General features: G+C 37.2%; 1 pseudogene; it reads right to left on the reverse strand.

Annotated features, from left to right (window-relative positions):
• Positions 1 to 14,131: 14,131 nt before the first annotated feature.
• LOC122229300 lies at positions 14,132 to 58,462 on the reverse strand (annotated as a pseudogene).
• Between the last annotated feature and the right edge of the window lie 13,627 nt (positions 58,463 to 72,089).

Genomic DNA, 72,089 nt, shown 5'->3' on the forward strand with positions numbered 1-72,089 from the left:
TGATTCTAAATTCTGGTTCAGACATCTTGCATGTTTCTGTGTTGGTTAAATCCCTGGCTGTCATTTCTTCGTGTTCTTTCTTTTCAGGTGAATTCCTTCCTTTTGTCATTTTGAAGGGAGAAAAGGAATTAATGAGGTAGAAATATTGAAATTGAAAAAATCAAAATTAAAAAAATAGTAAAATTAAACATTACACACACACACACACACACACACAAATTGAATAGATGATGCTAGATCCTAGGTGTGTTTTTGTCTGGGTGTTGAAAGTGGTTTGACAGAGTAGAGAAAAAAACAGGGGGGAGGAAGAGAAAAAAAAGGAAATCACTTGAGAATTTGAAAAAATGAATACACTGAAGTAGACTAAAATAAGATGAAGGGGGTAAAATAGAATTTGAAAAAATATATACACAAGTAAAGAATATAGTAGAAAAATATTAAATAAAAATATTTTTAATAAAAATTAAAAATAAATATGAAAATTTTCTTTTTATGTATTTAAGAAAGAAAAGAAAGGAAAAAGAGAAAAAAGATAAAATAGAAAAGAAAAAAGAAATCGTTTGAAAATTTGAAAAAGTGAATACACTGTAGTAGACTAAGATAAAATGATGGAAGTAATACAGAATTTGAAAAAATTTACCTAAAAACAAAAAATATAGTAATAAAAATTAAATAATATATTTAATAGAAATTGAAAGTAAAAATGAAGTTTTTCTCTTTCTGCATTCAAGAAAAAGAAAAGAAACGAAAAAGATAAAAAAAGAAAAATAAAGAAAACAAGGAAATTGTTTGAAAATTTGAAAAGGTGAATACACTGAAGTAGGTTAAAATAAAATGACAAAAGTAAAATAGAATTTGAAAAAAATTACACAAGGATAAAAATGTAGTAATAAAAATTAAAGAAAAATATTTTTAATAAAAATTGAAAATAAAAATGAATTTTTCTCTTTCTGTATTCAAGAAAAAGAATTGTAAAAGTGAAAAAGAAAAAAAGAAAAAAAAAGAAAGAAAATTGAATAGATGAACCTGCTAACAGATTGAAGTAGGACTGAAATTGCTTCTTTTTCCCCTAGAAGTCAGTCTATGTAGCTTTTTATAGTCCGTAAATTAAGCCAGCAGTGACACTTGTGTTCTTGAAGAGGAAAGTTGGCCCAGTTGGGCGGGGCTCCGTGTAACAACTCTGCTCTCCACTAGATGGCACTGCTAGCCTACTGGGGTGGATTGTTGTGGTGCTCATAGGTGTGTATGTGCATGGGCAGGAGTGGTGAAAATGGAGCCACCCAGCTACCCAGTCTGTTCTCCCAGATCAGCAATCGCGCACCTGTCCTCTGTCTTCAGCTCTCATCCACTCCCTGCTTTTCCACTCTCTGTGACCAGGTCCCAGGCAGTACCTCTCTCCCGAGTTTTGTCTCAGATGTGGCTGTTTTCCCCCTCCCCTTACTTCTGAAAGACTGTGGCTTTGCCCGTTATGCCCCCCTGTGGGAGGGTCTCACCAAGCAATGGCCGAATGAGCAATGGCCGAATATTGGCTGCACTCAGGAACACCCAGTGGACCCTCCTGCTGCCGGTGCCCTGGGACTGTGGCCAGGTGCCAGCTGCCCCAGAAACAGTTTGTGAGACAGTGCAGCAGCAGTGTTTCAGGGATTATGGAAAATCACAACACACATCTGGCACCAGGCTTCACCCTTAAAGACCTTGTTCCAGCACCAGCGAACGTGGCCATTTTATGGGGGTGCTGGGACCTGGTGGCCTCAACAGTCTCTACCAAATGTCCTTCCAGCAGTGGAACCGCTTTTCCCCGTGTGGCCTGAGAACCTCCTGGACCCCACTCTCTTCCTGAGGATTTGCCCTTCCCACCAGAGCACCGCCAGGTATCAAGCTGCAGAGTTGCAGCCTTTGCACTCCCCTTGTTTACAGACTTAATGGAATTTAAACCTTCCCCTTTCTCCTTTATCCCTTTTTAGTTTAGTCCCTGTGGCTGTTTCCAATTTTCTACTTTCTCTCCAGTTGTTTTTGGGGAGGGGTGCTTTTCCTGTATTCTCCCCCCACCCAGTCTCTGTCCTCTCTCTGCCCGGAAAAGTGATTCCCTACCTTTCGCAGCTTCTCACTCCCCAAATTCATCTCTCCGCACCATGTACCTGGTGAATTCTGTGGTTCAGGTTGTGCAGATTGTTGTGTTAATCCTCCAGTCAGTTTTCTAGGTGTGTAGGATGCTTTAATGTTGGTCTGGCTGTATTTCACTGGAACAAGACACACAAAAAACTTCCATGCTGTTCTGCCATCTTGGCTCCTCCCCTGGGATCAGTTGCATGATTTCTCTTTTTGTTGCTTCATTATTGGTGTATAGAAATGCAACTGATTTCTGTACATTGATTTTGTACCCTGCAACTTTGCTGAATTCATGTATCACTTCTAGCAGTCTCTTGGTGGAGTCTTTTGGGTTTTCCATGTAGAGTATCATGTTGTCTGCGAAGAGTGAAAGTTTGACTTCTTTGCCAATTTCGATGCCTTTTATTTCATTTTGTTGTCTGATTGCTGATGCTAGGACCTCCAACATTATGTTACACAACAGTGGTGAGAGTGGACATCCCTGTTGTGTTCCTGATCTCAGGGGGAAAGCTCTGTTTTTCCCCATTGAGGATGATATTAGCTGTGGCCTTTTCATATATGACTTTTATGATATTTAGGTATGTTTCTTCTAGTCCAACTTCCTTGAGGGTTTTTATTAAGAAATGATACTGTATTTTGTCAAATTCTTTTTCTGCATCTATTGACAGGATTATATGGCTCTTCTCTTTTCTTTTATTAATGTGATGTATCACATTGATTGATTTGCAAATATTGTGTCAGCCCTGCAGCCCAGGAATGAATCCCACTTGATCGTGGTGAATAATTCTTTTTATGTGCTGTTGAATTCAATTTGCTAGTATTTTGTTGAGAATATTGCATCCATATTCATCAGGGATATTGTCCTGTAATTCTCCTTTTTTGTGGGATCTCTGTATGCTTTGGGAACCAAGGTAATGCTGGTATCATAGAATAAATCCAGAAGTTTTCTTTCTGTTTCTATTTTTTGTAACAGCTTGAGAAGGATAGATATTAACTCTTCTTTAAATGTCTGGTAGAATTCCCCTGGGAAGCCATCTGGCACTAGACTCTTATTTGTTGGGAGATTTTTGATAACTGATTCAATTTCTTCACTAGTATGGGTCTGTTCAAATGTTCTATTTCTTCCCATTTGAGTTTTGGTAGTTTGTGGGTATCTAGGAATTTGTCCATTTCTTCCAGGTCGTCCAGTTTGTTGGCATATAATTTTTCATAGTATTCTCTGATAATTGCTTATATTTCTGAGGGATTGGTTGTGATAAATCCATTTTCATTCATGATCTATATGGGTCCTCTCTCTTTTCTTTTTCAGAAGTCTAGCTAGGCGCTTATCAATTTTATTTTTTTCAAAAAACTAGCTCTTAGTGTCATTGATCTGTTTGTTTTTTGGGGGGGAGGGAGCGGATTCTATATTGTTTATTTCTGCTCCAGTCTTTATTATTTCTCTTCTTCTGGCCTTGGGGTTTCTTTGTTGTTCTGCTTCTAATTCCTTTGAGGTGTGCTATTAGATTTTGTATTTGGGATTTTTCTTTTTTCTTGACATAGACCTGGATTGCAATGTATTTTCCTCTTAGGACTACCTTTGCTGCATCCCAATGTGTTTGGACTGTTGTGTTTTCATTTTCATTTGTTTCACTGGATTGCAGTGTATTTTCCTCTTAGGACTACCTTTGCTGCATCCCAATGTGTTTGGACTGTTGTGTTTTCATTTTCATTTGTTTCCATATATTTTTTAAATTTCTTCTTTAATTGCCTAGTTGACCCATTCATTCTTTAGTAGGGTGTTCTTTAACCTCCACGCATTTGGAGGTTTTCCAAACTTTTCCCTGTGGTTGATTTCAAGTTTCATACCAGTGTGATCTGAAAGTGTGCATGGTATGATCTCAATTCTTTTATACTTTTTGAAGGCTGTTTTGTGACCCAGTAGGTGATCTATCTTGGAGAATGTTCTATGTGCACTCAAGAAGATTGTGTATTCTGCTGCTTTAGGATGAAAAGTTCTGGATATATCTGTCAAGTCCCTCTGGTCCAGTGTATCATTCAGGGCCATTGCTTCTTTATTGATTTTCTGTTTAGATGATATATCCATTGCAGTAAGTAGAGTATTTTTTTTTTTTTAATTTTTTTTTTTCAACGTTTTTTATTTATTTTTGGGATAGAGAGAGACAGAGCATGAACGGGGGAGGGGCAGAGAGAGAGGGAGACACAGAATCGGAAACAGGCTCCAGGCTCTGAGCCATCAGCCCAGAGCCTGACGCGGGGCTCAAACTCACGGACCGCGAGATCGTGACCTGGCTGAAGTCGGACGCTTAACCGACTGCGCCACCCAGGCGCCCCTGCAGTAAGTAGAGTATTAAAGTCCCCTGCAGTTACCACATTCTTACCAATAAGATTGCTTATGTTTGTGATCAATTGTTTTATATATTTGGGTGCTTTCAAATCCGGTGCATAAACATTTATAATTGTTAGCTCTTCTTGATGGATAGACCCCACAATTATGATATAATGTTCTTCTTAATCTCTTGTTACAGCCTTTAGTTTAAAATCTAGTTTTTCTGATTATAAGTATGGCTACTCCAGCTTTCTTTTGACTTTCAGTAGCATCATAGATAGTTCTCCATCCCCTCACTTTAAATCTGAAGGTGTCCTCAGGCCTAAAATGGGCCTCTTATAGACAGCAAATAGATGGGTCTTGTTTTTTTATCCATTCTGATACCCGATGTCTTTTGGTTGGAGCATTTAGTCCATTTACATTCAGTATTATTATAGAAAGATATGGGTTTAGAGTCATTGTGATGTCTGTAGGTTTCATGCTTGTAATGATGTCTCTGGTACTTTGTGGTCCTTGCAACATTTCACTCACAGAATCCCCCTTAGGATCTCTTGTAGGGTTGGTTTAGTGGTGATGAATTCCTTCAGTTTTTGTTTGTTTGGGAAAACCTTTATCTCTCCTTTTCTGAATGACAGATTTTCTGGATAAAGGATTCTTGGCTGCATATTTTTTCTGTTCATCACATTGAAGATTTCCTGCCATTCCTTTCTGCCTGCCAAGTTTCAGTAGATAGGTCTGTGACCAGTCTTATGGGTCTACCTTTGTATGTTAGAGCCTGTTTGTCCCTAGCTGCTTTCAGAATTTTCTCTTTATCTTTGTATTTTGTGAGTTTCACTATGATATGTCATGCAGAAGATCAATTCAAGTTACATCTAACGGGAGTTCTCTGTGCCTCCTGGATTTCAATGTCTGTTTCTTCCCACAGAGTGCAGAAGTTCCCAGCTACGATTTGTTCAACTACACCTTTGGCCCCTTTCTCTCTCCCTTCTTCTTCTGCAACTCCTATGATATGGATATTATTCCATTTCATTGAATAGTTCTCTAATTCTCCCCTTGTGGTCCAGAATTTTTTTATCTCTCTTTTTCTCAGCTTCATCTTTTTTCATAATTTTATCTTGTATTTCACTTATTCTCCCCTCTGCCCCTTCAATCCTGCTGTCAATGCCTCTAGTTTATTTTGCACCTCATTTACAGCATTTTTTAATTCATCATGACTATTTTTTAGTTCCTTGATCTCTGTAGCAATAGATTATCTGCTGTCTTCTATGCTTTTTTCAAGTCCAGTCATTATTATGACTATTATCCTAAATTTTTGTTTAGTTATGTTGTTTATATCTGTTTTGATCAATTCTCTAGCTGTCCTTTCTTCTTGGAATTTCATTTGAGGAGAATTCTTCTGTTTCATCATTTTGACTAGTTTTCTGTCCCTTTTGTGTTTTAAAAACTTGTTATGTGCCCTGCACCTGCGAGCACTACTATATTAAAGAGGGGTCATACACTGTCCAGGGTCTGGCCCTTCAGGAGGTGTTTTTTTGAGTGTGTTACTTGATTTCTGTTGTTGTGACTTTCAGTACTTTATCTCCCTACTCAGTGTGATGTTTTGGACCCTCCACCAGGTGTGCTTTGATTTGTTCCTTGAAGTATCCCTGGAAAGGAACACAAACAAACAAACAAAACCAAAAACAAACAAATACACAAACAAAAAAATCCCCAAAACAGAAAACCAGAAACACCAGCTACAAGTAAACAACAGGGTGGAGATGGTGCTGATGGAAGAGATCTTATCCCATACAAAGAGAGAAATGACAGGGGGAAGGGGAAAAAGAAAAGAAAATTGACCAGAGAAACCATATGGCTTAATCCAGACAGAAAGGAAAATAAGGGGATGTAGAACAGGTATAGAGAATAGATTAAAAATGTCTGCTTAAACAAACCAACAACCAGAATAACCAGACTAGAGGAGGAAAGAGATAAGAAGGAGAAAAGGAAGGGGAAAAAAATCAATATATAATAAAAATTGTCCAAGAATTAAATCAGGCAATGCAAAACTGCAGGGTGTGGGTGGCAGCGCTGGTCTGGAGGAGGGGCCATCTGGTTCATCAGGGTCTATCCCACTGAAGTAGATTTGCAGTTAGCGGGTGCTGAGGAGCATGGTTTTGTGTAGGCGGGTCCTGCCTCCCCTGTGGGCCCACTGTTTCTTCCCTGAAGCCCCACCTTGTTGGTGATGCAGAGAAAAATGGTGACACCCCAGTCTCTCCTCCACAGACCAGGTGTCCCAAACTACTCTGTTCAAGACATTCTCACTGTGCTGGGGCATGAACTAGGTGGTTTGTCCTGCTCCGCCAGCTCCCGTGCCTCCCTGGCACTTGGTTGTAATTTAAACCCTGATGTCTTAAAGAGTTCTGCTCTGTGCACCCTGATGGGGGAAGAGCTCCCCTGCTGCCTCACAGTGCCATGTGTGCTATTTGTCATGCTCTGCTGACTTCGATACCTCCCTGGCACTCCGCTGGAACTTAAACCCTGATGTCTTAAAGGTTCCCACTCTATCTGCCCTGGTTTTGGGGAAGTGGCAGTCCATGCTGCTGGAAATGTGGTCTCTGGCTGGTGGATGCAGGTAGGCTTTGTCCTTCCCACAGCACCCAGGGAGGGGATTTCTTGCTTTTACTGTACTTTGAGGACTGTGCCCCTGACATAGCCACTGAATGGGGGGCTGGATCCCCTCCTCTCCAGGTGCTTGACCTAGGCAACAAGCCCCATCCAGAGCAAGCCCCACTGTTAGAGATTGGATCTTTCTCCATCCCAGTCTGAGGTTTTTCTCTTGTCTGGGGACAGTCCTATGCTTCTCCAGCTGCTCTTTCTCTTCCCTTTGTCTCTCTGCAGAAGGGGATCCCTTCCCTCCATTCCTACATGGCCCATTTTACCTCTCCCAGTTCATAATCACCCACCGATGGCCCCCCAGGTTGTCCCAATAGGTCCCTGGAGGCATCTTTGTCACTTTGCCACCCTGACTCTTACAGTTCAAAGTCCTTTGGCCTCAACACTGCTGTGTTTGAGGGATGAGGGAACTTCGGATCCCCCTACTTCTCCACCATGTTGGATCCCCCTCCGATTTGCATTTCTTTCCTGTGTTTTTTAGATAAACTGGGCAAATATGCATACAGATAGATTAGTTCTTTTTTTTAAGTTTATTTATTTTGAGAGAGAAAGTGTATGTGAGCACATGAGCAAGGGAGAGGCAGAGAGAGAGGCAGAGAGAGTTAATCCCAAACAGACTCCGCACTGGCAATGCAGAGCCTGACATGGGGGCTCAAACTCATAAAGTGTGAGATCATGACCTGAGCCCAAACCAAGAGTCAGAAATTTAACCGACTAAGCTACCCAGGCACCCCATAGACAGATTAACTCTTATTTCGCCTTTATTCTTATACAAAACTTAGTGTGCTACATAAAACTCAGAGTATACTAAATCTTGTGTAAGAATAAACCAATGTGTCTTGCTTTTTTTCCCCACTCAGTATTTCCTGTAAGTCACTCCATCTTAGTGCATAGAAATTTTCTGTGTTCTTTTTCATGACTCTGTAGCATAGATCTATTATTGCACCACTGTTTATTCAACATATCCCTTTTTAATATTCCTTATTAATTAGAATTAAGTAAAATTTTATGACAAATGGGACCTTATGCCTATGTTGTTAGTCTTTGTGGAGTCATATTTACTGCTGATGTATAAGAAGTCCTGTTTCTCTATAACCTCACCAATGAAGTGTTTTTCAAACTCTTGATTTCTGCCTGTTAGTTAACTAATGATATCTCTGTGTAATTTTGAGTGTCTGATATTATGAGTGATGTTAATCCTTTAAGGACCATTTGACTTTTTTGTTCATTTTCTGTGAACAGATTATTAATGTCTTTCAACTCCAAGTACTTGAAATTATTTTTTATTTTTGTAAAACTATAGATACACAGAAAAGTGGTAAGTATAGTGCAGAGAGTTTCCATGCACCCTTCACTTAGCTTCCCACATGTTAGCCTTTTAAATTACCATGGTGCCTTGACTGAAACTAAGAATTTAACCTTGGTATAATACTATTCACTGAATTATAGACTTTATCTGGAGCTTGCCAGTGTTCCCACTAATAGCGTTATATTCTGTTTGAAGATCCAATCCAGGATATGACACTGCATTTAGTTGTCATGTCTTCTTAATCTCTTCTGATCTGTAACTGTTTCTGAAGTTTTCCTTCTTTTTCATGACCTTGACACTTTTGAAGAGTACTGGTTTGGTGTTTTGTAGGAAGTCTCTTGTGGGTTTGATATTTTCTCATGATTAGAGTGGATTATAAATTTTTGGAAAAAATATTGCAGAGCTGAAATGCCTTCTCATTGCATCATATCTGAGGTATGTGATATCAATATGCCTTATAACTGATGATGTTAACCCTGATCACTTGGCTAAGGCAGTTTTTGCCAGGTCTGCTCACAATAAAATTACTCCCCGCCCCCCCCCCCCCCCCCCCCCCCGTCATATATTAAAAGTGAGTAACTGAGTTCAGTCCACACCCAAGGGAAGGAGAATTATGTTCCACCTTTTTGAGGAAAAGTATACCAGAGTTAGTGGATATATGTTAAAACCACCACAGGACTTAAAAAATACTTGTATAGGAGTGCTTGGGTGGCTCAGTTGGTTCAGCATTGACTCTTGATTTTGGGTCAGATCATGGTATCACAGTTCTTAGGATCAAGCCCCATGTCAAGCTCCATGCTCACAACACAGAGCCTGCTTGGGATTCTCTCTTCCTTTCTCTCTCCCCTCCCCTATTTGCATACATGTGCACTCTCTCTCTAATAAATAAATAAACTTTAAAAAAAAGAAAACAATTTATAGAAATATTTTTGCTGATATGAAAATATTGTTTATCCTTAAAGTTCTGCCCACTAATTTTAGCACTTGCCTGCAGCAATTGTCACATGGTATTCCAACGGTAATTTTCTATTTCCCTCATTGCATCTACATTTATTATTTGGAATTCTTCTATAAGGAAGATTTGTCTCTTAAACCCCATTTAGCTATTTATTCAATCATTTCTTTATATTACAATCATTTCTTTATATTAGTGTGGACTCATAGATACTTATTTTAATATTTGGCTTTAATCCATCATTATTGTTATTTATGTATTGCTCAAATTGTTTCAGGCTATTGGGAGTTCTTTCAGATGGTCTCCTGTGTGTGTGTGTGTGTGTGTGTGTGTGTGTGTGTGTGTTTACTACCTTGCTTTCTAACACTACAAAATACTTCAGGCTTGTCTTATATTTTCCCTATCATGTTCTATAGACACATACAAATTTTAAAAGCTTTTTTACTTTGAACTGTTTTTATGCTTACAAAAGATTTGCAAACATAATAGAAAGTTCCTATAAAGCCTGCACCCAGCTTTTCCTAATGTTCACATCTTATAGAACCATAATACAATATCAAAGAAAAATAGATATTTCTTCCACCTTTTCTTATCTATCATGAATGTGACACTTTTAAAAAGTACTAGTCAGGTACTATCCTCAATATGGTTTTATCTGATATATTCTGTTCTTAAACTGTGTATTTTGGGAAAAAATACTGCAGGGGTGATCAGACACATTTTTTAACCTCTCTCAACTTCAGACTCCTTGTCTGCAAAATGTAATGATACAAGGACTTTCCTCATAGATCTGATGTGATAATTAAAGAGACAATAAAATAAACTGCCCAGCATAAGACTTGATGCATATAAAGTTTTTGATGTTAGGTATATAATCATCATCATCATCATACTTAAGTTGGTAATTTTTTAATTAAAATTTTTTTCCCTTAGCTGTTGTTTTTAGCTTTTGAAAAAGCAAGTGAGAATCCATAAACTGAAACACACACACTTTAGAAAAAAAAAGCTTTTTTAATACCCCAATAATGATGACATTGTAGAATGAAAATATATTCAATCACTTGCTAAGTTTGTTGTTAGAAAAATCAATCTTTTGTTGCAGATTAAAAATAAGTTATGAGCCCATTCCCCATGGCTTTTGTATTTTTTAATTCTGCATAATTTGTGTTGTAAACTTGATACCTTATAATATACTTTCACTAAATTTTAATCTTTGTTTTAATATTAATATCCTAATTTGTTTAGGGATTTCTTTTAATTTTGGGGTGAGCATCTTTTTAAAAATTTTCAGTATAGTTAACATACAGTGTTACATTAGTTTCAGGTATACAACATAGTGGTTCAGCAATTCTATACATGAGTCAGTGCTCACTGTGATATGTGTACTCTTCATCCTCTCTGCCTATTTCACCCACCCCCCAACTCTCCTCTGATGAACACCAGTCTGTTCTCTATATTTATCTTTTTGTTTGTCTTTTTCTTTGTTCTTTATTTTGTTTCTTAAATTCAAGTGAAACATATGGCATTTGTCTTCCTCTGACTTATTTCACCCAGCATTACGCCCTCTAGTTCCATTCATATTGTTGTAAATGGTAAGATTTCATTTTTTGATCACTGATAATATTCCGTTGTATATGTACCACCTCTTCTCTATCCATTAATCTATCAGTGGACACTTGAGCTGCTTCCATACTTTGGTTGTCATAAATAATGCTACAGAAAACATAGGGGTCCATATATCTTTTTGAATTAGTGTTTTTGTATTCTTTGGGTAAATGTCTGGCGGTGGAATTACTGGATCATATGATAATTCTATTTTCAGTTCTTTGAAGAACTTCCATACTGTTTTCCACAGTGACTACATCAGTTTGCATTTCCACCCACGGTTCCTTTTTCTCCATATCCTCACCAACACCTGTTGTTTCCTGTGTTTTTGATTTTAGCCTTTCTGACAGGTGTGAAGTGATATCTCATTAGGGTTTTGATTTCCATTTACCTGATGAGTGATGTTGAGCATGTTTTCATGTGTCTGTGGCCATCTGGATGTCCTCTTTGGAGAAATGTGTGTTCACATGTTCTGCCCATTTTTTAATTGGATTATATTTATTTGTTTGTTTTTTTATGTTGACTTGTGTAATTTTATATTATGCTGGTAATTGTTAATATCACTACTGTCCTTTCACCTTCATTATTTCAACAAATCTTTATTGAACATTTTACCATACTCAAGTCTCATTCCCTGTTCTCCTCAAATCCATCCAACATATATCTACTAGAGTGATCCATAAAAAAACCAAGCATTTATTTGATCAAATTATTTCATTCCTTAAAATATTTCTAGGGGTGCCTGGGTGGCTCTGTTGGTTAAGCATCCGAGTTCGGCTCAGGTCATGATCTCATGGTTCATGAGTTGGAGTCCCGCACTGGGCTCTGTGCTGACAGCTTTGAGCCTGGAGCCTGCTTTGGATTCCCTGTGTCCTTCTCTCTCTGCCCCTCCCCCATTCTCTCTCTCTTTCTCTCTCTCAAAAATAAACATTAAAAAAATTTTAAAAATGTTTCTACTATATTAAGTAACTAACCATTACCTAGAGGGTGAAGTTTAAATTTCTTAATGTGACATCAAAATCATTCATCATCTGGGTCCCGCATACTTCTTCAGGTTTATCTCCAACTAGTGCTTTGAATAATTGCTTGTGGGTCCTCACGATAAAGATGCTCTTTCTTCTTTTTGAACTCATGTAGTTCTCTCTGCCTGGCTATTTTCTCACAATGTTTCACAACCTCCCAATAAACTTCCATTCATTCTCAAGACTCAACTCTTATTTAATCTCTTCCCAAAACTCTTCTTTCCCTTTAGAGGTTGTGTTAAATACCTGTTCCATAGGTCCATAGCACCCATTTACTCATTTATAGAGTCAATAGATATTTATTAAACACTATGTTCTAGGTTGGGTGTTAACCAGAAGCCTTGATAGGAGGAACTGTATAAGAAATGGGATTGCAGGTGACCAGCAAGAAAACTATGGCAAGAATTATGACCAAGCATATACATTCTGGTTTTTCCTGCATTTAGATTGCTGGCAGAGGTAGACAAACAAAAGTCTATTTGAGTAAGTTGAAGTTTTTAAAAGCAAACCCATATTAGCAGTTTCTGAACTCTGGTACTCACTCCTAATATTTGTTTGAGAAGAGTCAGAAACTTAAGCAGTAAGCTTCCTTTTGAAACATTTATCCTCCCCTTGGATTAAAGGAATGGAAGTTCCAAATTTAGGGTGCACAGTATTAACTGTACCCTTATCCACAAAAATGGATATTTTTGGAACTCAAAGGTCATATTCAGAAGGAATAAGATTGAAGTTAGATTGTGAAATTGTTATATATTAATTCAATGCTCAACTTTTCTTATGGTTTTTATAAGTTAAAGTAAATTATTTATCTGCTAAAGTTTCTATTTTTCTTATGTAAGCACTAATATTCTCATATTTCCCAATAATATCTCATTGTTTTCAAGGGACCAAGTTCACTTATATGGGAGCCAGTGTTTTTGAGAATGATGACAAGAGCTTGAAGTCTCTATGGATACCTTCAAGTTCATTTGTAATTTAATAAATTATTAGAGAAATGGAGTTTAACATGTAGAGTTGAGTAGGGATGAGAAATTGACAATTATTGCTGCTTTTTATTAAACTCCTATATGCCACTGACTATGCTGGGTGCTTTACATACATGATCTAATTTGACTCTTACAGTAGTCCTTCAGATTAACTATTAATATATCCCTGTTCAGAAGAGTTGTCACTTGCCTATAGTCAGCTAGTTAACCATGCGTGTGGGGTTAAAATCCATGTGTTCTGGATTTGAAATTCTTTGCTTTTTCCCTACAGGAATCTATGTTCAAAAAGTGGTGGGATGAAGGCAAAAATGTGGTTGGAATAAGATGATAGAACATAGAGTCCCTCACTCGGTCAAGTATCAGAGTGGTTAGAAGTAGCTTTTTCAAAATAGAGATTCCCAGGATCTACTAAGATCGAGTGAATCCTCAATGGTTTTTTAAAGGCTCCAGGGTGACTTAGATACATCCTCTGTATGGAATAGGGTTAAGCAATTCCTGAAATGAAGTATTAACAAAATATTTCAATTATATTGTATAGAAAGACAAGGACACTTGTCCTTGGAGAGGGTGAAAATATAGCCATAGGAGGGGAATTACATGTGAATTCCACAGAAAGAAGAAATGAAATTTAAGGCTGGGAAAATAGGTAATAATTTATTAATCTTGGTATCATAATATTATTTCTCAGAAGTTAACTTTAAATGACTTTTGGCTACTTCAAAACATGAACCTCAGAGGGTTATAATTTACTACCAGTGAAGCTATTCAATAGAATGGGCTATTGAAGGTAATTTCTAAATAGGAGTTTCAGAAATTGAGTGATGGCGACTTTGTGTAGTTTCTTAAAGAGGCTAGGGTTTACTTGTATAGATCTGACACAGGTTTCAAAAGAGCTTTTTCTTTTATTTCTTTCTTTTTAAGATTTTAATGCTTATTTATTTTGTTAAATTTTAACAAATAATATATATCTTATGTATCTCTTTCTCAAAAAGCTTATTAAAATAATAAGCTTCCCCCCCATTGATTTTAATTGGAGAAGTAATCTCATAAAAAGGAAATGTAAAATATCTTATAACAATTCTGAGGACCTCTGGTTCCATGCTATAATTTCCCAGCTGAAAGTTACTAATTTATGAAGTTCCTATACTGAAACTTTACAAATCAAGATATGCATATTAGGATGTGCTGTAGGTGCACTGGTGGTGGCTCATTGTGTCAAAGTCTGAGAAATGGATGCACGATATGTTCTACAGACATCCAGGAATCCCCATCCTCTGTGAGAGCAGCATCCAGAGACATTTGGGGAAACTGGACTATGAGGAAGCCCATCAAAGCTGCAAACAGTGCAATGAATACAACAAAAGCCAAAGTGCCTTAGTAGTCTTTTTGTTTTGTTTTGTTTTTAAGTTTATTTTTCAGAGAGAGAGTGAGCACAAGCAGGGAGGGGCAAAGAGAGAGAGGGAGAGGAGAATGCCAAGCAGGCTCCACGCTGTCAGCAAGGAACCCTATGTGGGGTTTAAACTCACAAACCATGAGATCATGACCTGAGCCTAAATCAAGAGTGAGTCGGTTAACTTACTGAGCCACCCAGGCACTCCTTAGTAGTCTTTCTGGTGGAAGTCTTGAGATTTGTTGTTCAGGGAGCTCTATCATGTCATAAAAACATGAGATAGACCATTTTGATGGATTATTTCTCTTTGCAGAAAGACTTAATGTGGCATTCTTGTCCTTTCTACTGTTTCTTCTTCAGATGGTTCCAAGTCACCTTTAGTTTTTAGTTCACATTTTTCTTCTTCAGCATCTGCCCAGGAATAGGTGCTTATAAATCCTTGTAATGAGGGATGGTGCTCTCTTTGTTATGATCCCCCAAAACGCCAACTGTTTGACCATCCCCGTCACCATTCCTGAATTTCCAATATTTCTGGGTAAAGAGATGATGGTCACTCTTCAAAGAGAAAATGGCTTGATGTTTAAAAAAGTTGAACTTTTTTTTGAACTTGGCAGTCATCTTCATTGACAAGAAAGTTAAAAGACCTTTCATTTTGCAAAAGAACCCATTTTGGTTCTTCCAGTTCAACATGCTTTTTGGCATACATTATTTTTCAGATTTTCTCCCTGCTGAGTCATCATTTCGACTGCTTTACTAACCTGGCTTGCCTGATCAATAGCTCCCAATATCTAAGCCCTCCTGGCTTTTCATGCTGTACACTGGCTAAGGAACATTATATTCTTCTCCAGCTTCTTAATGATTTCCTGGGCCTGGCTGTCATCTTCACAGAACAATGTTAAAGACTCTAATAGACATTTAGGTATGTCTGTCTTCAGATTTTCTTCTGTCCAGTCACAGGACCTTCCTTCAAACTCCACTACTTTCTCCAAGGTAAACCAGTTGCATTATTGCTGGAAAACAATAATCTGAGAAATTTGGCCTTCACCTCCTTCTCATTAGCAGAAGTGTTGTCACTAAGATTTTTCCTATTTTTAAAACGTGTTTAAAATAGTCACAAAACTTCATGTTAAAGTGAATTATTAGGGCTTAATTTATAATTTAAAATGTATCCCCATAGTATAAAATAACATAAGGTTGAATAGTCCATTAAAAGGAAATAACAGAAATTTGGCATTATAATTAAGAGATAGTTAACATGTTTAAGAGGTCAGGGTTTTATTCTGTATATATCAAACAGTTTAAAATATATAAAATATGACTTATAGGTGCCGGAAGCCGAGCTATCCAACCAGCCTGATGGCAGGGCCCGGGCGGTGGATGGATCGGGACTGCAGGCGGCCCACCGACAGTGAAGCTTCTTGTACTCCTGCTTTTATGTAATTTGGCCTTAATAAAAGTACCTGGGGAATTGTCTGTTGGGGAATTGCCCTCGACAGGCCCCCTGGGAAAAGTACCATTGGGGAAGGAAATAAGGTTCCGCAAGGAAATTGTGCAGCCCTGCGTTTAGCCCTTTCCACCCTCTATAAAGACTCCTCTACCTAAAGGAAGGGTAGCCTCATACGTTTGCCAGCAAAGGAGGAATAAATGGATTTAAAAGCCCCACTCCGGCAACAAAGGAGTGTATCTATGGGCACAAGTTACTCCACCCCTAGACCCACTTGGCCCCCAGAAGGCGTTCCAGATGATGATTGAACCTAGTAGGTTAAGGTACAGAATGGTTCATTAGTTCCTAGGTGCATTGTCTTTCTGAGAATGCATAAGGCGTGGGTTCCTAAGGCCCTCTTGGCCCTCTCCTGGCACCTCGGACTGAGGCGAATACTTTTGTTCCTCAGGCCACAAATGGTTCAGGGAAACAACTAAGAGGTCATGTCCCTGTAACTGTTCCACTTGAGATGTTGAGAGATAGATGACCTTTCATGAAAACAGCAAAACAAATGTTTTATAGATTATAGATAAATATAGATACATAATGAAAGTAATGTAAGAAATTAATCAATAAGCAAAGGGCAGGAGGGAGCATTATGAGAAAATAACCATGTTATTCCTTAGAGGGTGATTACATATAGGAACATTTTTAGAATTAGGTAATGCCAGAACACATAGATGATGCATGCTACAAGGAAATTGCTAACAAATATAATGCCACATTTGCCACAATAAAGTGGCCAGTTCAACACACTGCTGTTGTCTGTGTCCACTTTTATTTTTATTTTTTATTTTTTTTTTCACTTTTTCGCTGATGCCATTCATCCTTCGGGAACCCCTGGACCTGCTGGAGCTGGACTCCAGCATAGAGGGCTTCAGGTCTGGGAAGGTTTTTAGCCCTCTAATCCAACTGCCCATCTTTTAATTGTAAATCTTTTGAAATATCCTTGTAAGAGAGGAGACAATGTGTGATGAAATAATCCACTAATGGAAATCTCATTGTTTCTTGAGAAGCGCACTCAATCTGGATACAATCCTGATATAAAAACATTTCTTCTTTTGAGATGGAATCTGGCTTCCTAATCATTGTTATCTGTTCAACTCCCTAAGACCCTATAAACAAGGTCATCTCCCTTTGCCACATTCCAACCATCAGAGGTCTAGTGACTAAAATGTTCATTCCTCTTTAGACTAATCATCTCCATTCCTATAGTTGCTTTTCATATAGCATTATTTCAAGTCACGTCAGCATCCAGGAGGTGCTCTTTTGCAACCATTTTAGTTTCTCTATATTCCTTTCAAATGTGTGTATCCACAAGCATTTTAAAATTCAACAACGTATATACTTCTCATTATATGGTGTCATAGTGATGGAGTCTAATGTAGTAGAAGGACTCCTCATTAGTCTAGATAGGATAGTTTTTTATTATTTCTCCTTTGATGTCTCTCTTCCCCTGTTGGACTTTTAGCTCTTTGATGTAAGGGAATATAGCTCTGTCTTGGCCCTCATTCTGTTTTCCATGCTTAGCATAATGCCTGTCTGATGCATAGTGTTCTATAAGTATCCATTAATTGAATGGATGGATGGATGGATGTTAAGGTGTGTGGCATCATTTTTATTTTAATTCCATAATAAATTATTTACCTGTGGTTTCAGCAGGGCTCTGATATAAACTAGTTTATGATAGTATCTCATAACTATTTCCTTCAAGAGCTATAAAATCTTTCTAGCATGACTTTTTACAAAGGAGAAACATTATACATCAAGAGGCTGTATCCTAGAGGATAAGGTGATTCGATTCTGTGAGTCTGACCTGTGGAGCATCCAAGTTATTGATGGATATTTTTCCTTGTGAATTCTTTTATTGATTTCACCCTTTGGAAGGAGGTGAAGTGTTAGGCAATTATTGATCTGAAATAGGCTTGATAATAACATGCCCTCAACATCTTAATCAAGATTATGGATCAAGAGATTTCTGAGAGGCTGATCAATACGCAAATAGAATGGAATTGGAATATACTGTGAACACTGGAATCTTGATCCAAATTGATCTCAGCAGATGGAATTGTGATGCAGTTTCTTCCTTTTTCATCGAAGGTCGAGAGAAGATAGAAGAAGCCATAAATTACATAGCCTGACTTGGAAACAAGAGCTTGTGGCAGACCAGAAGCTATAAGGCATGTACAAGAAGGGGAGTAGATAGGATGCTGCATTAGGCAGTTTGGTCTTCAGCAATATAGTCTTAAGGGCTATTGAAGAAAGTACTGCAGGACCTCTCTGAAAGAACCTCATCCCATACAGCAGCACAGGATCAAACAAGTGAAAGAGATATGTAAAAGCCTAGAAGTTTTTGCTAATGTTGAGAGAAGAAATACTATCTTAGGCTGCATTAATAGAATAGGGAGGTGGTAGTTCAGTTTGGAATTTTATGTTCCTTACAAGGTGTCATTGTTTTAAAAGCAAGATTGAAAACCAATATATCCCAAAGAGTAGCTGAGATGGAGAGGATATTTTGGATTTTATCAGCTGAAGAAAGACCAAGGAAATTAAGACACTGGTTCTTAACTTGGCATGTGCTTCAGAGTCATTTTAATTTTTTATTTTTAATACACATACAGATACCCCTCCTCCTAAGCATTCTTACTCTTTAGATCTGGAATAGGGAGAGGATATGCATTACCCCCCTGCCCCTCCCCAAAGTTTTACAGACAATTCAAATGTATACCTCTGACTGCAAATCATCAAATTAGGAATAGCTTAGAGAAGAAAGTTAAGAGGGATAGGACTGTCTACAATTGTAGAGATGACAGAGTTTTACTCCCTGAACCTCCTGGGAAACCGGTTAGTGAATTCCCATCTGGGGTCTTTTGCTAATTCCAGAACTGACAGCTAAGCGTTGTGGCCATGCTCTTTAGGTAACTGTGTCAGTTGAGTGGGCTGGCTGCGATGGATATTGCTGGCACAGAATCACTATGCTGTTTTCTCCTATGTTCTGCAACCAGATGCTGAGAATGGATTTTCTTCTTTCCTTTCTCTCCCTCCTTGAACATTCATCTTGTACCAGGGGAGCCCAGGCCTTGGGGGATGGGGGTGGGATGAATCTGAACTAGCAGTGGGGCTTAGATAGGGCCTGACCTTAGTTTGTATGTGGTTCATAATTCAGCAAAGATATGAAATTCAGTGACTCTTACTAAAAGTCTTTAGTAACTCTCTTTTTCTCTCTTTATCCGCCTGTCCCCCCTCTTTTCTTTTCTCATTATTGCCTCAATGTCAGTTTTCCAAACAGGCTTTACTCATTACAAACATTCGCCACTCTTCTGTCCTGCCATCTTGGCCATTGTGCTTGAAAAGTAAGATAATAATATGCTTCTAAAACTCTGCAAGACTCCCTATTTATTACAAAGTAGGTAAAATTAGTCACCTGTGTCCATGACTTCACTCTTTTCTCTCTGTTCACTATGCTTTACTCTCCTAATTTGGTAATTCCTGCCTGAATAGATTTTTCTAGTTGTGTTTGTGGTTATCTGACTTTGAAAAAGAAGGAAGATAAAGCAGGTTCAGCTGTACTGATAATTTCCTCTTAAATTTTCTCTCCTTGGAAAAAGAATGGCAGAGGTCACATCAAGTTTAGTTTAGAACATGAGTATGTTTTGTCTCATAAAACATAGCATAGTCCAAACCTAATTATGCTCTAGTATTTGAGACCTCTCTAGAAAAGGTTTTGTTTGCTTGAATTTTGCCAAAGGTTGTCTTCCTAGGTAAGCTACATCAGTTGAGATAGTAACGTAACATCCCTGGGAGAAAGGGACATCTTGGATCAGATCTGCTTATTACACAGGGTCAGAGGAAGTTTGGAGGTGAAATGGACTCCTCACATTTTGTGTCTTTGGAGGAGGCTCTGAGACCCTACTATAACCTGTCACTTCCCCTAAAAGGACAAGACACACCTGAAAATATAGGCTCAGTGAAGTCAACTAGTTCATCAAAGAATATTTTGTGTCCCCTCTGTCATTTAGTCCATCCATCCTGAGGAAGGAGGAATGCCCAGCCACCCACTCTGGGACCAGTGAGATGAAAATAGGGAAGCAGGTATCTGGTTACTTTATCTGTTCCATGTTTTTCTGTGGCAGAGAAATAAATAGCCCCTTCCTTACCACTCCCCTCCTTATTTTAGAATACATAGGATTTTTTTTATAATCCAGTACTTAATTCCTCAAGTGGTAAACTAGCCTCCTGCACTTTTCCTTTAAGAAAAGTGCTAACAGCAGTTTTTCCCATTTCAGGAAATGGTACTTTTCTGGATATGTTTATTTGGTATTTTTCTTAGTCATGTTTACATATTAAACCTCTCATTTAAAAAAATAGAAGCTCAGTCTTTTATTAAAGAAATTTCAGGGGCACCTGGGTGGCTCAGTCGGTTGAGCGTCCGACTTCGGCTCAGGTCATGATCTCGCGGTCTGTGAGTTTGAGCCCCGCGTCGGGCTCTGTGCTGACAGCTCAGAGCCTGGAGCCTGTTTCAGATCCTGTGTCTCCCTCTCTCTCTGCCCCTCCCCTGCTCAGGCTCTGTCTCTTTCTCTCTGTCAAAAATAAACATTAAAAAAAATTAAAAAAAAAAAAGAAATTTCAGACATGGTGGACTCTGGTGTGGCTAGTGGGACTGTGGGATATGCTTTGGAAACTGTGGTTGTGTCAGGGCTTCTACATTCATACCAAGAGATATGATATGATATGATATGATATGATATCAGAGCAGATTTTTACATTAAATATCTCTGTCACTCCTGAATTTTTCCCAGCTAAGACCTCTGATACACATAGCAGTTTCCCTTAAAATCATGTTAATGACTTCAATCACTCACCACTAGCTTCATGTCTCTATTGGAAATGTCACCCTGACAAATCTATCTCATCATTTCCAAATGATTGATCGAGACCTTTCATATCAGTGAGGTCAGAGTGCATAGTGGTTTGGGTTTGGGTCTTAAAGTCAGAAGAACCTAGGCTTCAATCCTAACCTCTACACTAATTAGAATGACCTAGGACAACTTACTTAATCTCCACGATTCCCAGATTCCTTACCTATAAAAGGGAGATGATGATGCTCAGCCCACAGAGGAAACGACGCTACCTGCCTTAGAGTAAGCAGCAAATAAATGATGGCTCATATTTTGATAGTTGCCTTACTTACTAACCTGATGTTCTACTTGCTCCAGACTCTCTTCTCATTAGTTAAGCTAAGGCATTAAAAGCCATAGTAATGATGATTATAACAGTTATTGATAATAATTATAATTTATTCATATTTACTAAGTGATAAATTTATGTGTATAATCTGGCATGTAATAAATATTCTTACCCCTATGTTTCATAGCAAAGCTGAAAATGAAGTCTGAATATTCTAAATATAGTTCACACTCACCACCCCCCACTACCCAAAAGAAATCTCTACTGGTTTTGAATTTCAATCCTTTCTTTCTCTTTTCTTGATTAAACTTGTGGTTTGTTTTTTTTTTTTTCCACAATGAATGCCATAAAAAAAATCTAACTCTGTGACATAGAAGTGGAAAAGGTAACTTTAGGGGATGATTTAAGCTGGAAACACATTTGTTTATAGCACTCACATTATCCCAGGGCATCCTGGACAGAATGAGTGCTGCCTCAGGCCACTAGCTTCTCAGGTATTCATTAATCCTGAAGAAAGCTTCAGGTTTAGGCCATTACCGCTTAATTACAGTTTGTGATTACTGGCACATTCTTTAGTGACCTTATTCTACATGCTGGCCTGTTCATTCACTAGAGAATCCATGCAGCTGGAAATTTTGGCTGACTAGAAAGTATAAATGGGGATTTTGGGGGGGGCTTGAATTGAAACCATTCTTGCTGAAATGTCAACACATTTTTCTCTCATCTGGATATGGTTAATCATGGTGCTTGCTTTGATATACTTTTTCCATAAGCTGCGCTTTTGAGGTGTGCCTGAACTTATCAAAATGCTATTTTAAAGCCGAGCTTTGAGCAGAAGTGCTTGTCTATCATTATTTACCCTTTGTGGCCATAACAAGAGAGGTTGCTTATGAACAGTTCAGCATTTTAGAGCTTGCAGCCTAGGTACCATCCAAGACTAGAAGAAACTGGAAGGAATTTTAATTCGCTGATTACTCTAAGAATAATATTGTTCTATAATCGAAGGGAAGGAAGCCTAATCTAGGAGCAAAGAGTGCTTGGCTAGGAACTGGAAAATCTGACTGGATTCTCTGCTTAACTGCAATTGATTTGGGGGCAAAATAGTTTCACTTATAAATAACTAGTGAGTGTTTTTTTATGGGCCACACACTGAGGAAGGTATTGTGAATACCAAAGTCTATGGGGCGTGGGATAGTATTTTCCCTTTGTTCCTATGACACCGTCCCCAATGTATGATAATTATATAAGCAAAAGAATGTGGCCAGGCTCCAATAACATTATATTTATGAACCATAAAATTTGATTTTCATATAATTTTCTGTATGTCATGAAATACCACTTTTCTTTTTTTTAAGTTTATTTATTTATTTTGAGAGAGAGAGAGAGAGACAGAGAGAGAGCGCACAAGCAAGGGAAGGGCAGAGAGAGGGAGAGAGAGAATCCCAAACTATGAGATCATGACCTGAGCCAAAATTAAGAGTCAGATGCTTAACCAACTGAGCCACCCAGGTGCCCTGAAATATCGCTTTTCTTTTGACTTAAGACACTTTAAAAATGTAAAAACTATTCTTAGGTCATAGACCATTCAAACAGCAGTATAGATTTGGCCTATGGGCTATAGTTTACCAACCACTGATATATACCACAAACAAAATAAACAATAGCATGATCATTGTTGGCAGTAGATTTTCTGGGTTTTATGGGAGCATGTAGAACTCTTGGGTATCTGAGTCTTTCCTAAGGGATGAGTTACATGATAGGACTGAAAGGATAAGTCTGTTGGGACCAAAAAGAAGGGTATGTGTGAAGGCCCAGAAACAAGAGAATAAATACAATAAATGAATGACTGAAATACAGAATATAAGAAATAAATACAAAATAAAAAAAAAAAAACAGTGATAAATGTATGGTCTGCTTAATTGTGCAGGGACCATATTTTGAATAGCTTTATGTGCCATATAAAGATTTTGGAGCAACAGGAAACTTCTGGAAGGTTTTTAATAAGCAAGGACAAAATTAAATTTCAAGTTTAAAACATCTCTGAGGATACACATGGAGGATAGAATAGACATGGCTGTGCCTCAATATGACTTTATTTACAAAAATAGTGGCAGATCAGATTTAGCCTTTGGGCTTTCATTTGCTAAACCCTGCTGTAGAGTCAGACAGCTTGATTGAAATCTTGTCCCATAAATATTTTTTTTTTGCAAATTGCTATTTTTTTTACTATTTTCTGTTCAACACTTCTTTTCCTTCAAAAAAATCCATCAGAAATCCATAAATATCTTAAATGAAGAGTGGAAAAACTTCATTTGCTATGTTGAAAGAAAGCACTAACTCTGGGAAGATATTGAGACAACAGCTACTTTATTTCATTGCATTGAATGTTAACTCCCAGGGATTTGTCCTTCCATAGAGGAATTTGTCCCCTCATTAGTTCTACTGTCCCCTTTCCTGCACATCTGTATCCTGATTTCCAGCTTATGCTATTGAGCTTCCTCTGTGACCCTGGTTATGTTTACTTGAGTTATAAGATGCCCAGCTAACTAACTTAAAACCTAGCCTTAGTCTTCCAATTTCAGTGACTTCAAATGCAAGTAGAGAATGGCAAAGACTGTCTGCCAGACTACTTAATTTTAAAGGCTTCTTACTCACTTTGATACAAGAAAGAACAATTTCTCTAGTGGTAAGATCTCAAAAACAATCTTGAATATAAACGTGTATAAGAAAAAAATGACAAAGAATGGTAGTGCCAGTGAAAATGCTGACAAAGGTGAATATGAATAAACTCTATAGAAGTAAAGACCTCCTTTTCAGCAAAGGATTCAACACAAATATCCAGAGTTGAAAGTTCAGCAATAGAAAGAGAAATTAGAAATTTGAAAAATCATGAACTCATTGACATGCTTGGCATTCTGAAAAAATTGTATGATTATATATTTTTTTTTAAATAAGAAGTGGGGAACACCTGGGTGGCTCAGTTGATTAGGCATCCAACTTTGGCTCAGGTCATGATCTCCAGTCTGTGAGTTTGAGCCCCTCATCAAGCCCTTTGCTGACTGCTAAGAGCCTGGAGCCTGCTTCAGATTCTGTATGTGTGTGTGTCTCTCTCTCTGCCCCTCTCTCACTTGTGCTCTGTCTCAAAAAAAAACAATTAAAATAAATAAACATTAAAAAATGTTAAAATAAGAATTGGGTTAAGCATCCAACTCTTGATTTTGGTTCAGGTCATGATCAGTTCATGAGTTCAAGCCCCATGTTGGGCTCTGTGCTGACATTGAGGAGCCTGCTTAGAATTCTCTCTCCCTTTCTCTCTATCCCTCCCCTGCTCATGTGCACTCACTCTTTTCCCTCTCAAAATAAATAAGTAAACATAAAAAAAATGAAAGAGAGAGGGGTGCCTGAATGGCTCAGTCAGTTAAGTGTCCAACTATTGATTTTGACAGGTCATGGTCTCATGGTTGGTGAGATCTGCATCGGGCTCTGTGATGACCGTATGGAGCCATCTTGGGATTCTCTCTCTCCCCTCTCTCTGTCCCTCTCCCACTAGTGTTCTCCCTCTCTCTCAAATTAATAAACATTAAAAAAGAAAACCCAAGGGATCTTTTCAAGGTAAATCAATATATGAAATGTGTAGTGGATAGACCCCAACGGGGTTGCAGGGGGGGTGGGGAACACAACCTGTGTTATAGTCCAGTATCTGCAGTTAACCAGACGCTATTTGACTTTGAACAGGTATTATGATGTCATATGAAATGAGAAAAAAGAGGGTATCGTGTTTTCTCCCCCTGCATTTGCTCCCTACTTCTGCCAGCTTATCGCCCCAGAAGAAATCTGGACTTAATCAAGGCAGTTTTCTCCAACATTAGTCAATATGTATACTTAACAATATTATAACAACTATAAAAGCAGTAATTATTCTTAAACTGATCACTCCAAAAATTGATAAGAAATCATATGTGGATTTGAAGACTCATATAGATGAAAATTCTTCCAAAATTGATCTTTGGACTTTAATTCCAATCAAAATTCTGGCAGGTAAGTTCTGCTTCTGAAAGCTGCAAAGGAATGTTGCTCCCATCCTAGCAGTAAGAGAAAGCCAGTGGTTTACAAATTTATCATTTAGCTCAAAGCCATCAGAGTGCTGATGTCACAAGACAAAAAAGAAACCTGACTTCTGAAAAGTGACAGATCCCTTAGCATGAGGAGGACAGACACAGACCTATCAACCTTGGCCAAAGCACAGGAAGAATATGTGGCTACCACAGAAGTATATAAGAAAAAAGTCAGTTGATACTGTAAATACTTTTTTTAAAATTTCATTTATTTGTTTTGAGAGAGAGAGAGCAGGGGAGGGACATAGAAGGAGAGAGAGAGGGGGAAAGAGAGTAAAAGAGAGGGAGAGGGAGGGAGAGGGAGAAGGAGAGAGGGAGAGAATCCCAAGAAGGCTCCTCACTGCCAGTACAGAATTTGATGCAGGGCTTGAACTCCAAGATCATGACCTGAGCCGAAATGAAGAGTTGGATGCTTAACTGACGAACCACCCAGGTGCCCCATATTGTACATACTTAAAAGGCCAAGAGTGGGTAAAGATTTCGGTTTAGAAAAACTGAGAGCCACAGGCACAGGGGAGTTTGGCCTCACTCACAAACTCTTCTCCACGAGTGTCATCAAGTGCTCACACAGAGTAGGTTCAGGGCAAGAGAGCCCCTCCCTACCTCTTGACCTGTGATAGGGTAGATGTGCAGGAGGTGATTAGATGCCACTGACTGACAGGCAAAAAACAGTACTTACTTCACAAGATCCTTCATCTGAAACAAAAGAAGTCTGAAGCCATGAGGAGGGTCAATTCATCCAGAAGATATAACCATCTTAAGTGTTTATGTACTCAATTACAGAGCTTCAAATATATTTTTAAAACCTGATAGAACTCTCAAAATAAAAAATAGACCAATCTATAAAGATAGTCAAAGATGTCAACACTCCTCCATCAATAATTAACAGAAAAATAGACAGAAAATCAGAAAAATTATGGTAAGTATCTGAAATCTGTAGTAAGACTGTAGAGATCTGAAAAGTTCATCAACTGCCTAATTTAATGGACTCTTAGCAACCCATTTCATAACATCACCACACACATTCCATTCAAGTGCTTGCAAAACATTTACTGAGATCGAACATTTTTTTGGTTATCAAAGTATGATAAATCTCAATAATAGGCTTATACCAGAGACAAATAACAAAAAATATAAAAATTCTCACATATCTGAAAAGTAAACCATATATTTTGAAATAACTTTTGTATCAAAGAGGGAATGCTCAGAGTCATTTGAAAATAGTTTAATTTCATGAAAAAGCACAACATATCAAACTTTAGGGTATACAGCTAATGCACTGTCTATAGTTTTCTCTATATAAAAAATAGAAATAATATAAACAATAGAAAATAAATATTAGAAAAGAAGAAAGATTTGAACTGAAAAATCTAAAGTTTCACCTTAAGATAACAGCAAAACAAAAGCAAACTAAATCGAAAGCAAGCAAAAGAAAACATGTAATAAACCTAAAAGATGAAGTAAAAGTAATTCAAAACAAGAAAATAGAGAAAATCAGTGAACCAAATGCTGGTTCTTTGAAGAGATCAAATTGATAAACTTCCAGATACAGATGACAAATATCAGGAAAACAAGAATATCAGTGTGGATCACAGACCTTGAGGTTATTAAAAAAAATTATTAACACATTTATTTAAATCCATTTGATGGCATAGATTAAAAGGACAAATTTCTAAAAGGTCACAATCTACCAAAGTTAATTCAAGAACTAGGTAACTTAAGGGGTGCCTGATTGGCTCACACGGCTGAGCATCTGACTCTTGGTTTCTGCTCAGGTAATGATCCTGGGGTTGTGGGATGGAGCCTGGCATCAACTCTGCACTGGGTGTGGAGCCTGCTTGAGATTCTCACTCTCTCCCACTGTCCCTCTCCTCTGCTCATGCTTTCTCTCTCTCTAAAATAAATAAAATGAAAAAAAAAAACCCAACAAGAATTAGATAACTTAAATGGTCTTCTGTTTAAGATAACCTGTGCACAAAGAAAATTCTAAGTGAGATGGCTTCACTGATGAATTCTACCGAATGGTTATAGGCTACAAAAAAATTCTCTAGATAACTGAAGGAGGAATACTTCCAAATTTATGAGGCCAGTGCTACCCAAAGACATGACAAAAAAAGAAAACTACAATATTCAATATTCCTCATAAGCATAGGTGCAAAAAAAACCCCTTGAGAATAAATAGCATATTTTGTGAGCAGAAAATGTTCTCAAAGGAGATCTTGGTGTCTGGAGCAATTTTCCAACCTCAATCAGCTCGAAACCCCTAAGAATCAAGGGAGGAGTTCAGACTTCGACTTCAAATTCTATTTGCTAATTTTGTCTCTAATCTCATTTCCCCAAACAGATTGTAAATACTTTGTAAATACCACGAAATTGGAGATCATATCTTCTACTTAAGTTTTTTCCACTAGCATAGCAATTAGGTATTTAATTAATGTTTGTTCAGTAGTTTGAGAGACACAAATGTAGAAATCAATTGTATCTGTCCAACAGATAAATTGACTGCACACTGAGATTTTGATACTGAACTTAGTCTGACAGTTATCTTGGGCTTGCTAATGGCAGCTTCTCTCTCTCAATACATAAAGCTTCCAGTGCAAACTTTTAATACATCTTCAAAATGCATAGAAATAAAATGTAGCAGAATAAATTTCACAAAGTAATACCAGCAGAATACCACCCAGATCCCCAAAATCCTCTTCTGTCCCCTTACAATTTAGTGCCAGGCCTCTAAGAATAACCAGTTTCCTGACTTTTAACACCTTAGGCTAATTTTGTCTGCTTTTGAAACTTTTATCAATAAAATCGTAACATATGCACTCTTTCGGGTCTAGCTTCTTTTCCTCTTCATCAGATTTACCCACTTTGTTATATATAATTATAGTTTGTTCATTCTCAATGCTGAATAGTATTTATTTGTTACATAAATACTATTTATCTAGTCTACTATTGTTAGATAGTTGGGTAGCTTCCAATTTGGAGATATTATGAACAGTGTCATTATAAACACTTGTACATGTCTTGTGGGGTATATATTGATATATTTCTATACGGTTTAATTAAAAATTTTTTTTTAAATATAATTTATTGTCAAGTTAGCTAACACACAGTGTATATAGTGTGCTCTTGGTTTTGAGGGTAGATTCCTGTGATTCGACACTTAGAGACAACACTCAGTGCTCATCCCTACAAGTGCCCTTCTCGATGCCTATCACCCATTTTCAAAAGTTTATTTATTTTGAGGTGTGTGTGTTGGGGTGGGGGGGAGAAGCAGAGAGAGAGAGAATCCCAAGCAGGGTCTGCACCGTCAGCACAGGGCTCAATCTCAACGCAGGGCTCAATCCCACGATAGTGAGATCATGACCTGAGCCGAAATCAAGAGTCAGACACCCAACTGACTGAGTCACCCAGGTGCGCCAGTTTTTACTAAGGAGTAAAATAGCTGGATCAAAATATGCATATACTTAGCTTTAGTAGATATGGCCAGGAATTCTTCCAGTTTATCGTTCTAAGGGCAGTGTGGGAGAGTTCCAGTTGCTCTACATTGTCCTCAGTACTTGAAACTGTTACATTTTTAAATTTTAGCTGTTTTGGTATGTGTAGTGGTAATTGGTTTGTGATTTAAATTCCGACATTCTTGATGATTAATGAAGTGGAGCACCTTTCTTTAGTATTTTTGGCCAAATGGTATGTTATTTTGTGAAGCACTTGTTCATATCTTTTATTCATTTATTTTCAATTGGATTATATCATGTATTCTTCTTGATTTGTAGAAGTTCTTTGCATATTCTAGTTATAAATCTTTGTTGGATACATTGCAAATATTTTCTCTCACTTTGTGGGTTACCTTTTCTTAATGGTATCTATTTACAAGACTACTAAAGCTTTTCACAGTCTTTTAAACTTTCTGTTTAGGTTTTAGTATCCTGCTTGCTACTGTTCCAGAAATTGGTAACTGTTGTGAGATAAAACCAGCAGTAAGCCTGAGGCTCCTCGTATATCTATCAAAAGCTTAGTTTTTTTCTTTCTCTGTCCTCCATTAGCATCCCTTTCTGGGATCTAAATTTAAATCCTCATCCTTATGCCCATTCACAAAAGTTACAATGAACCTTGGATGAAAGTGATTGCAGAAATCTGTTCACTTTTGCTACATTCCTTCTCTCTGAAGTATGGCCCTTCCAATTCTCTGATTAACATGTTTTATCTTGGTTTTCCTTTTTGTTCTCAGTGGCAGCATTGGTCTGCCAAAATCCACTCTTTCCCATTTATTTTTTAAGCAGCAATCTACCACAGTATATTTTGGATTAATAGATACTGATAATTTATCAACTACCAATCAATCAAGAAACATCAGCTAAGTGGGGTGCCTGGGTGGCTCAATCAGTTAAGCATCTGACTCTTGATTAGGGCTCATATCATGATCTTATGGTTCGTGAGTTTGAGATTTGCGTCAGGCTCTGTGCTGTCAGCCTGCTTGGGATTCTCTCTTCCACTCCCCTGCTCATTCCCTCTCTCTCTCTCTCTAGATAGATAGATTTTTTTAAAAAAAACTTAAAATTAAAAACAGACATGTCAATTAAGAAATATTTTATGTAAAATGGACTTGCAAATATTACTCTTCTTGAGGCTGACACATTTTGGGGTAAGTGGGCATCGGGAGACCTGAAGAGGAAGACTCTTGAGAGAGGAAGACCTCATCTTTATTTGCTTTTGGGAACTGAACCCTTCTTAGAAGCACTGGGAAACTAGAGTGGAGCTGTTTGCCCTAATCACATGGGAGAAGTGAAACAGAAACAGATTTAAGGGTGTTTAAACACATTAGTAGTGATTTTTCCCGTGCATGACTAGCTTTGTTGCCAATTCCAGTAATGTAACTAAATCATGGCTTTGGGACTTTTCTCAGAAAACCATGAAAAGAAACTGAAAAATTACTTGGCAAATTGCACATAGAAAATTGTGATTTGTTCTGAAATGAATTTCTGACCTAGATTGCCAGCCTGATTCCTGTATTTATGCCAAGGGTGGAGCTTGAACCTATGATGTCATAACTATCTATGGCTAAGGCAGACTCATACTGGCAAACCACATGGCTGATGCCTGAGGATAACAACATGAACAATCTCAGTCTTTTTAACTACATTGTCACTCTTACTGGTATTTTAACTTCTTATTTAGGTTTCAGCAATGTTTGTGTACAGTTACTTTTTTATCTAAACAACTGCCTCAACACAAAGCTGAAGTCTTAATAATATTTTAATAATAGTTAAGCCCTCCCAGGGGATAGTTTTGGATTTTATTCTTGAGCCAAGAGATTTCCTAAAGATGATCTGAAATAATATTTCAAAAACAGACACAGGTTTTTAAAGAAAATTCATATCCAAGTATCACTCACTATGATCGGGTACAAATAATGTGACACAAATAATAATAGTTAAATATGTAAGTGTGAGGTACATAAGTGTAAATATGTAAGTTTTCTCTGATTCTAATTTTAAAAATAAGATTTATTGACTTTTTCTGATTATAAAGATAATGCTTTTCTGTGCAAAACTTTAAAGAAACGATTATTTATCATTTCACCCAGAGAAGTGTTAGTCTGTGGAAAACCTTATATTTTTATATCATAAATATATATATATACTATATATATATATATATATATATATATATATACATATATATACACATACATGTTTTTACATATGTATATAGATGTGTAAACTGGATTTATATTATATATTATCTTTTATAAACTGACTTTTTTCATTTAACTATATATTTTGAGAAATTTCCCTTTCCATTACATTTTGTGTAAAATGTGATTTTAACAGGTGTATAGTGTAGCAAATGTATATGCTAGTACACTATTGATGAACATATAAGTCGTTTGAAACTTTTTACCATGTTCTAAGAACATTCTTGTATATGAATCTTTCTGTACACATCTAATCATTCTATTAGAATAATTTCTTACAAAAAGAAATATAAGACAACAAATTCATAATTTTAAGGCTCTTGAATCATGATATCAAATTACTTTTCAGAATAGAAGTGAGTGTATTAAAGTATATATTTCACTGAGAATTTGCCAGTACTGAAAATTGTGCATTTAATTATCTTTCCCAGCTTCACAGTTGGAAAAAAAAAAGAGTTATTTCTTTGTTCTTTTAGCATTATTTACCATTTGGCAAGACTGGGAATTTAGATAACTGTTAATGTTCACTGGCCATTTGTGTAAGCTGTTCTTTATTGAATTGTCACTTTATATACTTTGCTTACAGTTATAATTGGCAGTTTTATTTTTCTTAAGATTAATGAGACCTCTTTTAATATAAAGATTGTTAGCCATATATCTGTCATGTATGTTCCAAAATATTTCTGTTTATAATTTGCCTATTAATTTTTCTGATGTAATAACATTTTTTTACTAGTCACATCATCCAAACCTATCATAGAAACAGAAACCATAGAAAGCTATTAAATTTCTTTATGGTTTCTTCTTATAGTTTCTTTGCTATCGTTTCTTTGCTACTGTTGATTTTTCTGTAGCTTCGTCCTTTGTTTAAAAAGGTCTTACTAACTCCAAGATCAAATAGATGTTTATCTACATTTTCTTTTATTTCTTTTATTATTTAATATTTTTATATTTAGTTCTTCAATCCATTTAAAATGTGTATGAGGTATGATAATTATCTAATTTAACTTTTTCTAAATATACAATTTATTACACAGCTTTTATTAGCAAATTTTTATGTATAGCAGGTCATTAAAAGATGTTCTTTCTGTTTGTGTTCTGCTTTTCACTATTGTACTGTTTCACTTATTGCTTAAAATGTGTTTAGACAGGTAGCAGGCTACGCCAATTCTCTCTTCACTATTATTCTGTTTTCAAAATGTGTTGAATGCTTCCATGCACTTTTTCCTCCATATTAATTTAAAGATAATGTTTTAAAGTATAGAAATAATCCCACACAGCTTTTCAAAAACATGAGTAAGCTTCTGGTGAGCTCTTCTATCTGAAAAAGAAAAAGTAATAGGTAAAAACAAAAACAAGATAAATAACCATATAGAGTAAACTATTTTTGGTGTTAAAAACGAATAAAAATTGCATTTGCTTGAATATGAGAAGATTTTCTCTGGAAGGACACATAAACAGTTCTTAGTTTCAGGATTGGAAGACAGGGATGACTGGGAGGTTTACTTTTCATTAAACATTCTTCTGTACTTTCAAATTTGATAATATGCTGAAGAAAACAAATTCAAAATTTTCAGTCATCAAATAGCAGCCTTGTAGGTGGTTTTAAAATTATTTTGAGGTTTACACATTGAAAGAATTAAAGCTGCAAGGTTAAAGCGCTTGCCCCAAACCATGTGACTAGTGAGTGGTGTGGCCAGGACTCTCTGAATGGACGCCAGAGCGTTACATGCATAGTCCACTCAAGGATGGAGGCAGAGAACCCACAAGCAACCGTAGTCCAGGAAACCCTTTTTTTTCTTACTGCTTCCTAGTTTTTGCTTGAGTCATCTTAGACATAAAATTTTTAGTTTGAATATCATTCAATTTCTGAAGGTAACCTGTATCTTTAAAAAGTGAGGATAGGAAGTTAGTTTGAAGAGAAGCAGGAGAGTTGAAGAGACCCAGTGTAAAGAAGGTAAATGCCTGAGAACACAGAGGGATATAACCCATGAAAAGTTCCATAGTGCCCTGAACTGTTGATGTGAAGTGGTTTGTAATGGTGATATATAGGAAGTGTCACCTTATACATATAAGCAACTATGTTTCTGCTGAGTACCAAGTAGGAAGAGTGTCTCAACAAAGGGCATTAGTGCTTCCCATCTTAATAGCACAGGAAAAAATGGAGTCCCCTATACAGAACACTGAGAAATCAAGCATCCCACTCAGATAAGAGGGGCAAGGCTGACAATTCACACACTGCATTTGGAGAAAAGCAATGTTTTTCATAGTGGTAGACTTGACCACTCCGTATTTAAGAGCCTCTTATTGTTTGCCTCCCTCTCTGTTTTTATCTCACTTTTCCTTCCCTTCCCCTCCCCTATGTTCATCTGTTTTATTTATTTATTTTTTAATTATTTATTTATTTAGAGAGAGAGAGCACATGCAAGGGGCAGAGAGAGAGGGAGACAGAGAATCCCAAGCAGGCTCCACACTGTAAGTGCAGAGCCCAATGTGGGGATGATCTCAGGAACCATGAGATCATGACATGAACTGAAATCAAGAGTTGGATGCTTCGGGGTGCCTGGGTGGCTCAGTTGGTTGAGCGTCTGACTTTGGCTCAGGTCATGATCTCACAGCTCGTGAGTTTGAGCCCCGTGTTGGGTTCTGTGCTGACAGCTTGGAGCCTGGAGCCTGCTTTGGATTCTGTGTCTCCCTCTCTCTCTGCCCCTCCCCTGCTCATGCTCTGTCTCTCTCTCTCAAAAATAAATAAACATTAAAAAAAAAGAGTTGGATGCTTAACAAACTGAGCCACCAAAGCACCCCTCATCTGTTGTGTTTCTTAAATTCCACATATGAGTGAAATCATATGGTATTTGTCTTTCTCTGACTTATTTCACTTAGCATAATACATTCTTGTTCCATCCACATTGTTGCAAATGGTAAGATTTCATTCTTTTTGATCAAGTAATATTCCAGTGTGTGTGTGTGTGTGTGTGTGTGTGTGTGTGTGTGTGTGTGTGTGTGTATCACATCTTCTTTATCCATTCATCAGAGAACAAACTAAGGGTTGCTGGCAGAGAGGTGGGTGGGGGGATGGGCTAAGTGGGTGATGGGTACTAAGGAGGGCACTTGATGGGATGAGCACTGGCTGTTATGTGTAAGTGATGGATCACTAAATTATAAACCATTAAAAAAAATAAAGAAAAAAGGGAATGAGGCTGAAAAGTGAAACTGGGCTTGGCCAAAGTCATATAGCTAGGATGTAGTCAAAAACACAGCCGTCTGCATCCTGACTACACATTCTGTGCTTTTTCCACAAGACTACAACTGTGGTATCAAATACAGCTACACATGACAATGTGTTCAGTTCATGGCTCATCCTCAGGGATAAAAGTAAACTAGGGTCCATGATAGTTGGCATAACTAAAGATAGACCCAAGTGATACTAAAATATGAGTTCGCTTGGGGCGCCTGGGTGGCTCAGCAGGTTGAGCATCCTACTTCAGCTCGGGTCATGGTCTCACAGCTCGTGAGTTCGAGCCCCGCGTCGGGCTCTGTGCTGACAGCTCAGAGCTTGGAGCCTGCTTCAGATTCTGTGTCTCCCTCTCTCTCTGCCCCTAACCCACTCGCATTCTGTCTCTGTGTCTCTCATAATTAAATAAACATTAAAAAAATAAAAAAAATAAAATGAGTTCACTAAAAATGGCAACATTCAGTGCCCCTAACATATGTTCGCATAAATTATCTGAATAACAGCAACCTTGTGAGATACATAGGGCAATACTGAAGCCACCAGCCACATGTGGCTACTGAGTACTTGAAATGTGGCAAGCCCAAATTGAGTTGTGCTGTAAGCATAAAATACTGAGTTTCAATGACATAGTATGAAAGACAATGTAAAATATCTTTATAAATTTTTATACGAACTGTAAAAAATTCTTCTGAAATATATCCTTTGACTTTTGAAGTCAGATAAAACTGGGCTTTACTTCAGCCCCAAATCTTAACTGTTTAACCTTCAATGAAGGACCTGTTCTTTCATAACTTTGGGGCAAGGCAAGATCACCAAGCCTTTGTTTTTTCTTACGTCAAATATTTATTACAATACTTCCAACATTCACCCATTCATTCAACAAATTACATATCAGGCACTGTTCTAGTCACGGGGGATACCGTGGTAAGTAAGAAAGAAATATTCCTGCCTCCATGGATTTTATGTTTCAATAGGGGAAAACGAAATGAAATAAAAATGATGCCATGTTTGCTAGGACATTTAGCACAGTAAACCCTGAATGATGGATATTATTCATATTACATTTATTATAAAATTGTATATGTATACTATAGCATTATAGATGATTTTGATTATTTTAGCAAGTACCTGAGCAAGATTCACGTCTGAATTTCAAAGCACTTGGCACAAGGCCTGGCAGAGCAGCAGACATGTGGCGCCCACAAAGTTGGAGTAAGACGGGAGCAGCCCTCAGTCCTTCAATCTCACTGGTAAAAAAAAAAAAAAAATCTTCACTGGTCCTTAGCAAAGAGCTCTACAAGCTCAGAACCAGCCTAATATTCTTTAGTTGTCAAGTTTTATGTGTTATAAACTATGCCTAGTTCTCATATTGCAAGATTTAGCTCTTGGCAATGAATTTTACCATTTTTACAAAGTATTAAGTCAAAGAAACCTTGTAATCTGGTTCTATATAGAGATCTATATTGGGAGAATACAATTCTGTACTCTGAGTAGAAAAATAAAAGCCACCTGGGTGGCTCAGTTGGTTGAGCCTCTGACTTTGGCTCAGGTCAAGATCTCATGGTTTGTGAGTTCGAGCCCAGCGTCAGGCTCTGTGTTGACGGCTCCAAGGCTGGAGCCTGCTTCGGATTCTGTGTCTCCCTCTTCTCTCTGCCCCTTCCCCACTCATGGTCTGTCTCTCTGTCTCTCAAAAATGAATAAACATTAAAGAAAATAAAAAAATAAATAAAAATGAAAGCAGCATTCCCTCTCTCTCTCTCTCTCTTTTTTTAAATGTTTATTTATATTTGACAGAGAGAGAGAGACAGAGCATGAAACAGTGCATGAGCAGGGGAGGGGCAGAGAGAGAGGGAGACACAGAATCCGAGGCAGGCTCCAGGCTCTGTCTGAGCTGTAAGCACAGAGCCTGATGCAGGGCTCAAACTCACAAACTGCGTGATCATGACCTGAGCCGAACCAACTGAGCCACCCAGGCGCCCCACAGTATTCCCTCTTCAGGGGGCTACATACTTCCTCGGTAGTTAGAAAATTCTAGTTTGATGAGCTTAAGAAAATGTACCTCTTTCAAAAGAAATTATACCTCTCTCTCACCTTTATTATTCATTTAACACTTATTAAGCAAGTCTTTGACATTGCTCAGAAGTGAATAAGGAAAAGGTGAGGCAGCATATGGAATTTATTCTGATTTTGTGAAGGGTTTTGATTTTATCCCTTAAGGGTTTTTGAGGTGAAATTCATTACAAAGTGGAGAAGTATGAAGCACAGACCTTCATCACTGAATATCACAAATCACTTAAAACTATTTGGGGAATCCATTGGGTTCTCTTCTTACATGAGAAAATGGTATTTTTGAAGACCAGGAAGAGAAAGGTAAATTTTCCTAGATTAATTCTAGAATTACAGGGTCAACATCAAATAGTCCAAGTATAACTAAGATAATTGTAGAGATAATGGGAATGCAATGATGATATTTTGGAAGTGCAGACTACCAGGCCACAAGCACAAATAATTGTTTTCTTTTTTAGCAAAACCTTTTGGCTGCTCATTTCCATTTAAGAGGCTCAGACATATGGCATTACCCATTGCTCGGCAGGCATTTTCTTAATTGGAAAACATGTGTGCCCCTTTTAGAGTCACCAGGATACTCCGGAGAAATCATTTTAGCATCCATAGATGTTCACGTCTGTTCCTCTTTACCTGCATCAGAAGTTGTATGTTAAAAAAACTCAGCCGCATTTGGTTGACGGCAATCACTATTTCTAGCTTGCTTAAGTGTTTGGGCTGAGAGTGAAGACAGGAAAAATCCCTAGAAGAGGAGATAATGCTTTTAAAGTCTTCACTGTATCCATTTAGAGGGAAAGATGCATGGCAAGGTCAAAGAACTAGAAGACTCGTATTTATAGAGGATGCCTTGGAAATCAGCAGACCTTTTCTCCCACTGTCTTTTTTCCAGCTAGAAATAGATTCCAAAAGACATTGTTGTCTCATATCCGTGGCTTTGGGTTTTGGGGAAAGGCTCCTCTGAGGAAGGATTACTGCTGTTCAACAACCTCTTCCCCCTCATTCCCCAGCAGCCTCTGGGAGGGATGTAGGGAAGAGAGTCCAGTGCTGGACTCAGGGACATCTTTGCGAGGTAGTAACCCAGTTTATGCATCCTGTTTCCTAACCTTATACCATTGTTCTCCAGGAGAATCACATCCCAGGGAACAGATGTTATAGCTTTTCTCTCCTAGCGTAACCATAGGAGAGTTAATCCAAGCAGTTTGCTTTGCTTCATGAAGTACGAGGTTAAAGATTAAAGGACCTATAGAACAGAGAAGATCTGTCACATCTCTTGCTCCATAGAACTGACATTTGCTCAAGTTCAATGTTTGTTTTTTTTTTTTTTTACTAGTCTTTTGTGCTCCCAATGGCTATCAGCCCAATACTATGGGACTTGAAGGTCCTGGTCATTCAGACATGCATTAAAGCTCCCATTTAAAGGCTCCAAAGCATGGTGCCTTAATTTTACACCTGTCTCCTTCTTTCCCGAATAGGTAGTGCCCATTGATCTGTTGTGATACAATTCTGGACAACTGAGGCATAGACAGCAACTAGTCTAAAGAGATTGCTTAGGGAAATTGGCCATGCTGAGAGCAATGTGTAAGGGCTCTATCTGCCAGTCTAGCCATCTCTGCAGTATTTCTTCTGTGAGAGGCACCAGGCAATTCTAGCAGAGCATGGGCTTTCTGGTCAGCCTACCTGGGTTTTGATCTTAATTTCACCTGCTAGTGCCTTTGTGACTTTGGGCAAGTATTTTCATCTCTCTGCGTTTCAGCTTCATTCTGTGAAATGGGTTAATAATATGTCTACATAGAAAAGTTGGGATAATTAAATGAGTTGATACATGAACAATGTTTGGAACAGTGTCTGGCACATAGTAAGTGTTGTAAGTTTCCTGTCATTATCAGTAGGCAGAAGTTCTTTATCTTCTCAAGTTTTACTGGCTCTGTGAACTCCCTTGAAATTGTATACAGAATCTAATGTGTCTGCTTATATATAAAATTTCTTGGCAGAGTGCTCATACTGTTCATCAAAGTCATCTCTGAAATGAAAATGTTTAAGAACCACTGTGCCACACTGTATAGGTCTCCAAACACTAAGAGTTAGTTTCTATCATTACTACATGATTTGGGTCCCTATAAATAACAAATCTTCAAGTAAAATAATCATTAAGAATCTATAGGGTTTGTGAAAGCTATTGGTAAGGTATGCTACGTTTGTTTTCTACAACTGCCTTTTCTGAATAAGAAATTATTATTTCTTATCCACAATTACAAGCAGAGGTTAGCTAGAAAGATCACTGGGCCAAATTAAATAATCAAAGAGAACATGCCATATTGAATAGCCCCCAAATTTGGGCATTTTTTTCCAGGCTTTGAGCTGCCCTGCATTAATGCAGTGACCCACTAGATGTCAATGTTTCCATGAGAATGAGTAAAGGCATTCTGTTGTCATCCTTAAAGCAAAGGATTAATTGATTGCTATAAAAAGTTAGATGAAATAAAATGTTCTCCTTGCTCTTCACACGAAGATAAGCTAATAACTTTGGACACAATTTTACTCCTCTGAATTCACCAAATGTCCAATTACATATCCTCTCTGCCTGGACCTTCAAAACAATATAAAATTGAATGAAGGCAATGAAAGAAGTCACAGGAGGATTTCGGCAGAGCACCATCCAGTTCAGAAACAAAGCAATTCAATATGTGTCTCCAAGACTTCTAAATGCAGTGACTTAGTAAGTAATGTTCTTCCTGTATCTCCCCCTATGTTCTTTTTCTTTTAGCTTTGGGACATTAAAAAAAAAAGTCTCTTTAAGAAAACAATGTTTCAGCCATCTTTCTTCAAGTAGGCTTGCTTAATTGGACAAAGATGACCCTATTTGAATCATAAATCTGTGTGGAATAGTTCTGTGTTTTTAGATGTTCTATTTTTCCACCATTTGAGCACATTTTAGATGATGTGCCTCAACCATCAGACACAGATAATTAGCAGAGCCACAAAGAGCTATCTAAAGAGGCAAGGAAACATAATAGATGGGATATAGGAAAATTATATAAGCAGAAGTATCTAAATGAGTAAGGAGGATACTGAAAGCATTAATTCAAGGAAAACACCAGCACAAGGGCTTCCTGGTATCCTGTCCTTGCGGTTTTATTCAGTACATGTTCTTTTCTCCAGGAGCAAGGAGCAAAGCAAATGTTACTTTATAGTGGTTCTGCTGCATGTGCGCTGAAACTTCCCCACTGTCAAATATCACCTGGGAATTTAAGATCTACCATGTTTACTAGAAAATTAAAACCAGGGAGTTTGTCAAATACATGCCTGAGTTAAACAGAAAGATTGATTAGGCTGGAAATGCTTTTCTAATCAAAACAATAGGAAAAATGTGTTCCAGGGATTCAGCGTCCTAGGTTATTTTCAGAGCTGACAACCACAGAAAGCAGATGGCCTCAGAGGCTGTGCTGGACACTGGTTAGGAAACATAACACAAGGTTAACAGTGACATATGCTGTCATCTGTGAGGTACCAGAGTTCCAAGAAATATGCTAATTTCAGGGTCTTCTCTGAAATAGTGTTTCCTCTGTGCATTTTCTAAAAGTTAATGTAATCAAGGCTTAAAATGGCTCAGAGAAGGGAGCCATTTTATTTCCCTTGGAAGATCTCCAGGGAACTTCCCCAGAATCCAATCCCTTTACTCCATCTTTGACAGTTTCCTCTTCCAACATGTTGAAAGTAAAAGTGATTATTTGTGAATAACTCTTTATTATTTTCAACAAGACAGTATTTCAGTATAATAGTCTAAACATCCTAGAAATGTAATTCTTTATTTTAAAAGCAGTATAGATGTATTATTTATGTAAACCCAGGGTTTTAGACTTGAAAATATCCAGATTAATATTTATGGTGAGGTTTAGGGCTAGCAGTGGTTAGCAAAACTGTTCCCAAAGAAATCCCCTTTTTCTTCTTGCAACTTATCCATGATGTCTGAAATGGTCCCATTAGAGATTCACAAGAGAAATGCCTTTGCTATCAAAGGAGAAATCCCTTTATCAAATTACTATCATTAATGTCTTACTGTGAACTCATTTCTTTGCCTCTTTCTAATGTCATGGGTAAGATGGTAGAAACCAAGTGTGTAGGGTTCTTCCCAGAGAGGGTAGGTCAGGTGGATTGCCCTGGATAGTGATAGTATAAGGGAGCCCTGGAAGTGGGGGGTATGAGTTAAACAGAAGTATCCAAAATTAACAAGGATACCTGAAGTGTTAATAAAATCTTAGGAGAACATTATTTTTTTTAAGTTGATTCATTGTTTTTGAGAGAGAGGGAAAGAGAGAAAGAGAGAATGTGCACGAGCATAGGAGGGGCAGAGAGAAGGAAAGAGAATCCCAAGCAGGCTCCACACTCAGTGAGGAACCCAATGTGGGGCTTGATCCTGTGACTATGAGATCATGACCCAAGCTGAAATCAAGATGCTTAATGGACTGAGCCACCCAGGTGCCCCAGGAGAACATGTTTTGTCTCCTCTTTAATTTTGTATCAGAAGACACTGAGAACAGGGCATTGGTTCCTGAAAATTATGTAGCCAGTTTTACCTGAGAAGTGCCATTTTCTAGCGAGAAAAAGTAGAATTACAGGGGAGAGGTAATTAATGGAATTCTTGGTATGATGATATGTTGAGTTTAGTAAATCATTTTTCCTCCATTCCACGGGTGTTAGGAAAGACTGTTGCCTCTCTCCCTTTTTCCCAGCTGTGGATCCCTTATATAGGTACAAGGTTATCATGGTTTTAGAGGCGGCCACATGGTTTTCAAGAATTGTTTTACCACTATGTGCTGTTCACTTTGAGAATTTCCCTTTAACCTTTCTAAACTTCAATTTTAGAGGTTAGAATTTAACCTTTCTAAACTTCAATTTTCTCCTCCTCAAAATGGAAAAAAAACAAAAACAAAAACACCACCATAATCTGTCCAAACAAGTCATAGGGTGGTTTTAAGTTTAAAATGACAATTAAGTGTAAATGGATTGTGTGAACTGTGAGATGCTTTACATGATCCCTTGAGTGCAATTATTTGTATACATAGTGTAATTATTTCCTCTTAAAGTCTTTCTGGTCATGAAAACTAAAGTAATTGCAGGTAAAAATACGTCTAGTATGAACTCTGTTACAAAGCATGGAAATGTGTATAAGCAGATTAGAAGAAAGTTATACCTCTGAGAAAGGAAAACAAGAAATACTGTGGGATTTTATTGGACCCCTGACAGCGGCACAAACTTTACAATGTGATGTTAGCAGATAAGGGGGATGGAGTGAGATTGTCGGGCTTGTGACAATATCCTTCTGATGTTTTCTTTGGAGATGAAAGAGATAAGGTAATTTTTAAAAAGCATGTCCCAAATGCTGACTTGGCTTGTGACCCTTTCCAAACATTTGTGATCACTCATTTTGATGGCCTTTCTGATGTGACTAAACCTTATGAGTTATTTTTATTAAGATCTTGCAAGGTTGCCAGATAACTAATTACAGTGGAAAACAGCCAAGAAGCAGGGCCCAGAGTAGTGCACAGGGTGGATTGTCTTCCTCGCCTGTTAGTTATCAACTTCCCTAATCATTCTAACAACCTCCTTTTAAAACTGAACACACCTATTTCTGTGTATTCTTCTTTTATTTTGTCTGTGTCATGTATGTGTTTGTAAATTGCTTGCGTCTTATCTCCTCCTCAACACAGCCTGTACTTTTTGTTATCTTTGAGACTATCTTCAGGGTCCAATGTACTTAGACACATGGGTCTTGCTCTGATGTATATCCTTTCACCTTCATGGAAAGGAAGATGGAGTCTAGATTCAACTGCTCTCCTTACTAATTGTACAAATTTTATAATTATCTTTACAAAATTGGATCTTGATCTTCTTATGAAGACCCAAAAGAAAAGAGGAAGCTTAGCTTATTCCTTCACATTAATTCATTCATGAAACACTGTTGAGTGTGTGTTGCCTTCCAAGGCTCTGTATAGGGACTGGACTTACCTGAAAGATTTGACAAGAATTCTATCTTTGAAGACTAGAATAAAGATTTCAGAGAAAGAGAAACTCAGAGGAGAATTTCAACTGGGTGAAATTTATCTTTCACAGAAAGATAAACCCTAGGTGCTGAGCTTTAAGATTCAGATATATTTGTACCTCACTTGTTTCTTTTATCCTGACCCTCTTTGAAAGAGGACATCTCAAAGGCATTCCATTTTGTCCTCACACTTTGTTTTCCCATTGTGAAACTCATTATCAATAATAGGATAGTTCAGATTATTGGGTATCTTAGGTGTCTCCTTACCCCTAAACTTGGCTTTACTGAAGTTTCTTCATAATGGTAGGATATAGAGGGAGCATTCTTGGGCCAGCTAATAAGGCAGCACTAAGAAACAGGGCTCCGTCATCAAAGAATACACAGGACGATTAAGGGAATTGGGGATTTGACAGAGGTGATAAAAGAGAAGATTAATGAGAAGAGGAGAGGCACTGAATGCATATAAGTTCTCATTACCAGTGTACAAGTAGACTCAAGTAAAGCAGAGGTTAGAAGTGAAGGAAGGGGGCCAGTCATTAACCCAAATCCTAGGTACCAAGATATTTTATGGATACTGTGGGAAGGTGAATAAACTTTTTGTCACTGTTCCTCACTAAACTTTCCTCCAATCCCCCAAGTCCCTCCTCCAGTGACAGCTGAAAATAATTCTTGGCTAAGAATTATATCTGAATGTAAAGCATTAAGGGACTGCTATTGTAAAATCTTAAGGGATGGTGCGTTAAAATAAGGAACTGCAGAAGTCATCTGGATGATTCTAATTGCTGATTATTTAGATGGGGGAATGGATCTGTGTTCTTAACACAGATTCTGAGTGTCCTGAGTGTTGGTGGACGTAATGGTAGAGGTATTCCTCCTCTATCTGCACATGTGGTTGAACTGGTTTGTTGGTCCAGATGCTAATATCATTCTGCTGGCTCTTCATCTGATTGTTGTAGCTCAGGGTGGACACTGCTTAGCACACTAATTATACCATTAATTCCAGATTAAGATAGATAGAGGATAGACAGGAGAGGAAAGGAAAAGAAAAAGAAAAGAAGTTCTCAGCAACATATCAAACGGAAGAATATCTGGAATTTGTGAGGCAAATGAGACATCTATACATAGATAAGGCTAGGGCATAAAATGACTAATCTTACCTAAGGATGAAACTCAATCTTAGTGAATAAATATACTAGTATATATAGAAGCAGAAATATACCAATTTATCTAGAAACAAATTCATTACAGTATCTTTTAAAACAGGAGATTGTTGGAAAGCACGTACGTATCTTCCGTGAAAATAACGTATAACTACATTATAATCCTTAATGGATGCTATTTCATTTTATGCTTTTACGTGTGTCTAAGATTTTTTCCTTAGGATAAACTTCTTAAAAGAGAAGTACTGTGTCAAAGGATATACACATATTAATTGATTCAATATATTTTGTAATCTGCATGCTAGGAATGTTTTGAAACATTTAAATTGATGGTTTGAGTGATGTTTGAATAATTTATACCCCCACCAGCAGAGTATGAAGGTCTTATTTCTTCATCTTTTAGACATTAGGTATTTTTCCCTTCCCGCCTAATAGATAAATGTTGAATTTTCTTGGTCTTATCATTTTTATTTCTTTGATTATTAATGGCTCTGGCCATTACTGGCTCGCTGGCCATTTTTATTTCTCTTTACAGGTTACTTCTTCATGTCCTAAAGCCATTTTAGGATATGCTTTTTTGTCTTTTTCATGTTCTTTTTAAGAAGTATTTATGTATTCACATCATATGTGTTGCAAATACCTTTTTAAAAATTTTTTAATGTTTTTAATTTAGTTTTTGGAGAGAGAGAGAGACAGAGCACGAGCAGGGGAGGAACAGAGAGAGAGGGGGAGACACAGAATCTGAAACAGGCTCCAGATGTGGGGCTTGAACCCACAAACTGCAAGATCATGACCTGAGCCGAAGTCAGATTCTTAACTGACTGAGTCCCTGCATTTATTAGTCTTTTATTTTCATTTCTGCTATTGGTGTCATGCCTAGAAAGATTTTTCCACCTTGATGGCATTTAAAGTGAACACATATTTTCTCCAACTATCAGTATGGCTTACTCTCTTTATATATGATTCTTTCAACCTGATGACATTTATAATGGTAAAAAAAAAAAAAAAGTAGGAATCTAACTTTTTCTCTCCAAATGTTAGTCAGTTTTCCCAATGCCACTCATTGGGATATCTTCTTTATTACATTCTAGGTTTTTCTGTGTGCTTCTGTTTCAGACTTGTCTGTTCTTACACTTATTACCACAGTGTTCAGATATTATAATTCTAAACTACACTAATATGTGATAGATATTATCCCAGCCCTATCACTCATTTTTATGTGTTTTACAGTAATTTTTATCCAATTACAGGAAGAAACTAAGATGTCAGAAAATAAAAATCTAAAGGTCCTAGTGTTAAAGAACTATCTCTTGTCAGAAGGAGAAGATGAAGTATCAGAGATTTTTTGGATGATTTCAAAAAGGATAAAGCTTATCTAGCAGAGGAATCCAATTCTGATTCAACTTCAGATTCTCTAGACTCTGTTGATCCAGTTAATCCTGTAACAACTGCCACTTCAACAGATTTGGAAGGCAATTTGATAGCCTCTATAAAGCTGCCTTGTAATACCCAGGACCAAAATAACTACGGCTGGCAAGATATTCAATTAAAATAGGTAGCATTGATACAAATGATGCAGAGTCAGACATAAGGTACTCAACCTTATATTTTATGATCAACCAGTGGTAGTGAACTATTTCCATTTAAAAAAGCAATGTACCTCTAGTGACCATATGGTACCTGATATCGAAGGAAGCCCAGGCCCGTACTTGGGGATCTGCCATCGATGCCCTTGCTATTGGATCAGAGTAAAATCTTTGGCACAGGTCGGAGAAATGGACTTTAAAAAAAATATCTGAGACCAAGACTCTACTAGGAGCTTAAGGAACTAAAGAGACCTATCACCCTAATCCCAAAGGTGGACATATTTATTGCTTTCTATGGATTCACCTTCTCATAACCTTACTATTAAAAACAATTCCAAGTATAGATAACATAGCCTAATTTTAAAGTTATAAAATGCTAACTTTAGGAGTTTTCAATATAAAAGCAGTCAATAAGATCGATTTTTCTGAAACCACGGTCTTCACCACCTCAGATTAATAGATTCAATCTAACTTTATACAAGAGCTGAAGACCTTTAAGGAGAACTCTAACCAACTCTAATCGGTCATTCAGTCTCTATTTGAATATTTGCAGAGTCAGGAAACTCATATTTTTCTAAAGTAGCCCATTCTCTGCTCCTTAGTTTTATTAGATTAAAATAGCTTTTCCTATAACTTCTGTGATTCTATTTTCTGGAGACCCAACAACACATACCTACCCTCTCTTTGACAAGTTTGCTCTTTAAATGTTTGAAAGGACTAAACTTCTGCAGGATCTCCAGGCTGCCCCTGGTCCTCCTGTGGTGCTAGTCTCTGAACTTGCATGTTTCCTCTCTGGTGTATCAGAATCTGGAGCTCCAGATCAAATGAAAATTCTGAGTCAGAGTCAATCAACATAGAGTATAGTGAAATGAATCATTTTAAAAATCCGATATATTTCTCTTTGTATCCCCAGTGTGTAGCACAGAGCTCAACAAGTATATAATAGGTGCTTATTAAATATTTGAATGTCTAAATGAATCAATGAGACACTTTAGATCCTTTTCATGATCATTTTAACAAAAAATAGGTTGTGTTTTCTGAACAGAATGCAATTCTTATGCACATATGCCCATATTCCTTGAAATGTGTGGAGAAAAATCATAGTAGAACAGGTTAAATAAATTTAACCTGCTTCGATTTTGCTTAGGTAGCTTCAAGTGTTACAGATTTGATTTGATTTTTATTCTGTTTATAGTTCTAGGACCCAGAGCGGAGGTTTGGTTCGTGGCAGCTCCACGTATCTCATAAAGGATCATTTCATGTGGAAAGTTCCTGTAATGTCCCAGTGCACAGACATTGGTCTTTTTAAATGTGCTGGTGCTAGAGGATGTGTGCCTCTTTGTTTCATGACCTGGCAGTTTGTTTCTCAGCTGCACGTTGCTTTTGTTAGTGTTTCTGCTATTGCCAGAGGTGTATCTGTTGAACCTGGCATCTGTTAGTGTACTTTCTCCAAAACCGAAAGCTAATTTAGGCTTTGTAGTGTATGAAGTCCTGCTAGTTCTTGCCATTTCTGATTTTTATTTTGGCCCAAAATTGTCACTGTAATGAGGCCATTTTTTAATTTTTTTTCCCTCAAATGATTTATTTTTCCTAGTGAGTTTTTTTCCTCCTGGAATCTGACCTTGTACATTTGTGCTTGAGTTTTATTAGGAGTGCTTTCTATTAATACTCTGTGACTTCTCCCATTCTCCTCTGCCCTTTTTCCCACCTCAGCTTCTTGCTCTAATTTTTGTATAAGGTTTCCTTTGTCCGAAACTGAGAATTGGATCTCTACCTTACACTGTCTCATAACTACCCAAGTAGCATATTGTGGACTGTTCCAGGGTAGGATGAGACCCTTCCCTAGGAAGTGAAGAAGAATTAGCTGCAATATAAAGGAACAATGATAGTTTCAAAATGTCTATAGGGAGAAGTTTGGGGGTGATAATCTGGTTGAAAGAATTGGAGGAAGAGTATGTCTGGACGGTTGTGTTGAAGCTGTGTTTGCATTAAAGCAAACTTTCTACTTAGAACTGATTGTATCTTTATTGAGGGGAGAACATGATCGGAATTATTGTGACAACTAAAGCCACCTTAGCTAGCCCTCTGCACCACTCCTATGCCTTCACTTGGTATTAAATGGTCTGGGAGAGAACCCTCTTAAATGCTTGCCACCTCCTTTCCATTTATTCCTTCTCCAGGATCTGCTTTCCTCCAGTTTTATGACAAAGCTGGGAAGGACAAAGACAGCTCAATGATGGAATGGAGAATTCAGGAATCTAGTTTCCACCTCAGCTCCATATTTTCAAGATCCAAGCCTGCCTTCCCCAATTCCTTTAGCCTGGCTTCCTACTCTCACTCTCCTTTGGACGGGTGCTCCTGGGAATGCGGTGTGGTAAGAGAGAAATCATGTTGGCCGAAGTTGATGCCCACATTGGGATTCTGGCTGTGGCATCTATGAATGTGAGGCAGCTGGGCAAGTTATTTGGCATCCTTGAGCTTCAGGTAACTTAATTAGAGAAAGGGGGATAAAGAAAAAAACCTACATTTTAATTTTATTGGTGAGTGGGAAGGTTGAACCAGGAATTGTGTGCTATTTGTATAAGAAATGTTGAACAAAACTATCTCTCCTCTTTCCCCAAGGAAACAGTAGAAATTATGTAGCAATGTGAGAAATATAAAGAACATTCTCCCCTCTCTGGTTGCATTTAATTCAGTTCCATTCAATATACTCTTTAACTGGGTTGATATAGCTAATGGAAAAGTGGTGTGTGAAGAGGGATCCAGACTTATAGATGGTGGTTCCTTAGCATTAACTTGACATAAAGGATTGTACTTGTTCAAAATTCAATAAAAACATTTCATAATAATACAATTAATAATTTGTAAGTAAACTGCTTGCTAGGAAGTACATTCTGTGATGGAGTTTTGTGTGGTGTGTATGCATGTGTGTGTTGTATCCATTCAGGGGACATCATTTCTTCTACCCAAATTGTGTGCACACGTGTGTGTGTGTGTGTGTGTGTGTGTGTGTATTTCTATGTTTTTTTCTCTATATAAAGACCTGATGACTTATTATCTCACAGGTGTGCACATAGGTGGTAATACATGAGTACACGAGTAATATGATAGGCTGTATTCAGGCATATGCTACTCTAAAGAAGGGCCAGGACCTTAGCAAGATGAGCTTTCCTCTAGCTGAATGTCTGGTTTTGAATTCCATCTCCACCACTAATGTTCTATCTGACCTGATAAATTATCTTCCTGAGTTCACTTTCTTGACTGTAAAGTGAGAGATTTTTAATTTTCCAAGTATCCACCTTGTAGAGTTTGGGACACATTTCAAATAATATAGCTGAAAGAGATTTGTAAATAAGAGTGCTATACATGTGCTTTTATTAATTAAGGTTGGGGTGGGGAGCTTCTTGTGTGATAAGACAGCATTACGTTCCCAAAGGCAGAGACCATGATGGCCCTACTGGGGAATCAAAAGTTGATGTCCTGTGGGTACTTGTCCTGGAAGCCAGAGGGAGAAGAGCTTCTCCCTATTGAAAATTTCCCCTTCCATTTACTTCCATACTTACATAGTGAATGCAATAGTGATAGCAGAAACACTACCAGAAATAGGAAGCTTCCTTAAAAAGTCCTCAAGGTCACTCATTAGTATCTTATCACATGGAATAAGATTTTTAAAATGTGTTGATTTTAACACATCTTAATTGAAGCATGCTACACTTCTTTTGTGTGTGAGTCATCGGAAATCTTGCACTGACCTCTAAAAGCAGACACATACAAGGATATGAAAAGTGATGTTTCAAGTAGAAGGAAATGTCATTATGATGTTTTCTTTTTCTTTATGTAAATATGGTTATTCTGTAGAAGAAGTACTTCCCACCTTGTCAGAATGGGGCTCTGTGAGTTTTCATGTAAGAGAGTAGATTAGTAAACTGGAACTCAAAGTGACATTGATAATATTAATATAGATGGCATTTATTAGAGTGTGTGTGGAAAAAGTAGCTTTACATATGCATTAAGTGATTCATTATTTTTTTTTTAAATTTTAACCTTTGTTTATTTTTGAGATAGAGAGAGACAGAGCAGGAGTGGGGTGAGGGGTGGCGAGAGAGAGGGAGATGCTGAATCTAAAGCAGGCTCCAGACTCTGAGCTGTTAGCCCAGAGCACAACATGGGGTTTGAACCTATGAACCGTAAGATCATGACCTGAGCTGAAGTTGGATGCTCAACTAACTGAGCCACCCAGGTGCCCCATGCATTAAATGATTTTAAAAGAAACTTCCATTTGGATGAATTTACTTCTCTCAAATATAGGTATGTTAGATTGAGAAATATTTGCATTTATTAGAGTTGAAGATTTGCTATTTTTACTATGTACAAGTTGAATGTTTTACTTTTTCTCAAAATATGTGAAAGAAGAGTTCCCATCATGACTGAGTGCAGGTGGCCGAGGAACTTGGATATGATCAGGGATACAAGATGGGTTCATTGATCTATAGGGACCAGGCCTGGGAAGCACTGAATGAACAGATGGTCATGAGGAATCTTTTCACATGAGGCGACAGACAAAACTGTAGTTGCATTCCAGAGGGGATGTCACATGCCAGAGAGATCTGTCTATGGGTTCAGAGGCAAGACACTAAACATGTTGCTGAGGGCACCCTTAACAATTTTGTCAAATGGTCCCTAGTCAGCTGTCTTCATAGAACTGGGTACACATCAGTGATGTTTACTCAGGGGCATCTTATATTTCAGCTAAATGAGGATGAGGTCTAGGAGAGGGGCTATAATGCTTCCGGGTGAAGTCCTCTCTGGGGAAAAATATGTACAAAATGAGAAATAATAGCACAAGAGGAGAAATGGGGGACATTAGATAATTTTTCCCTGAGCCAGCAGTTACCCCTTCCTTCTTTCTAGAAGACCAAATTATAATAATGAAGCTCATAGCCAAATTTGCTTTGGGGCTATAGAGTATAAACACCATGGAAAGATAGGTCCTCACTCCCCATAATGTGCAGATCTAGGATTTGTACAACATCACATTGTCCTCACTCTTATACGTAAATGGATAGATTCGTACATTAGGAGTTTAATAGAACATGAATATCCTCTGAGAGAAAGTCCTAGTTTCTTAAATGAGGTAGCTTTGGGTTAATGCTATTTGTGGTGTGCTACGGACTCAGAAAAGTCACACCAACCTTTCAAAAGTGACAATATTTAGAATATATAAGATGAGGGTAGATAAATAACAGCTTCTGTAATCAACAGATTTTTTGGGGGGGATCAAGTTAGCTATGTATAAAAATCTCCGTACATAGAAAATACAATCGTGATATAGTATTATTTAGGTGAATTTGAATTGCTGTGCCACCACGCCCCACTAAATTAGAATCTAAAAGTGCATCTCCCTTAAGCTTCTAATTAATTTCCATAATTTATTCTATCTATAACACATTCTAAAACAGGTAGGATCTGTCTCATCCAATTTCCTCAAAGCCTTAAATGTTCTATGTAAAAATAAAAACTATTCTTCTAGGTTCCCCTGGGTTTACCTTTCAATCTTCATACTCTTTGTGTATTCAGGCAGTTTGATTAAGTCACCTGTGAGATTGACACCAGGGGTAGTTAAATCCAGTTTCTCTCTGCTCCACACAAACTGGTAGATATTGCCGCACCTAGCCAAGTGTGTAGGAATTTCAGGTGGTTTTCCTTTCCTTGAGTAGTCATGGCTCACTCACATGCTTCTTTGTGTCTTCTGGGATTAGAAACATATATCAATGTCTATCTAAATTAGATGAGCATGCCTGGTAGAATGTGCTGCAATGCTATGTGCTGCAACCCTGAGTGTCTGACATGTGACCTAGTAGACCATATGGAGCCAGTGGACATGGAAGAAAGTATAGGCAGTAATAACTTGGCCAGCTTGGGTTGAATATTTACTGTGTATAAGGCACTGTTCTTCCCACAGCAGATCTTATCAGCACCAATAAGAAGCTCAGGTGGTAGGTAGTGCTATGATTTCTATTTTACAACTGAGAAATAGGAGGCTAGTTGATTTCAATGATTTTTTGTATGGCCAAGTTGCAAGGTGGGTATAGAACATCAATCATCTGGCTGCAGATCCATGTACTTAACCATCACCTATTTCAACTCTTTGTCCCTGGCCTTTAGACATTTAAATGTTTGATCCATTTTTCTAATAGCATCTCTTCTTAATATGCCTGTTTCACCTAATCCCTCAGAGAAAAGAAATCCAACCATTAAGACACTGGCTGTCTACCATTTCCTGGTATAAATAGCCCACTAGAGCATTACCAAAAGCAAAGTAAAACAAAGCTAAACAAAACAAAAAATGAGACTGGACATTTTTAACCATGAACTGATCAAAGCAGATGCATTCTGTTTTTTAATATATATTTTTTTATCCTGAAGTTTCTTTTTCCAAAAGAATCTTCAGGAAGAGAGGTAAAGATACACAATTTTAAACAAACAGAACAGTAAGGCATAAAGTTTTCTAGGCAGAAAGAATATTTTTAGGAAAACATTTTCTGTTTAATACATTAAATTCAGTTTGGATTCTGATGAATTATATCCAACATAATTTGCAATTAAGACACTTGAAAGTAATTAGCTATAATAATCATTGAGTATGAAGCAGTATAACATAATATTGCATATCATGGACTCCAGAGTCAGGAAACGCAGATTCACATCCTAGATTTGTCACTGTTTTGTGGCCTTGGACAATTCACTTAACCTGTCTAAGCCCTTTTTTATTCCTCAGTATAATGAAAATAATTATATATCTGCTTCAAAAGTTTGTAAAGTTCTAAGCTCAGTTCCTGTATTATATAGTAAGCAACCAGTAAGTAACCCATTATTATATAAGTCTGTGATGCTTGGGGTATATTTAGAGTAATGTTCAGGCATGAGTATTATAGTCATGTAGATATTAGTTGTTGCCATGAGTTTAGGTTTATTTCTTCAGGAGTTATTCATAAAGTAAAAACACAGGGGTGAGAATGAACCATTTAGGGTGGAAAAATGAGGAGGAAATAGGCTGTGAGGAAGATTAAGGGATGGCTGGAGAAATAGAAAATTAGGCAAGAGGGAGTGTATTAGGGTATTGAAGAACCAAATATATATGAGGGTATTTATTATAGGAATTTATTATAGGCTCATGTGATTCTGGAGGCCAGAAAGTCTCATAATCTGCCCTCTGCAAGCTGAAGAACCCAGGAAAGCTGGTGGTGTCATTCAATCTGAGCTCAAAGACCTGAGAAACTGGGGAGCCAATATCATGCTTCCGATTCCAAAGGCCCAAGAATCTCAGGGATGATGGTGTAAATATGGGTTTGAGTCTGAAGGCTTGAAAATTAGAAATGCTGATGTCCAAGACCAGGATGAGACAAGCCAAAAGAACAAATTAGCCCTTCCTCTGCCTTTTTGTTCTATTCAGGCCCTCAGTCCTCAGTGGATTGGATGATGCCTGCCCTGGTGGATGAGGATGATCCTCTTTACTTAATCTGATTCAGAAGCCAATCTCATCTGGAAACACCCTGATAGGCACACCCGGAAATCATGTTTTACCAGCTATCCCTTAGCCCAGTCAAGTTGACACACAAAATTAACCTTCCTGAGTCCACCCCTTATCAACTTGGCACCCACATAGGTCACCTTAAACCATACTTAATCTCCAAATAAAGATAATTAACAAGGTCATAATTCTTCCTAACACGAGAAAACTATCCTGCATACAACTGAAAATGCACTAATCCTTTCCTCAGAAAGGAGGTCAAGTCCATTAGTGGTGTTTACTCTTCTCCTGATATTCCATAACTTAAATACTTTGATGTAGAATTAACAATACTTAAATACTGATATAATATCAATACATCTTATGTTACATCATAAACAAAACAAAGACTGCTTTTATATATATCATATATAAATATGTGTTTGTGTGATGTATTCAGAACAAAATAAGGAAGAAACATTAATGGCAACTATAGTTCTCAATTCTGTAACTGGTCAGATAGTCTTAGCTGGTGTTTTAACAACCTTTTTCTACCATCCATTCTGTCTGTATTCCCTTTGTCTTTAGCAAGCACCTTAACTAGTCACAGTTTTTCACCTGACAGGGTGATTCATATCTTAATTCATGAAGGGTCTGAATCATTAGTAGTCTTGCCTGGATTGAGTTATTGTAGGTTCTATTGACCTTAATCACAGGGCATGGTAATAACAAGAGATGGCCTGTATTCCAGACATACTCTTCTCTATTTCCATCGTGGAGTAGTAGTTCAATTTCTCCTGGGTAGTCAGGATCAGTCTCCCCAGACAACACCACAGTTACCTTCTTTGCCATTGATCCAAAGCCCAGACTGGCTAGGTGGCAGTTCAGTAGAATCATTGTGTCCCTTGGTAGAACTATTACTTCCTCTGGAACTGACATCTGTACACCAGCAGAACATAAAGCAACAAACACAGGAAACAAAAATTTCACTGATTGGTTACCAGAGGTAATGGTGAATGGTGCCATTTCCATTTCTACTTCTTGATTCCTGGACCCCTGAATCCTGGCTATTGGAGAATCCACACCACATATTGGATGCTGATTCAAAGTATAAAGAGCCTCTGGAGAACCTTTCTCCAGCTCTGCAAGGAACTGCCATCTAGCTGGCCCTATAACTGAGTCTTCAAAAGGTCATTTCACTATTCTATCAAGTCAACTGTTTCAGGGTGATGGAGAGCATAGTAAGACCAGTGAATTCCATGATCATGGTCCCATTTGCCTCACTTCTTTTACTGTGAAGTGAGTTCCTTGATCAGAAGCAGTGCTGTGTGGAATACTTAAAAGAAAATGAGTTTCACCCACCAAAGGAATTGCAGTCACCTAGTCAGGTGAGGAAAAATATGCCCATTGACTTTGACAATTATATATTTCATGGGCAATTTACAACTTTATAGTAGGTAGAAGTGACCTTCCAAGTGTGAATGACAAGTGTGCCACTTAAGAGGGAAAAAGGTTGGTAGCTAAAGGAATCAAAGAAAGGGTTTTCTGTTGTTGCTCTAAGTTGTTTTTGTTCTTCAGGTAAAAAAAGGCATGTGCTGAATGCCAAAGGGCCAGTACTGGTAAGAGAATGGTTTAAAATATAAATGAGAAGGTGAGTCACAATCCCTTGAAGGGAATGAAGGGCTAGGACACAGAGCCCAGGTTCTTCATGCATGCATTCCTTCATCGTTATTCTACCAGTACAGCATTTACTTCTTGTCAGGCACCAAAACAAGTACAGGAGACATTGTGGCAAACCAGATGTATAAATCGTGATTCTCTTCTTTATGAAGTTTTCACTTTACAGTTTGGATTTTATTCAAAGTCCAAGGAGAAGAAGTCATCGAAGGAATTTAAGCAGATAAATTGTCTGATTTGTTACATAGCATCGTTGCAGTAATGGCTCATCAATATGTAAGGAACAGAGTAACATGTTAAAATCATCCACAGGAAAGTAATCGGAAACACTCTAAAATGGTTCTGGGTAGCTCATGGTCTAGTAAGGTGAGAATATGGGTTCTTTGCTCTAGCTCTTTCATCTGCCTGGGACCTCTTTGCCCATAGTGTTTGCAAGACTGGCTCCTTATTGTGATTCATTTAGCAGCTTAAACTTCATTCTGTCAGAGAAGCCTTTCTTAATTCCTCAATCTAAAATAGCTACCAAGTTGCTCTCTATCACCCAATCTCAGCTCTTTGTATAGCTTTATCTAGCTTTATGTCACAATATAAAGATGTTTATGTATAGATACTTACTTATATTTTATTGATTCTCTTTCTCTATTGGAATCTAAATGTCATGAGAGCAAGTGCTATTGTGTGAATTTCACAACTGTGTTCCTGCATCTGGAATAGAGCTTGGTACATTAAGCAGGTGCCTAATGAATGGATTTTATGAATAAATACATAAAAGCATAATATTAATATAACGTAGCTGCTGAAACAGAAACATGCACCAAACACTGTGTAATACAGAATAAGAAAAACTGCAGACTAAGTATCATTTGTATATCAATAGACAAGGAACCCAGGGGACTTTCTATTTTAAAGTAGGGATGTAAGCAATTAATAACTCACCACACTTCTAATAAATAATAGAGGTGGGATTTGAACTCAAGTTGAAGTGGGTTCAAAATCGACACATTTTACACCCCGCCATACTGCCTTTCCTTTCTCCCATGTGTGAAAACAGGGTGGTTTTTATTAATTTCTTATACACAAAAGGAATATGTTTCTCTAGTTATTAATATAGAAGACAATTTAACATGATCAGCTGAGGAATGAGACAGACCTAGTTTGAAGCCTGACTCAGCTGTCTACGAACTGTGTGACTTAATCTCTCTGGCCTTTCATTTCTTCACAGTCATTGTAAGGATTAAATGAGATGATACATATTAAGTGTTATGATACATATCAAGTATGTATACTTGTGTATTAAGTATGATGGTACATATCAAGACTATTAGAATAAGTGTTGGCTATTTTTATTCTAATAGTCTCATTAACATGGGCATTATTGTTATGACTCACTTGAAAGAAAAGCTGCCACTCAAGAAAAGAAACTAGGCTGTTTCTAGATTCTTCTGTCATTGTTACAGAAAGCTTGGAACTTGGAGGCAGCAGCATGTGAAAATTGCTTGATCTTAAAGACCTAGGTTGGCATCGTATCACAACCCTTGTCACTTGCACCAAGGATGTCAGTGATGAAGTCTGAGTGAGATGCTCCGGCTAAGTATGACAGGGATCAAGAAGAGGGAAAGAACTCTGTGAACCAGAGCCGAGTCCTTCTAGGCTGGGCCCAGCGGAAGCAGAGGCCTGGGAAAGGTGGAAATATATAAATTCTGTTCACAGTGTGCTAAGTAGGGAGGCTTGGGTAGAGCAGTGGGATCCTGAGTGGGGGGCTGATGTTAGAGAGGACATTATCTTGTCAGAAACAAAACGTGTCTGTTATCACTTTACCTGCTTTGAAGAGTTTTCTTTCTAGGAAAGTAGTGTCACTCTGTAATCAGGAATTAAATCTGATATTTTTCTTAGTTCTGTTTAAATGTATTTTGGAAAAATGCCACTTAAAACAAATTAGCCTCCTCCTCCTCAACAAAGTGTTCTGTTAACATCCCAAAGTGATCCTGCTGTACCTTTCCCGTGCTTGTTTTAATGAGCTCTTTTTATCTTTTAAATCCTATAGACCTTCCCTAAAACCATCTGAAAGCCTTCAATTTGTTGCATTCTTACCCAAGAATCTTGCCTCCAATACCTATGTGTCAGGAAACATGCATAACTATGTTCAGTCCGTTATCATTTGTAATCACAAAAGATAGGAAATAACCTTAATGTCCATAAGTAAAGACATTAAGATAAATTGTGGTACAGTTACAGAATAGAAAACTACTCAATAGTAAAATAAAGCTAAATCTACGTGATTTAAAAAAGTGTTAAAGTTTAGAAAGCAAGGTATCAAGTCATGTCTAGAGTATGATAGCATTTGTATAAATTTGAAAATTCCCACAAAACAATAATCTATGCTATTTATGGAGATATAAATAAAAGCATTAAAACATGGATTAGGAAGATAGAGATCAAATTCATGGGAATGGTTGTGTCTGGGAAGGGGATGTGGCAACTGGGATTGGGGAAGGCCTCCAGGAGGGCTCAGTGTTAACCAAAATATTTTATTTCTTTTGTAAAATAAATTAAGTAAAAAAAAAAAAAAGACAAAATATGAGCATTTACAGGGTGCCTGGATGGCTCAGTGAGTTAAGCATCCAACTTGAGCTCAGGTCATGATCTCATAGTTTGTGGGTTTGAGCCCTGCATTGGGCTCTGTGCTGATGGCTTGGATTCTGTGTCTCCCTCTCTCTCTTCCCCTCCCCCACTCACACACTGTCTCTCTCTCTCTCTGTCTCAAAAATAAGTAAACATTAAAAAAATATGAGCATTTACTCATTCAGTGAGGGTTTACATGTACATTGTTATCTTTTTCTCTGTAGTTTTCTGTATTTTTTCCATCCTATCAAGAATAAAAGTTAAAGATAAAAATGATCATTAAGGAATAGATTAGAATGTAAAATCTCACACTTTCTACCTTCTAAGACCACTTTTGTTATTCTCCGTCCCTCATCAATGGACTTTATAGTCTGAAAGATTTTGTTTGACAAGTTGTATTTATTTAGCATAATTCATATCCTCACTTAAGAAACAAATGTAAAAGCTAGGGCACCTGGGTGATTCAGTCAGTTAAGTGTCCTACTTTGGCTCAGGTCACAATCTCATGGTTTGTGAGTTTGAGCCCTGCTTTGGCTCACTCCTGTCAATGCAGAACCTCCTTCGGATCCTCTGTCCCCCTCTTTCTCTGCCCCTCCTCCTCTTTCAAAAATGTAAATGCCAATACGAGCTTATCTTGAAATAAACATTCGTAGAGGCACATGACATGGTGATGGTCATTTTGCCCAGATTTGTACTTGCGTGAATGTTGTGAGGTTATTGATGAAGGGGCTGGTAGGGGGGGCTGGGTGACTGCCCGGCTCCTCCTCTCCAGGCCACCCTGCTGCTCCCTGCTCTTCATTAGCCAGCTGATGAATCTTGTAAAGGGATTACACACTTCATTTTGTCACAAAACCATCTATACTCAAGGTTAATGTTATAATCCTGACTATGCTTTGCAATGAAGTTTAGAATTATTGGGGGATGTGTGGGAATTTATGCTGATAGCTATAATCAAGTGTTCAAAAATTAAGGATATCTAAGGCAGTATCTTTAGTTATAATGTACATCATGTCAGGAGATATTATATAATGTAATATATCCACAGTTTGGAAGAATCACCTTGGGAATGCCACAGGTATAATATAACTCCAACCAAAGCAAAGAAACCTGACATTTTAGTTAGCCTATATAATCTCATTTGGGGCAAATACCTGATTACTATTTTAATTTTTGAAATATTTAAAGCAACTTGAAGATTTTTATTAATATCTTTTAGAGCCCCCAAGTAGCGAGGGATTTCACACTGGGGACAACTACTCTCATAGGGATCCACTTAATGTTTTTTGAATCAATGAAACAATTTCCTTTTATCTCTAAATAAGCCCAATAGCTTCACAAGTGTGACTATTTCTTTATTTAGTCTGAATTTAGGAGTACGATGGAAAAACATTAAATCACAAAAAGACACATTCTGGCATGAGAAAATGGTGTATAGGGCACATGAAGATGTGCCATTTATGGGAAAGAAAGACTGAGTCTGGGGTTGAAAATCCATTAGTATGATGAGGTCTGAATTTGGGGTAAGTATCGAAATCACCATAGTAAAACTAAAAACGTAGACCAAGAAAGCTGAGGCAATAGTTTCTCGCAGAAATTCTAAACTGAAGAAAGGAAACCATTCCTCTTTGCAAGTCACTGTAGCCTATCCATTATCCCTACCTCTGGTGAATACTTGGCAATGCTTGGGATGCCTACCAGTAATGCTGGCTGACAGGCGAACACATTCATGCTAGAGCTGAGATACTGTGCCAGATTTCAGAGGTAATTTTAGGTCACCAGATCCAAGCCAAATATCCACACTTGAGAAAGACTGCCTAATGCACTAGGAGAGAGAATGGGGGAAGGGGACCCCTACGCCTCCAAACTCTATCGGGGCTCCTCCAACAGTTATTACTTCAGTTAGATTTCTTTGCATGGCTCCAGAAGGCTGGAGTGAAAATCTGCTTGCTAATGACAACTCATTTAGTTGAATGACAGCTGTTTGATGCTCACAGGGAATGAAGCGAGCATTGCCTGGTGCATGCTATACCCTCTTTTAACAGCTTTGCTGCCAGAGGATCTTTACTACTATGGCACTAGAATTAAATGGGAGCTTTTAATGAAGGGAAATCTCACACTACCAAACAATAGCCTAAAAAAAGTATGAAAGAGAAGAAAACTCTGAGAAATAATACAGTGTTTTACTCTGGTCTACTAGCTGAATCGATTGCTACACCATTCAAATCTATGGGGTACTGATGCAATAGGGTTTGGGACCACAGATATATCAACATAAATCCTTGTTTGCATTCATTTAAGAATTCATAGTACTGCTTGTCATAGGAAATAGGGGTCTTTTAGGCTGCCCATCTGTATGCAGACATGCTCTTACATACAATAGCGTTTGTACAATTTAGAATTTAGGTAGCAGTAAGTCTGGATTCTGAACAGCTTTATGTAAAACTTTAAGAAAATTGCCAAAAATGGGTTCTATAATACGATCTTGACTACCATATTCGATTGATTTTCTTTGATGAGATTTTGTAGTCTGCTTTGATATACTGTTTCTTGAACCCATCATAACAGAACTGGAGATGAAGTACAGTGACTACCGACATTGCTGCTGCTCTGCTCAGCTCATCAAAGTGATTTGATCTGCACACAGAACTCCGTTTTGTTTGGCTGCTTGAGAGATAACTATTACAAGACTTTTACAAAACGTTAAAAATTGTTATTCAAATTTTATATTTCAGGGAAGAGTGATTTCTTCAGGAATTTACATTTGGTGAAGAAAATGTTGCTTCTCTTTTAGACCTCAGATTCCTTTTTGTAGCAATGCACAGTTGGCTACATGAGCATAAACAAATGTGAAACCACATACTGAGAGACGCTACATTAAGAAAGTGAAATAAATTCAATGCAATGTCAGGAAATATCATTCTCTGTCACTCTCTGAAGGAAAGGGTAATATGTTTCTTTGTGCCAGACTCCTCTTGGCATTAAAAAGACCTAGAATACATCTTTGTGCTATTCATTATTTTTCTTCCTCTGAGCCCTCATTCATAAACCTGAGACAGTTAGGTATGTTTACTGCCTTACATTGCCTCATTCTTACTTATTCTAGGACACAGAATTTTTTAAAATGCTTAAAACCAGTGATTTGATGTGGTCCCTTACTAACAATTTAGCAGTTTCCTTTTTGGGAAACATCAAAGAAATCTTCCTGCTTTCCATGTCCTGCTTGGAAAACTTTACTGTATTAAATCCTTTATCAAGAATGAAGACCTGAGGGGCACCTGACTGACTTGGTCAGAGAAGCATGCAACTCTTGTTCTCAGGGTCATGAGTTTGAGTCCCACGTTGGATGTAAAGATTACTTAAATAAACAAAACTTAAAAAAAAAAAATGAAGACCTCGAAGGAACCAAGTAGGCAGAGTATCATTCACTATGGTATTCCTTAAAGAAAGATAACTCACCCTTGATCTCCTGTCAGAAAGGGATTTGACTCTTTGCTCAAGGTGAAAACTATCCTGTTACCTCTGTTTTATAATGCTTCTTAGAAGACCATGGGGGCTCTAGCACATCCTTCTGTACTCCAATTACATGGGCATATAATGAGGATAAGTATGTAAAGATCACTCTGCTGGCTCCCTGTTGCCACAAGGTTGTCCCGCTTCTTTTTTTCCACACAAATTATGTGTATATATATGGGCTTGAACTGTGTGGGTCCACTTATATCCTGCCTTTTTACAGTTACAGTACTGTAAATGTATTTTCTCTTCTTTAGATTTTCTTAACATTTTCTTTTCTCTAGCTTACTTTATCGTCAGGATACAGTATATAATACATATAAGATACAGAATATGTGTTAATTGACTATGTTATCAGTAAGGCTTCTGGTCAACAGTAGGCTATTAGTAGTTACATTCTGGGGGACTTAAAAGTTATACATGGATTTTCAACTATGCAAGGGTCAGTGCCCCTAATCCCTATGCTGTTCAAGAGTCAACTGTATATGTAAAGTACACAACATGATGTTGGATACACACATACACAGTGAAATGACTATTCCCATCATGCTAATTAATATATCATTTTCTCAAATAGTTACCATTATTTAAAGTGAGGTGTAATTGATGTCACAAAATATATTAGTTTCAGGTGTACAATATAATAGTTTGGTATTTGTATACATTTGCAAAATGATCACTACAGTAAGTCTAGTTAACATCTGTCACCACGTACAATTGCAAAAAATTTTTTTGTTTTCTTGTGATGAGAACTTTTAAGATTTACTCTACAAAATACAATATTAATAAGCACAGTCATGATGCTGTACATTATATGTCCATGACTTCCTTATTTTCTAACTAGAAGTTTGTACCTTTTGACCCACTATATTCATTTGCAGCCCCTGCCCCTGCAACCTCCACTCTGTTTTCTGTATATATGAGCTTGTTTGTTTGTTTTGCTTCTTTCTTTAGATTCCACATATAAGTGAGAGCACATTGTATTTGTCTTTCTCTGACTTATTTCACTTAGTGCAGTGCCCTCAGGGTCCATCCATTTTGTCACAAATGGCAAGATTTCACTTTATTATTGCTGAATAATATTTCTTTGTGTATATATATAAGTATTTGAACCTTTTATCTATGAAAGAACTGCTGGATCATATGATAGTTCTATTTTTAATTTTTTGAGAAACTTCTATACTGTTTTCCATACTGGCTGCATCAATTTACATTCCCAACAATATAAGGGTTCACTTTTCCCTTCATATTCCCTAAACTTTTTATTTCTTACTTTTGATAATAGCCATTCTATCAGGTGTGAGGTGATATTTCATTGGGGTTTTAATTTTTTTTAATGTTTATTCATTTTTGGCAGAGAGAGACAGAGCATGAGTGGGGGAGGAGCAGAGAGAGAGGGAGACACAGAATCAGAAGCAGGCTCCAGGCTCTTTGCTGTCAGCACAGAGCCCGACTCAGGGCTCGAACTCACAAACTGTGAGATCATGACCTGAGCCAAAGTTGGACGCTCAACTGACTGAGCCACCCAGGCACCCCTCACTGGGGTTGTAATTTATATTTACTGGATGATTAGTGACGCTGAACAACTTTTCGTATACCATTGGCCATCTATATGTCTTCTTTAGGAAAAATAATTTACTCAGATCTTGTGTCCATTTTTAAATCAGATAGGTTATTTTTTTAATTTTTACTTTTTTAAGGTTTTATTTTTGAGAGAGACAGATTGTGAGTGGGGGAGGGGCAGAGAGTGAAGGAGACACAGAATCCAAAGCAGGCTCCAGGCTCTGAGCTGTCAGTACAGACCCTGATGCAGAGTTTGAACCCGCAAACCGTGAGATCATGACTGGAGCTGAAGTCACACACTTAAGTGAATGAGCCACCTAGGCACCCAGAGATTGGTTATTTTTGTTTTTGTTTTATTTTTACTAAGCTGTATGAATTTTTAAATATATTTTGGATATAACCTCTTATCAGATATGTGATTTGTAAATATTTTCTTCCATTTGATAGGTTGCCTTTTCATTTTGTTGATGGTTTACTTTGCTGTGCAGAAGATTTTTAGTTTGATTTAGTCCCAATTATTTACTTTTGCTTTTGTTTTTTTGCTTTTGGTGTCAGATCCAAAAATCATCACCAAGACTGATGTCAAGAAGCTTATTGCCTGTATTTTCTTCTAGGAGTTTTATGGCTTCAGGTTTTCCTTTCAAGTTTTTAATCCATTTTAAGTTAATTTTTGTGTATGGTGTAGATAGCAGTTCAGTTTCATTCTTTTGCATGTGACTGTCCAGTTTTCCCAACACTATATATTGAAGAGACTGTCCTTTTCCCCATTGTATGTTCTTGCTTCCTTTCTTATAAATTAGTTTTCTGTATATGCATGGGCTTATATCTGGGCTGTCTATTCTGGTCCATCGATCTGTATGTCTGTTTTTGTCCCAATATCATACTGTTTTGATTAATATAGCTTTGTAATATAGTTTGAACCCAGTGAGTTACAGTTACCATTTTTGTGTGTGTGGTGAGAGCACCTGAAATCTACTCTCCTGGCATATTCCCTGTATTCCTTCATTAAAGAGTCATCTTATTTATTTTTCTAGTTAAATGCATACTCAATGTTTAGATTTTAATTTGTGTTACTTTTTCAGAAAAGCCTTCACTCGTCTCCAATTCAGGTTTTTTGAGTCTTATACTTTTATGGAATCATGATATTTTCTTTCCTATGTAACACTTCAGCTTTTATCAATTTTATTTGTGTTATATGACTGTAAACTCAATGAGACTAGGAATTGTGTCTGTTTTCACTGTTATCTCAGGCACATATCATGTTTCCTGGTACTTAAAATAGTACATAGTAAAATGTACATAGAAAATATTGTTGAATAAATATATACCTGAATCCACAAAAGATTTGAACTAAAAATTTCTACCAATTATCAGTAATTTCAAATGTATTCACAGAAAATAAAATGACCTTACCTTTAATATCTTATAACTAGAAGCAGTAATTTTGCCTTCAAAAAAAGACTCTTTGATGCTTTATATTTAAAAGGAAGATGTAAGGAAGAAAGTTTCTCAAAACCATTATAATATAGCCATCTCAGTTGCGTTTTTTTTTTTAAACATTTTTCAAAAAAGACTTAGAATTGCATGGGTAGACTTTTTCTACTGATCACATAAGTGCTTAACCAGCTCTTCAATTTACATTGGATAGGCAAATATCAGCATAACGGGAGAAGTTTGCATAATGGAAAGTGCTCTGATACCCAACCAGCTGTGCCAAGATTCAATTTTACTTATTTACTGTGAGCACACACATCAAATGCATGCAGTAGACAGCAAGGGGTTGCCTGGTGAGGAATGTGAGGCTATGTCTTGGGGCACATGAGGTGACTTAGCTCTCAAGAAGCTGTTTACTAGGATGAGTGATAAAAGTGACTCCCATCATTATCCTGGAATCTTTTTTTTTTTTTTAACGTTCATCTATTTTTGAGAAATAGAGGGAGAGAGAGGGACAGGCAGAGACAGAGGGAAACAGAGAATCCCAAGTAGGCTCTGCACTGACTGAGCAAAACCTGATGAGGGGCTTGAACTCACAAATTGTGAGATCATGACATGAGTTGATAACAAGAGTTGGATGCTTGACTGAGACTGAGCCACCCAGGAACCCCCTAGCCTAGAATCTTTTTAAAGGAAGGTGTCTTGTGCTTCTTCCCTACATACATCATGTTCTGACACACACCTTATTCTCCAGCCACACTAAACTTTTTATTTCATCCCAAACACAGGCCCGGTCACACTTTATGCCTTTGTACATACCTGTCCCATATCCTACTTTTTATTTCCTTCTAGTTGAAACAAGATATAAATTTGGTCTTTGAAGAGTCAATTTAGGGGCACCTGGGTGGCTCAGTCAGTTAAGTATTTGACTCTTGATTTGGACTCAAGTCATGATCTCATGGTTTGTCAGTTCAAGCCACACATTAGGCTCTGCGCTGACAGCAAGGAACCTGCTTAGAATTCTCTCTCCCTCCCTCCCTCCCTCCCTCCCTCCCTCCCTCCCTCCCTCCCTCTCTCCTTCCTTGTTCCTCCCCTGCTTGTACCCACACTCCCTCTTTCAAAATAAATAAATCATGTTGGATAATTCTCCTGACTTAAAAAAAAAAAATAGTCCTTTCCCAAGCTCCCTTATGTGTCTTCGTGTCTGTTTTCTATGCCCTTACCCCTCTGAAGCTAACCATTTGGTTCATGGTCTTTCTCCTGACCCCATCTATCTCTCTCTCTCAAGGACATTATGCTCATACTTACCTTCCTCTCTTTATAATCATCAGTCTTTCTTTGTTGTTTCCTGTCCTCAATGCTTATATATTAAAAATCCAACTCCCCCATCTATATAAAAATAAAGACTACCTGGGATATGCTTTGTAGTCATTGATTGACCTTATATTATTCTCTTGGAAGGCCCCAATCCAGTGTCTGACCACCTGGCCCCTCTGCTTCTGCATCTACCATTAAATTAGACCCAGTTTTTTCAATGGCACTAAGATGCCCTTCTTGATCAGATTTCAAAGCTTCCTAGACCTCTTGTTACTTTATACCTCAGTGATAGACGTTCTATTGGTAACTTCAGTCTCTTCTCAGACTCCACTTTGCCCTTTCTCCCACTCTCTTATGTGTCTTTTGCCTTCAGTCACCAGCTCCTCTTTCTCCTATAGTCTCTCAACCATGGGAAGTCCCCAAACTTTTTTTTCTAGTTCTTCTTAAACTTTGTTTATTTTTTGGAGGCTACTATCCTCTTTTTCTGTTTTAAATCTTCACCTGTAAGTTAATTTTTCCTATATCCTAGTCTTTTACCCAGTCTCTCCTTTGTGGTGCAGCCCTTCAGTTAAAACACCCTACAGGAAAACTTCTTTGGAAGTTTCCTCCAAACTGAAAACTTAAAAAAAAAAAAAAAAAAAAAACTGAAAACTTTAGAGTGACTATAAGAAAACTTGTTATTTTTGTCCTTAAGAAGTCTCCATTTGTCATCATCTGCATTTCAGATCATGTCACCAGTACTTCTAATGACAAAGCCCAATGTTCTCCCCGTTTTATTGTCCTCCTGTCATTACCCTATGCGAGGACTTCACACTCATCTGTGAACTTAACGGCTTCCTAGTTTTATTTTCTATATCTCATATCTTCCATTCTCCCCAGACTGTATCTTACTTTTCTCTAACTCTTTTTTGCACTAACTGTATTACACAATTGGGTCCTCCTATTATAAGTAGGTGGTTGTCTGAAAGACTATATTCAGAACTCCATTTATGAAATCATAAGTCTTAGTAATCTGCTTCCTCCAATTCAAAAGATTTTTATTGCCTTAAAAAAAACAACTTACTATTTATAAGAAACTTAATAATGTTTGTAACATGTTCTCCAAAATGAGCTCAAACACAGCAAGCATGTGGGCCATTAGGAAAATGAGTAGGGAGATGACAGCAATTAGGCACAAAGGCATAGGAATCTGTTGGTGATGGGCACAGTTGCCCTGGCACTCAGATCTCTGCTGTCTGTGGAAGTTTATAGGCAGAAAGTCTGAGAAAGAAGCATTGGTACTGCAAGAGTTAGTATACTGCTTACTATTATTTGATGAATTGTATTCTCCCTAATATCTCCATATGAAGAGAAATCATGTTTCCCAGTTTGTCTAGCATATCTAGTTTCATAGAGAAAAACCAAAACATCTATAACTCTATTGACTAAGTTGTATTATAAGTAACGTGAACAAAAGTTAGAAATTAAAGATTCCATCATTAAATAATTGGAAACACATACATGTTAGTTTTGTTTATCTTTAAATGTGAAGCCTTTTAGGAGAATTCAAACTGCATACTGGTGTGTGTGTATGTATGTGTGTGTATATTTAATGAACATAGTCTCCTTCAATTTAAATGTTTCTAGATCTAAAATGTCTTTTATAGGTAACTTAAAAATTAATAATTATATTATACCATCAAAAAGTTTGATAAGTCCTGAAAAGAAAAAAATTAACATGATGTCACTAATCATACCCATCTGCTAACAATTTTCTGTATTTCCTTCTAGTCTTTTTTTCCACATTTATGTGCTCTGCACTTCTGTAATCATAGTGTGCATGCTATTTTTTCCCTATGAAAATTTAAAAACAGCATTGTATTGTGAATATTCTCCCTGCATACGCTATATGGCTTCTATGTTTCTGTGATGTTTTTAGAAACAGGATCTCACTAGTAAGCAGGATGAAGTCTAAGGACTTGGAGCCACGTGCTTTCCTCTTTCATTGGTTACATGCCAGCGGCCCTTCCACTCTTCTCAGCTTCTAGCTCACTGTGCCACACACTATTACATGATACTTAAAAAAAATAGTTAATTTACAGGAAATAATTAAGACTCATTGCCTCGAGATTAAAAAAAAATCAGAATTGGCTCTACATGAAAGATTCTCTCCAGTGTAATGCTGACTGAGAAAACAGAGTAATGTTTCTATCTGTGAAATAAATTATCAGACAGTCTAAACACATTCATGCTGAGAAGGAAACATCCAGCCATTTCAACGTTTTAGAGATACAAAAAATTTGATCTCATCCTCTCTGACATCTCTGTCATATTTGGCCACCATCTTAGCTGTCAGCCCCTGCCCTATTACTTACATGACTTGTTTGATCTGTGTTGGTCAGTTATTGCATCAGAAGCCCTAACTCTCTGTTAGTTCAAATCAGTTTAAATAAGACAAAATAGGTCTGGGTTAACTACAGACTTGGCTCTCTTTATTTTGCATAATACCTGTTACTTTCCCCTTATATTTAAATCAGTTCTTTCCTTTGCCCTAATTATTTGCTTCCTTCCTCAGTGCCCTGTATCATCTGTATGTTACAAATTATATTTTGGTTCTTATCTGGGGATTATTTTAGAGAAACAGCTTTGTTTTTATTACTCATTATTATTTCCCATTTTATTTTAAAGAATTTCATTATTTTAGTGACTACATTTATATTTCTGGCTGAATCTGAAGATATATCAACCTCCATCCCACCCATTCATCCATCCCATGCATCCATCCCTGCATTCTTTCATTTATTTATTCATTTATTGAGGGTCCTCTTTTGCAGTAGACAAAACCTAGTTGGACTACTTTTATGAGTTGAATCACTTAGTTCAATTAAAGAAAGAGCTAATTTAGTTAAGTAACCATTTGTGACCTATCAATTTTTCCAAAGCATCCATGCATGAAATCAGAATCTGTTTCCTAGAAATGGAGTTTTTATATAGCATCTCCTGTCAGAAATAGCAAATACATTTTTCCAACAATTACTTAAGATTTTCTTTTTCATATCTTTATTTTAAAAGCTCGCAAGTTTTGTTTCCTAAATCTATATATTGGGTCCTCTAGAACTGATACATGAATTCAGCAAAGTTGCAGGATACAAAATCAATGTACAGAAATCAGTTGCATTCTTATACACTAATAATGAAGCAAGAGAAAGACAAATAAAGAAACCGTTCCCATTCACAATTGCACCAAGAAGCATAAAATACCTAGGAATAAACCTAACCAAAGATGTGAAAGATCTGTATGCTGAAAACAATAGAAAGCTTGTGAAAGAAATTGAAGAAGATGTAAAGAAATCGAAAAACATTCCATGCTCATGGATTGGAAGAGTAAATATTGTTAAAATGTCAATACTACCCAAAGCTATCTACACATTCAATGCGATCCCAATCAAAATTGCACCAGCACTCTTTTCTAAGCTAGAACAAGCAATCCTAAAATTTGTATGGAACCACAAAAGGCCCCGAATAGCCAAAGTAATTTTGAAGAAGAAGACCAAAGCGGGAGGCATCACAATCCCAGACTTTAGCCTCTACTACAAAGCTGTCATCATCAAGACAGCATGGTATTGGCACAAAAAGAGACACATAGACTGATGGAATAGAATAGAGACTCCAGAATTGGACCCACAAAAGTATGGCCAACTAATCTTTGACAAAGCAGGAAAGAATATCCAATGGAAAAAAGACAGTCTCTTTAACAAATGGTGCTGGGAGAACTGGACAGCAACATGCAGAAGAATGAAACTAGACCACTTTCTTATACCACTCACAAAAATAAACTCAATATGGATAAAGGACTTGAATGTGAGACAGGAAACCATCAAAACCCTAGAGGAGAAAGCAGGAAAAAACCTCTCTGACCTCAGCTGCAGCAATTTCTTACTTGACACATCTCCAAAGGCAAGGGAATTAAAAGCAAAAATGAACTACTGGGACCTCGTGAAGATAAAAAGCTTCTGTACTGCAAAGGAAACAATCAACAAAACTAAAAGGCAACCGACAGAATGGGAAAAAGATATTTGCAAATGACATATCAGACAAAGGGCTAGTATCTAAAATCTATAAAGAACTCACCAAACTCCACACTAGAAAAACAAATAATCCAGTGAAGAAATGGGCAAAAAACATGCATAGACACTTCTCTAAAGAAGACATCCAGATGGCCAACAGGCACATGAGAAGATGATCAACGTTACTCCTCATCATGGAAATACAAATCAAAACCACACTGAGATACCACCTCATGCCAGTCAGAGGGGCTAAAATGAACAAATCAGGAGACTATAGATGTTGGTGAGGATGTGGAGAAATGGGAACCCTCTTGCACTGTTGGTAGGAATGCAAACTGGTGCAGCCGCTCTGGAAAACAGTGCGGAGGTTCCTCAAAAGATTAAAAATAGACCTACCCTATGACCCAGGAATAGCACTGCTAGGAATTTACCCAAGGGATACAGGAGTGCTGATGTATACGGGCACTTGTATCTGAATATTCATAGCAGCACTTTCAACAATAGCCAAAGTAAAGAGCCTAAATGTCCATCAGTTGATGAATGGATAAAGAAATTGTGGTTAGAATACTACTTGGCAGTGAGAAATAATGAAATATGGCCTTTTGTAGCAACGTGGATGGAACTGGAGAGTATTATGCTAAGTGAAGTAAGTCATACAGAGAAAGACAGATATCATATGTTTTCACTCTTATGTGGATCCTGAGAAATTTAACAGAAGACCATGGGGGAGGGGAAGAAAAAAAAAAGAGAGGGAGGGAGCCAAACCATAAGAGACTCTTAAAAACTGAGAATAAACTGAGGGTTGATGGGGGGTGGGAGGGAGGGGAGGGCAGGTGATGGGCATTGAGGAGGGCATCTGTTGGGATGAGCACTGGGTGTTGTATGGAAACCAATTTGACAGTAAATTTCATATTAAAAAATTAAAAAAATAAACATAAAAAAACCTATATATTGGGGTTATACACTGACATTGTTTCTGTTTACAAGACAGTGTTTCTTTCTTCACATGCTAGTTGTCATTATGGTTTATTGTCCTTACTAACACTGATAATTGGTCTATGAATGTACTTTGAAGAATGACTTTTGCTTATACTAATGTACTAAAACTTATTTTCTTTTTCTTCTGGAGTTTTCATTAATGTTTTTTCCTGTTCTGCGTATTGAAGAAAACAATTATTTCATTTTCTCACATTCTTCAATTCTTTCTGTAAAATATCTTTGATGTTTTATTCAAGATTATTCTCTAGATAGTCCTCATAATACAAGCAATAATAAATAGTTATTTTGGTATAATAATATTAATACAATAATTACCTAGCTCTTTGCTGCTGGTTTATTAAATTTTAAATTAGACAATACTGAATTGAAGCCAAGTAAATATTCTAAGTGATATTACAAATTTCCCTTTTCTGGATCACTCTTTGTGGCAGGTTTCCTGATGATTGTTTTCATGCTTCAGGCAAAAGTGTGTTTCTTTACAAGGTATTTTGAATCTAATACCAACCATCCTATGCCACTGGTACTGGAGACATTTCTTCTTGGCCTAGTAAATATTCATTGAAGGTTTTACCATTAATAGTCTTTTCTTATATTAACCATTCAAATTCTTTCAAAGTGATTCATGAACATTTAATCAACTGAGAGTAAAACCCTATATTTTTAGAATCTCATTACGCATCTTCAGAGCAATGAGTAATTCCTGCTAAAGGAATATTTATTGGGAAGAAAAGCAGCATCAGTCCAAATTTCATCATGTTTATGTATTATGATATCTGAGGCATTCCATTTCTCAGGAGAACCCTTCTCTACTCTACACTCTCAAAATGCATTTATGGTAGAACTATATACGCTTAACAATTGTACAAACTCTCTTTGTATGACTCACATCAATTGTGGTCTTTTATGAATTGAGTTTTACTTTTGTGTGTATAACAAATGAGTTTAATACAGCTTGATATGCAGCATTGACCAGAAAACTTTTAGATCATAAGTCAGTACTAACTTATGATCATAAGTTATGATCATTGACCAGAAAACTTTTAGATCATAAGTCATCATCAGTATTAACAGATTTTTTTCTATTACATCATTACGTTTCCACAGTTGATGAAAACACCTTTCCCCACACTCTCACTGATATAGAGCTTCCTATCTGTTTCTGCTGTAGCAGCCTGCTGCTACATCAGGATTGGTCTATGTTCTCTCTCTTTCTGTATCTCTATTATGAAGTAATATTTAAATACCTTCTTGTCTTAAAAAAATTCAAACAGTATACATGCATGTAAGTAAAATGTAAATATTTTTCTTTATTTTTTCTCCAGGTAACTACTCCCAATAGTTTAGTTAGCACATCCTTTATAAGGCAATTTTTAAACACATTTAATTGATATGTATGTGTGTGAGTTTTTGCATATACATATTAAGGTATAGGCATTGTCCTATCTTTATTTTTTCTTAAGAATATTGTAAGAATATAAATCTATTTTTAATAGTTGCCTGTTTGCTTTTTTGTTCTTTTAGGTTTCTTTTTTTTTTTTTTTTTTTTTTTTTTTTTTAGTGAAAGAGAGATGGCAAAAGTGAGCAAGGGGGAGAGAGAGAGAGAGAGAAGCAGAGCTCACATGAAGTGGGGCTCGTGTTCACCTTAAGCAGGGCTCAAGTGCACCCAATGTGGAACTTGAACTCACAAACCATGAGATCATGACCTGAGCTGAAGTCACATGCTTAGCTGACTGAGCCATCCAGCCACCCCTATTTTTTCTTGATTATATGTAAAAGAATACCCATAATTAAGAATGCTGAGTAGAAAAATATGTCTAATTTAATTTATTAACACTTGCTTATTAATAGAATTGATCACTTTCCCCATGTCCTTAATTATTTTTAGCTTGTTTTATCTATCAGTTTCAAAAAAAGGAAGAAAAAAATTTCCCACATTGTGGATTTGTCAATTTCTCCATAGTATTAATTTTGCTTCATGCATTTCAGGACTAAATGTTCAGTGATGCACAGTTATGATTATTATAACTTCTTGGTGGACTTCTCTTTTATCATGATTTTATTTTCCTCTTTATTTCTACTAATTTCTTTAAATTCTGTCTTGTCTAATATTAGTATTGATATACCAGCCTTTTGTGGGTTTTTTTTTGTTTTTAGTTATTTGTTTGGAGTACGCTTCTTTCTTCTTTATGAATCTCATGTGTATAGAATTGGACTAATAATAATTTATAGTTCTTAATGCACTGTCATTGACATCCTTTATCTTCATTTACATAATTTAATTTTTAACAATATTCACTAATGCATGTATATACAGGTGTTACTATCTTTAAAATCTCAAATATAATATACATTTTTAGGGTTAGATTCATCATTCATTATCCAGTTGCCTTTTTGATACTTTTGAACATTTTTGACTGATTTCTTGTCACATTTGATCAGTTCATCGCTGATTTTAATCTAATAGCATGACCGATGATGAGCTCACT

Source organism: Panthera leo, chromosome C2, assembly GCF_018350215.1.
Source record: "Panthera leo isolate Ple1 chromosome C2, P.leo_Ple1_pat1.1, whole genome shotgun sequence".
In the NCBI taxonomy this organism is placed as follows: Eukaryota; Metazoa; Chordata; class Mammalia; order Carnivora; family Felidae; genus Panthera; species Panthera leo.